A 72,089-nucleotide genomic window follows, 5' to 3' on the forward strand; every position below is an offset into this window, starting at 1 on the left:
CGTGCAGGTTCTGGAACTGAAGGTAAACATTACAGGCACAACGAGTACTGACAGCATAGAAGTAATGGAGCAAACTGCTGGATATATTGAAGTAGAGTACATGCAGACAGCAATGGACGACTGGAGTTTGTGGCCTCCCAGTCGGACACACGAAACACACTTGAAGGCGCATATGTAGACAAAGCTTGCGAAGGTAATCAGTAACCGTAGGCCTCTGGCTGCTACCTCATGCCCCAGCGAGCTAACAAGAACTGATGTAGTGATACAAGTGACAGATTGCATCCCATGGAACAAGCAGAAGGGCGCACACCTTCCACAAACAAAGCAGATGATAATAAACAGACCTAACATGGCAAAGCAGTTTCCCCCTGAAAGGGAATTAGGCTTACACCTAGTTCCTAAATAATTTTGGTGGTTGAATTGCCCAACACAAATAATTGGACTAACTAGTTTGCCCAAGTGTATAGATTATACAGGTGTAAAAGGTTCACACTCAGCCAATAAAAAGACCAAGTTTTGGATTCAATAAAGGAGCAAAGGGGCAACCGAGGTCACCCCTGGTCTGGCGCACCGGACTGTCCGGTGTGCCACCGGACAGTGAACAGTACCTGTCCGGTGCACCAGGGGACTCAGACTCAAACTCTTCGCCTTCGGGAATTCTCGGAAGCCGGCGCGCTATAATTCACCGGACTGTCCGGTGTGCACCGGACATGTCCGGTGCTCCAAGGAAGCTCGGCCTCCTGAACTCGCCAGCCTCGGGTTCGCGCGGCAGCCGCTCCGCTAAAATTCACCGGACTGTCCGGTGTGCACCGGACTGTCCGGTGTGCCAGCGGAGCAACGGCTCCCTGCGGCGCCAACGGCTCCCTGCGGTGCATTTAATGCGCGCGCAGCGCGCGCAGACGGCAGGCACGCCCATACCGGTGCACCGGACATCAAACAGTACATGTCCGGTGTGCACCGGACACCCAGGCGGGCCCACAAGTCAGAAGCTCCAACGGTCAGAATCCAACGGCAGTGATGACGTGGCAGGGGCACCGGACTGTCCGGTGCGCCATCGAGCAGACGCCTCCAGCCAACGGTCAAGTTTGGTGGTTGGGGCTATAAATACCCCAACCACCCCACCATTCATTGCATCCAAGTTTTCCACTTCTCAACTACTACAAGAGCTCTAGCAATCAATTCTAGACACACTAAAGAGATCAAATCCTCTCCAATTCCACACAAAGCCCTAGTGACTAGTGAGAGTGATTTGCCGTGTTCATTTGAGCTCTTGCGCTTGGATTGCTTCTTTTCTTTCTCACTTGTTCTTGAGATCACAACTCCATTGTAATCAAGGCAAGAGGCACCAATTGTGTGGTGGCCCTTGCGGGGAAGTTTTGTTCCCGGCTTTGATTAGAGAAGAAAAGCTCACTCGGTCCGAGGGACCGTTTGAGAGAGGGAAGGGTTGAAAGAGACCCGGCCTTTGTGGCCTCCTCAACGGGGAGTAGGTTTGCAAGAACCGAACCTCGGTAAAACAAATCTCCGTGTCTCACTTGCTTATTCGCTTGGGATTTGTTTTGCGCCCTCTCTCTCGGACTCGTTAATATTTCTAACGCTAACCCGGCTTGTAGTTGTGTTTATATTTGTAAATTTCAGTTTCGCCCTATTCACCCCCCCTCTAGGCGACTATCAATTGGTATCGGAGCCCGGTGCTTCATTAGAGCCTAACCGCTCGAAGTGATGTCGGGAGATCACGCCAAGAAGGAGATGGAGACCGGCGAAAAGCCCACTACAAGCTACGGGAGCACTTCATCGGAAGAGTCCCGCACCAAAAGGAGGGAGAAGAAGAAGAGCTCCTCCAACAAAGGGAAGGAGAAGAAATCTTCTTCTCACCACAAAGAGAAGAAGGAAAAATCTTCTTCCCACAAGCCGCATCGGAAAGGCGACAAGCACAAGAGGATGAGGAAGGTGGTCTACTACGAGACCGACACTTCATCAACTTCTACCTCCGACTCCGATGCGCCCTCCGTCACTTCTAAGCGCCAAGAGCGCAAGAAGTATAGTAAGATCCCCCTACGCTACCCTCGCATTTCCAAACATACACCTTTACTTTCCGTCCCATTAGGCAAACCACCAACTTTTGATGGTGAAGATTACGCTAGGTGGAGCGATTTAATGCGATTTCATCTAATCTCGCTCCACAAAAGTATATGGGATGTTGTTGAGTTTGGTGCACAGGTACCGTCGGTAGGGGATGAGAACTATGATGAGGATGAGGTGGCCCAAATCGAGCACTTCAACTCTCAAGCAACGACGATACTCCTCGCCTCTTTAAGCAAAGAAGAGTATAACAAAGTGCAAGGATTGAAGAGCGCCAAGGAGGTTTGGGATGTGCTCAAAACTGCGCACGAGGGAGATGAGCTCACCAAGATCACCAAGCGGGAAACGATCGAGGGGGAGCTCGGTCGGTTCCGGCTTCACAAAGGGGAGGAGCCACAACACATGTACAACCGGCTCAAGACTTTGGTAAACCAAGTGCGCAACCTCGGGAGCAAGAAGTGGGACGACCACGAAGTGGTAAATGTTATTTTAAGATCTCTTATTTTTCTTAATCCCACTCAAGTTCAATTGATTCGTGGCAATCCTAGATATACTAAAATGACCCCCGAGGAAGTTATCGGGCATTTTGTAAGTTTTGAGTGCATGATAGAAGGCTCGAGGAAAATCAACGAGCTTGGCGACACATCCGAAGCTCAACCCGTTGCTTTCAAGGCGACGGAAGAAAAGAAGGAGGAGTCTACACCAAGTCGACAACCAATAGACGCCTCCAAGCTTGACAATGAGGAGATGGCGCTCGTCATCAAGAGCTTCCGCCAAATCCTCAAACAAAGGAGGGGGAAAGACTACAAGTCCCGCTCCAAGAAGGTTTGCTACAAATGTGGTAAGCCCGGTCATTTTATTGCTAAATGTCCTATGTCTAGTGACAGTGACCGAGGCGACGACAAGAAGGGGAGAAGAAAGGAGAAGAAGAGGTACTACAGGAAGAAGGGCGGCGATGCCCATGTTTGTCGCGAGTGGGACTCCGATGAGAGCTCAAGCGACTCCTCCGACGACGAGGACGCCGCCAACATCGCCGTCACCAAGGGACTTCTCTTCCCCAACGTCGGCCACAAGTGCCTCATGGCAAAGGACGGCAAAAAGAAGAAGGTTAAATCCAACTCCTCCACTAAATATGAATCGTCTAGTGATGATAATGCTAGTGATGAGGAGGATAATTTGCGTATTCTCTTTGCCAATCTTAACATGGAGCAAAAAGAAAAACTAAATGAATTGATTAGTGCTATTCATGAAAAGGATGACCTTTTGGACTCCCAAGAGGATTGTCTAATTAAAGAAAACAAGAAACATGTTAAGGTTAAAAAGGCTTATGCTCTAGAAGTAGAAAAATGTGAAAAATTGTCTAGTGAGCTAAGCACATGCCGTGAGATGATTGACAACCTTAGAAATGAAAATGCTATTCTAAATGCTAAGGTTGATTCACATGTTTGTAATGTTTCAATTCCCAATCTTAGAGATGATAATGTTGACTTGCTTGCTAAGATTGATGAATTAAATGCATCTCTTGCTAGCCTTAGATTAGAGAATGAAGATTTAATTGCTAAGGCTAAGGATTTTGATGTTTGCAAAGTTACAATTTCCAATCTTAAAGATAAAAATGATATTCTTCATGCTAAGATTGTGGAACTTGATTCTTGCAAACCCTCTACATCTACCATTGAGCATGTCACTATTTGTGCTAGATGTAGAGATATTGATGTTAATGCTATTCATGATCACATGATCTTAATTAAGCAACAAAATGATCATATAGCTAAACTTGATGCTAAAATTGCCGAGCACAACTTAGAAAATGAGAAATTTAAATTTGCTCGTAGCATGCTTTATAATGGGAGACGCCCTGGCATTAAGGATGGCATTGGCTTCCAAAGGGGAGACAATGTCAAACTTAATGCCCCTCCTAAAAATTTGTCTAACTTTGTTAAGGGCAAGGCTCCCATGCCTCAGGATAACGAGGGTTACATTTTGTACCCTGCCGGTTATCCCGAGAGCAAAATTAGGAGAATTCACTCTAGGAAGTCTCACTCTGGCCCTAACCATGCTTTTATGTATAGGGGTGAGACATCTAGCTCTAGGCAACCAACCCGTGCCAAGTTGCCTAGAAAGAAAACTCCTAATGCATCAAATGATCATGCCATTTCATTTAAAACTTTTGATGCATCTTATGTGCTTACTAGCAAATCCGGCAAGGTAGTTGCCAAATTTGTTGGGGGCAAACACAAGGGCTCCAAGACTTGTGTTTGGGTACCCAAAGTTCTTGTGTCTAATGCCAAAGGACCCAAAACCATTTGGGTACCTAAAGTCAAGAACTAAAATTGTTTTGTAGGTTTATGCATCCGGGGGCTCAAGTTGGATACTCGACAGCGGGTGCACAAACCACATGACCGGGGAGAAAAGGATGTTCTCCTCATATGAGAAAAACCAAGATCCCCAACAAGCTATCACATTCGGGGATGGAAATCAAGGTTTGGTCAAAGGATTGGGTAAAATTGCTATATCTCCTGACCATTCCATTTCTAATGTTTTTCTTGTTGATTCATTAGATTACAACTTGCTTTCTGTTTCCCAATTATGTCAAATGGGCTACAACTGTCTATTCACTGATGTAGGTGTCACTGTCTTTAGAAGAAGTGATGATTCAATAGCATTTAAGGGAGTGTTAGAGGGTCAGCTATACTTGGTAGATTTTGATAGAGCTGAACTCGACACTTGCTTAATTGCTAAGACTAACATGGGTTGGCTCTGGCATCGCCGACTAGCCCATGTTGGGATGAAGAATCTTCACAAGCTTCTAAAGGGAGAGCACATTTTAGGATTAACAAATGTTCATTTTGAGAAAGACAGGATTTGTAGCGCATGCCAGGCAGGGAAGCAAGTTGGAGTCCATCATCCACACAAGAACATCATGACGACCGACAGGCCGCTTGAGCTACTCCACATGGATCTATTCGGCCCGATTGCTTACATAAGCATCGGCGGGAGTAAGTATTGTCTTGTAATAGTGGATGATTATTCTCGCTTCACTTGGGTATTCTTTTTACAGGAAAAATCTCAAACCCAAGAAACCTTAAAGGGATTCTTGAGACGGGCTCAAAATGAGTTCGCCTTAAGGATCAAGAAAATAAGAAGCGACAACGGAACGGAGTTCAAGAACTCTCAAATTGAAAGCTTCCTTGAGAAGGAGGGCATCAAGCATGAGTTCTCTTCTCCATACACACCTCAACAAAATGGTGTAGTGGAGAGGAAGAATCGAACTCTATTGGACATGGCAAGAACCATGCTTGATGAGTACAAGACACCGGACCGGTTTTGGGCCGAAGCGGTAAACACCGCCTGCTACGCCATCAACCGGTTATATCTTCACCGAATCCTCAAGAAGACATCATATGAACTCCTAACCGGTAAAAAGCCCAACATTTCATACTTTAGAGTTTTTGGTAGCAAATGCTTTATTCTTGTTAAAAGAGGTAGAAAATCTAAATTTGCTCCTAAAACTGTAGAAGGCTTTTTACTTGGTTATGACTCAAACACAAGGGCATATAGGGTCTTTAACAAGTCCACTGGACTAGTTGAAGTCTCATGTGACGTTGTGTTTGATGAAACTAACGGCTCTCAAGTAGAGCATGTTGATCTTGATGAGATAGGTGAAGAACAGGCTCCATGCATAGCGCTAAGGAACATGTCCATTGGGGATGTGTGTCCTAGGGAATCCGAAGAGCCTCCAAATGCACAAGATCAACCGTCCTCCTCCATGCAAGCATCTCCACCAACTCAAAATGAGGATGAGGCTCAAGTTGATGAAGGGCAAAATCAAGAAGATGAGCCGCCTCAAGATAATGGCAATGATCAAGGGGGAGATGCAAATGATCAAGAGAAGGAGGATGAGGAAGAACCAAGACCGCCACACCCAAGAGTCCACCAAGCAATCCAACGAGATCACCCCGTCGACACCATCCTTGGCGATATTCATAAGGGGGTAACCACTAGATCTCGTGTTGCTCATTTTTGTGAACATTACTCTTTTGTTTCCTCTATTGAGCCACACAGGGTAGAGCAAGCACTTCAAGATTCGGATTGGGTGGTGGCGATGCAAGAGGAGCTCAACAACTTCACTAGGAATGAGGTATGGCATTTAGTTCCACGTCCTAACCAAAATGTTGTAGGAACCAAATGGGTCTTCCGCAACAAGCAAGATGAGCATGGTGTGGTGACAAGGAACAAAGCTCGACTCGTGGCCAAAGGGTATTCACAAGTCGAAGGTTTGGATTTCGGTGAAACCTATGCACCCGTAGCTAGGCTTGAGTCAATTCGCATATTATTAGCCTATGCTACTTACCATGGCTTTAAGCTTTATCAAATGGACGTGAAAAGTGCCTTCCTCAATGGACCAATCAAGGAAGAGGTCTATGTTGAGCAACCTCCCGGCTTTGAAGACAGTGAGTATCCTAACCATGTTTATAGGCTCTCTAAGGCGCTTTATGGGCTCAAGCAAGCCCCAAGAGCATGGTATGAATGCCTAAGAGATTTCCTTATTTCTAATGGCTTCAAAGTTGGCAAGGCCGATCCTACACTCTTTACTAAAACTCTTGAAAATGACTTGTTTGTATGCCAAATTTATGTTGATGATATTATATTTGGGTCTACTAACGAGTCTACATGTGAAGAGTTTAGTAGGATCATGACACAGAAATTCGAGATGTCGATGATGGGGGAGTTGAAGTATTTTCTAGGATTCCAAGTCAAGCAACTCCAAGAGGGCACCTTCATTTGCCAAACGAAGTACACTCAAGACATTCTAACCAAGTTTGGAATGAAGGATGCCAAGCCCATCAAGACTCCCATGGGAACCAATGGGCATCTCGACCTCGACACGGGAGGTAAGTCCGTGGATCAAAAGGTATACCGGTCGATGATTGGGTCACTGCTTTATTTATGTGCATCTCGACCGGATATTATGCTTTCCGTTTGTATGTGTGCAAGATTCCAATCCGACCCTAAGGAATCCCACCTTACGGCCGTAAAGCGAATCTTGAGATATTTGGCTTACACACCTAAGTTTGGGCTTTGGTACCCTCGGGGATCCACATTTGATTTGATTGGTTATTCGGATGCCGATTGGGCAGGGTGCAAAATTAATAGGAAGAGCACATCGGGGACTTGCCAGTTCTTGGGAAGATCCTTGGTGTCTTGGGCTTCAAAGAAGCAAAATTCGGTCGCTCTTTCCACCGCCGAAGCCGAGTACATTGCCGCAGGTCATTGTTGCGCGCAATTGCTTTGGATGAGGCAAACCCTGCGGGACTACGGTTACAAATTAACCAAAGTCCCTTTGCTATGTGATAATGAGAGTGCAATCAAAATGGCCGACAATCCCGTCGAGCATAGCCGCACTAAGCACATAGCCATTCGGTATCATTTTCTTAGGGATCACCAACAAAAGGGGGATATCGAGATTTCTTACATTAACACTAAAGATCAATTAGCCGATATCTTTACCAAGCCTCTTGATGAACAAACTTTTACCAAACTTAGGCATGAGCTCAATATTCTTGATTCTAGAAATTTCTTTTGCTAGCTTGCACACATAGCTCTTTTGAATACCTTTGATTATATCTCTTTTATGTACTATGACTAATGTGTTTTCAAGTCTATTTCAAACCAAGTCATAGGCATATTAAAAGGGAATTAGAGTCTTCGGCGAAGACAAAGGCTTCCACTCCGTAACTCATACTTCGCCATCACTCCGAGCAACTCTCTATTCTTTGGGGGAGAAATGAGCATCAAAGAAAAGAACTTCATCCCTGGGGGAGAGAGTAAAAGCTCAAAAGCTAAAGGACCGGACTTCGCTTTTGGTATAATCTTAACTCATTTATTTTATGACCAAAGGGGAAGATAGCACTTCGAGGGCTCTAATGATTCCGTTTTTGGCGATTCATGCCAAAAAGGGGGAGAAATGAGCCCAAAGCAAAAGGACCGCACCACCACCACCAAATTCAAAAAAACTTAGTGCTTTCCAAAAGTATTTATCATTTGGTATCCTATTGTGTTCAAAAGGGGGAGAAAGTAGTATTTCAAAAATGGTATATCAAAACCCTCTTGAACACTAAGAGGTGGATCTCTTTTAGGGGGAGTTTTGTTTAGTCAAAGGAAAAGCATTTGAAACAGGGGGAGAAAATTTCAAATCTTGAAAATGCTTTACAAACTCTTATTCATTTACCTTTGATTATTTGCAAAAGAACTTTGAAAAGGATTTACAAAAGAATTTGCAAAAACAAAACTCGTGGTGCAAACGTGGTCCAAAATGCTAAATAAAGAAAGAAACATTCCATGCATATCTTGTAAAGTAGTTATATTGGCTCAATTCCAAGCAACCTTTACACTTACATTATGCAAACTAGTTCAATTATGCACTTCTCTATTTGCTTTGGTTTGTGTTGGCATCAATCACCAAAAAGGGGGAGATTGAAAGGGAATTAGGCTTACACCTAGTTCCTAAATAATTTTGGTGGTTGAATTGCCCAACACAAATAATTGGACTAACTAGTTTGCCCAAGTGTATAGATTATACAGGTGTAAAAGGTTCACACTCAGCCAATAAAAAGACCAAGTTTTGGATTCAATAAAGGAGCAAAGGGGCAACCGAGGTCACCCCTGGTCTGGCGCACCGGACTGTCCGGTGTGCCACCGGACAGTGAACAGTACCTGTCCGGTGCACCAGGGGACTCAGACTCAAACTCTTCGCCTTCGGGAATTCTCGGAAGCCGGCGCGCTATAATTCACCGGACTGTCCGGTGTGCACCGGACATGTCCGGTGCTCCAAGGAAGCTCGGCCTCCTGAACTCGCCAGCCTCGGGTTCGCGCGGCAGCCGCTCCGCTAAAATTCACCGGACTGTCCGGTGTGCACCGGACTGTCCGGTGTGCCAGCGGAGCAACGGCTCCCTGCGGCGCCAACGGCTCCCTGCGGTGCATTTAATGCGCGCGCAGCGCGCGCAGACGGCAGGCACGCCCATACCGGTGCACCGGACATCAAACAGTACATGTCCGGTGTGCACCGGACACCCAGGCGGGCCCACAAGTCAGAAGCTCCAACGGTCAGAATCCAACGGCAGTGATGACGTGGCAGGGGCACCGGACTGTCCGGTGTGCACCGGACTGTCCGGTGCGCCATCGAGCAGACGCCTCCAGCCAACGGTCAAGTTTGGTGGTTGGGGCTATAAATACCCCAACCACCCCACCATTCATTGCATCCAAGTTTTCCACTTCTCAACTACTACAAGAGCTCTAGCAATCAATTCTAGACACACTAAAGAGATCAAATCCTCTCCAATTCCACACAAAGCCCTAGTGACTAGTGAGAGTGATTTGCCGTGTTCATTTGAGCTCTTGCGCTTGGATTGCTTCTTTTCTTTCTCACTTGTTCTTGAGATCACAACTCCATTGTAATCAAGGCAAGAGGCACCAATTGTGTGGTGGCCCTTGCGGGGAAGTTTTGTTCCCGACTTTGATTAGAGAAGAAAAGCTCACTCGGTCCGAGGGACCGTTTGAGAGAGGGAAGGGTTGAAAGAGACCCGGCCTTTGTGGCCTCCTCAACGGGGAGTAGGTTTGCAAGAACCGAACCTCGGTAAAACAAATCTCCGTGTCTCACTTGCTTATTCGCTTGGGATTTGTTTTGCGCCCTCTCTCTCGGACTCGTTAATATTTCTAACGCTAACCCGGCTTGTAGTTGTGTTTATATTTGTAAATTTCAGTTTCGCCCTATTCACCCCCCCTCTAGGCGACTATCACCCCCGACATCATACCACATCTCAAGATGACTGCAGGCCAGCCTCGTTAGGGTCTTCCAATTCACATAGAGCTACCAAAGCCTTGGTGGCTAGGTGGCTCAACGGACCATTGAATATGTTGAAGTAGCACTTGAGATCCACATCAGTCGCCCCGATTATGCATCTGATCAGAGTCCGACTTTGGTAGAATTCCAAGTCGCTCCATGAGCACTTGGCGCGTGTGGCTCTAAATGTCTCCACGCGGCCAAGCGATGGCCGCTAGCCTCGCGCTCCTGCGTGTAGAAGTTCCTACTCGTACCTTGAAACTTCTTTGTGCCTTCTTGGGGAGCTCATACCGTTGATCGTGCGAATGCAATAAAGGTTGGGCGACAGGAGTAGAGATGCTGTCAATGAAGGACGTCACCGCATGTAGCTCCCAACGCGGCGTCGATCTGCTGCATGTGTGGTAGACGCATCTGGGGCGAAAGCGACGCACGAGTGTGGTCAACCTCGCCGACATGGTGGCGCCAATCGCTGGTGGGCTTGGGAAGGTGGGTGCGTGCTGTCGAGGTCGTCGCGGCGGGCGTCCGAGGTACAACGTGAACCCCCCAGCAATACATTACAGTGTAAACTCGAAGCTACTCTTTCCACAAGTCGACTTGAAATGCTTGTGAACTAAAATGTTTGTGTGAACTGAACTGAAATGGTTGTACACCAGTTGTGGGTATCGTAATTAGGGGGTACCAGGATTACACCCCTAAACACGTTCAACCCTTAAGCTACCGTGAGATACATTCCCTGAGGTCAAGAAGGTATGAGCCACGATTTGCCCGAGACCCAACTCAGCGGTCGCTCAAAACTCTGCCTCGCCCGAGCCTGCCCTCGGACGAGGGCAGCACTCAGGGAAATCCTCGTCTCGCCTGAGGTCCTCTCTTCACGAAACAGTTGTTTCCGCCATGCCCAAGCTCGTCTCGAGCAAGGAGGACAACCCCGAACCCAACCTCATCCAAAGGTCATGGGAACCATGGGGACATGAGCATTCGATGCGCATACCTACCCCACGTGACACCGCAGTCAAGCAGGAGCTATAGGACTAGTCCTGTCCACTTTCACCGACTATGATGATGCATGCCCGGTAATAACTGCTACTAAGGCGAGAGGGACAATCCTTCATGCTTACACCTAACCCAGCTGAGCGCCTGAGCCATCACCTTAGGCCCTCCCCTAAACCAGGGAGTCCCTGATCATCCCACTCAAGGGTGATAAGGGTTACAACCCTTCATCATACCCATTTTGAAAAACATTTTCTTTTGAAAACTCACACCTTTTCTCAAATCATTTGTAACAAAATGTCAAGGAGTATAAAGATTGATTGCGGCAAAGTTCTAAGGCCGGGTGGCCATAATAATTTGTCTCTTAGCAGCAAAATCATATCATGCATAAAATAACAGGCTGAGGGTTGTGGTTGAAAAAGCATAGGTAATTTATGCATCAAAGGGATCCAGTGCGCTTGTCGTGCTTAAACCAGCGAAAGGATGAGAGCTCGCGGAACTAGCTTCTAGCTCCACCGTCTGGCGTAGATTTGCAGAACTGGCCTTCACGAGACGGCACGAACGCTCCGATAACTATGCAACATGAACAAGAAAACATACAAACCAGCAAATATATCAACATATATTTAGTATAGTGGTCATAATGGCGATATATGGATGGGTAGAGTCTTGAGCAGAATCTGTGTCATGTGGTGTTGTGATATTACTGGTGGTGGAGTGGAGGTGCTTACCATGAGGGTGGATAACCAGGAGGGTGGATTGGAGGCGAAGCGACACTATGCGTGTAGCTGGTAAAAAGGGGTAACTTAGTGGGTGGGGGTTTGCCTTGGCTGAGGGTGTTGAGTGTGTGGAGAGGGAGAGGGTAGCTGAGTGTATTTATAGCTGAGTGTATGTGGTTTAGTATACTAGAGTTCACTGTTGGTGAGAATAGTGACGAATGAATCGTCTGACTTAATTTGAATAGAGAAATTATAGACAGAATATGGGACAAGAGTATTTTGGGAGTTCTCTAGAATATGAACCATGCTTAAGGGATGACATGGTTGGATAGGGAATAATTTGATAAGAATTTAGAAACAATAATGATTGGAATCTGAGTTTGGAAGCCTGGTTCGAAAGAATTCCAAAGTTAAGTGTGCTCAACTTGGAGAAATCTAGGATGTGTGACCAGATAGAAAGTTCTTACTGGAAGGAAAATCACAGTCACCGGAGTTCGTATGACTGGAATATTGGTTTGGCAGGTCTTATGTGAGCTAGACAGTATGATGAATGAGCAGTTGAATATTTGGGTGATCGAATGATCGATAAATAATAGCGATAAATGAATAATAACGATGATGAATAGTAACAACGATGAATAGTAACGATGGTGAATAGAAACGATGGATAGTAACGATGAATAGTGATGGTGAACGATGAATAGGGACTATGAACAAATGATGAACGATGAATAGTCGTATGAACGAACGATGAACGATGAATAGAGACTATGAACGAACGATGAACGATGAATAGGGACTATGAACGAACGATGAACGATGAATAGGGACTATGAACGATGAATAGGGACTATGAACGAACGATGAACGGTGAATAGAGACTATGAACGATGAATAGGGACTATGAACGAACGATGAACGATGAATAGTGACTATGAATGATGAATAGAGACTAGGGATGAAAACGGTCGGAAACGGTATTTATTCGGTAATCAGCTTTTTGGTCGTTTTTCTTTGATTGCGAATAAATAGGATATATAATGCACTATACAAATTTATATTCTTGTTTATAACATTGAGCTTGTAAAGATTCATGAAAGTTAATCCTCAAATTCATCATATATTTTCTCAAATGATTGATATAAAATTTGGTATGGATTCGAAAACAAATTCGGTATTTTTTCAACTTTTTTTTGCTGTAAGGAGCAAATAATACATAAAACAATTTATGAAATATTTTATTCTTATTTGTAATAATATGCTTGAGAACATAACACAAGCTCACCATCAAATTTTATACATATCTATTTTAAAATATTAAATTTGTCCTAACAGCTCAGATTACCACTTTCATCCCTAATAGGGACTATGAACGAACGATGAATAGGGACTATGAACGAACGGATGAACGATCGAATGATCAGACGAACGAACGATCGGAATTTCGGCAACATAACGGCTGAACAAAGATTATTTGGACGAACGAACGGACGAACAAACTAAGAACAGGTGAACGAACGATCGAATGATCCTTGTGCTTGTGTTGTGCTTGTGTGGGAGTGGGAGTGGGGGGAAGTGAGTTGCCATGAAATGGCTTGGGGTGGCTTGAGGGGTGGCCCTTGCTCCTCTATTTATAGGCTAGGTGGGGGGATTAGGGGGAGGAGGCGAGGATTAGTGGGAGGATGCGAGGATTAGTGGGAGATAAGCATGTATTAGTCTTGTATAAGCAAAATTAGTTTGTAGAGCTCACTGTATTACACCGGAGGCGTACGTATACATATGAGCATGAGGAAAATTATGGAGAAAATATTTTAGGGACTTTAAAAATGATTCTGGAGGTATTTCTCAGGAGGAAAATATTTGGAGAATTATCGGTGGAATATTTGGGCATTATTTCTGGAAAGAATTTGAGGGGGTCACTGGGGAAATATTTGTAGGATATTTTGAGGAGGATATAGACCACTATATTTTATTTGTTGAGATCAACTCGCAAATAATCATTTTGAAACAAAATTTAAAATTTATTTTGAATTTAGAGCGAGTTTGAGAAAAATTCAAGATTTGAATTTTCGGGGTGCTGCACACGGGTGATACTAGATTGTCGAGGGGGGGGCATCGACTCATCCTCCCTCCCACCCTATCTCGGATGCGAGCAAGGAGCACGAGCACGAGCCTAGCCATACGACCTCGGTAGGACAACTCATAACATCGCATATAGGAACTCCAGGTTAGTGCTTCTGTAGTTCATCATTCATTGAGTTATATACCTTCTCTTTGCATTATTGTAACATAGGGATGGAATATTACATGCCCAACTAGAAGAAGAGAGGGAACAGAGGGAGATGGAGGTTTGGATGAGGGCGGAGCGGGCGGTTCGCTTGGCGGATTAGCAGAGGTTGGTGGATGGAGATGTTTCAGTACATGCAAAGCCTTAGCGTCACAGAGTGTTTTGCTCCACCACCTCCTTTGTTCCCTCTAGCTGACCCTATCCAGTTCCATACTCATGCGAGTATCAAAATTCTAGTCCTGCATGATATATATTCATTTGGTCTCACAAATCTAATCTCTTCTCTATACAGGGACAATCTGTCAATCTGCAACATCAAATAAACCTCATGGACCGTCCAGCCCATCGCCGAACCAATCCAGCCGCCCACCTCGCTGGTGTTCTTCTAAACATAGTTGTGAGACATGTTTATGACATATATTGGATGTTTGTGGACTCATTTATGTGAGTACTTATTAGTGTTGTGAACTATTTTGTGATACTTGTGTCTTTGTGATCTTTGTGAGCTGTGTCTTGTGCTTGATGTATTTGATGATTCTGTGAACTCTGTGATGTATATGTGATATATGTTTTGTTTGTTTGGATGGAATAGCAAAAACAAAAAAATAGGTATTCTGGTCACTTTGTCGAGTGTTACACTCGACATGGAGGTACTTTGTCGAGTGCCATGACCATAACACTCAGCAAAGAAGGCACACCTGGGAACTGGTAAAACTTCTTTGCCGAGTGATGTGGCCGAGACACTCGGGAAACAAGCAACCTTTGCCGAGTGCGTCCTAATGCACTCGACAAAGGAACTGTCAAGGGGGCCCACTAGTGCTCCCTTTGTCGAGAGCTAGTCCAGCTGGCACTGGACAAAGAGGGAGCATTTGTCGAGTGTCACGAAGGACACTCGACAAAGGCTCCATCACCGTCACTTGATGTCCTGACGACTTTTCTTTGTCGAGTACCAGGTGGTACTCGGCAAAGAAGCCGTTGCTGATGTTGAAAGTGCATTCATCCCTTTTGTGAGTTTTGGTGATTTGGATAACAACACATTTATAGGTCTAACAAGTTTGCTAAGTGTTGAACAGGAAATTCAGTATTATGAACATACTTGAATAGTGTATAATGATCAGTGAACAAGGTTCAACACAAGGTCAAATAACCAGTGAGACAATACAAATGGATATAATATGGTCTCTATTGGTTTGAATATATGGACAAGTCCTGAGAAATCACTATGCATAAATATGATCATAATAGAGGTTGAAGTGATTAAGAGGATTGGTCAAGCCAAAGTGAATAAGATATGAGGAATCGTGAATTGGCTTGACCATATTACTATTAGTCCATATATGAATATATGAGAATCAAACTAGAGCTTGATTGATCTTAGCAGTTATATCTAAATGACATTCAAGCAAGGTTCACAATATTGAAGAAATGATTCTCTCAATGGATGCTCAATAGGATGTGACTCAAGAATGGCTTGATAGGGTGAAGATAGCAAGCAAAGGGCTTCGAGGAACTAAGCGAAGGTGAAGGCCAAGCGATGGCTTGTAGACCGAGGTACCATGGCTAAGGTGAAGAAGAGAGTACTTGCACTAAGTCGATGAACTAATCAGCTATGAAGAGTTACAACATGTTGATGCATCAGTAAGGTGACTTGAAGCCATGATTTGAGCTCATATATGGTGAAATGGCACAAGTCACATGGTTTGATTTATGTTTGCTTCAAAAGGTGACACAAAGATGTTTGTGATCCTTATGAAGCAACGCCATGGAGAAATCACACATGAGACACCAATGACTCAAGGAGTTTACTTAATTATATTTTATTTAACTTGAGTATAGGAATCATCGTACTATAAAGAGGGATCCAAAAAGAAGGTAGGTGTTTGCCAAAGCTTAAGCCTCTATATTCAAAAGCTAATTTTTGAAAACGAAAAATCTCTTTAAAATTATATGGTTGACCGTGGTTAGGTTTGAGAAACCTAGAGTGTTCTTGTTGAAAAACAGCTGAACTTCTTAAACTGCAGTTGAGCTTTTCAGCTGAGCTGAACTTCAGCTGAGCTGAACTTCAGCTGAGCTGAGCTTCTTCAGCTGCAGCTGAGCTTTTCAGCTGAGCTGAACTTCAGCTAAGTTGAGCTTTCTCAACTCCAGCTAAACTTCAACTTCAACCGGGGTCCAGGGCAAGTTCAACCGGGGTCCAGAGAGGTTCAACCGGTGTCCAGGGAAAGTTCAGCCGAGGTATTTTCCCCGGACCTCACTGGTCAAAACCGGTTGAACCGGTCCTAGGGGAGGTTCAACCGGTGTCAGGGTCACCTGACCGGTCTGACCTCCTGACTGGCAGACTGACTGCTAGTGTGACCCTCCAGGCGGTTGAACCGGCCCTAGGGGCGGTTCAACCGGTGTCAGTATCGGTTTTTTGCAGTCTGACCTGCAGTCTGCTAGACTAACTGGCACACTGTCTGTCAGCCTGCCCCTGGCGGTTGAATCGGTCTTAGGGGCGGTTCAACCGGTCTTGGTCAACTTGACCAGTCTGCAGGTCAGTCTGCCAGTCAGACTGGCAGACAGTCTGCCTGATCTGTCAGGGGCGGTTCAACCGCCCTAGGGGGCAGTTCAACCGGCCTCAGACAGAAAAATCTGCCCAACGGCTAGTTTTGAGCTCCACCTATATATACTCACTCCTACCTCTCTCCCCACACACAAGAGCACGACCCAAACTCCATTTCTAACTTGAAGAACACCTCCCACTCTCTCTCACACATCTCTTGCCTCTCCCATTTCAAATCTTTGGAGAGAAATCTTTGAGTGAGTTTGAGAGCTGCGGTTTTTGTGCTTCATCTCCATATCTCTCTTGCTTTTCTTCATTCGAGCTTTGGTACTACATCGAGTTCTTTGTGGATTCATTACTCTTGGAGCTTCTAGCTCCTAGACGACTAGGTGTCTCTTGTGAGTCTCCAAATCTCGTGGAAGACCACAAGAAAGTTTGTATTACCCGCTCGTTTGAGCAAAGCTTAGTGTGTGAGCTTGACCTTTGTGGTCGGCAAAGGGAGGATTAGGGTTGAAAGAGACCCGACTCTTTGTGGGCGCCTCAACGAGGAAGTAGGGCACCTTGGTGGTGTGACCGAACCTCGGGATAAATCTTGTGTCTCTTGTGTTCTTGTTCATTATGCTTATTCGTGTTCTTCGTTCTCTCACCCTTCCGTGAACGATTTGTTCATATCTTTTTGGTGTGTGGATTTTGAGAAGTGCCCTTCTCAGATCTACTACTTTGAACCCTGTGGATCATTTAGAACATCTCATTTCCAAAGTTACCAGGTGAAATTTGAGATCAATTCAGTTTTACCCAGTTTGCTTCTAGTTTTTGTTGAAAAAGTTTTAACTTGCCTATTCACCCCCCCTCTAGGCAACTTTCAATTGGTATCGGAGCCTAATCCTCGTTCTAACGCTTAACCACGTGAGGAAAAGATCATGTCGGGGGGACTTAGAAATGAAAGTGCTTCTAAGCTTGAAAAAGTTGAGACTGTCTCGACTTCATCTTTTGGTGCAGATGTTGATCCTAGGGCAATAGATCTTGCCATGAGAATCGCCGAAAGGATGTTCCTCAAAATGAAGGACGATGAGGCGAAGAACAAAATTGAAGAAGAAAATGATCGATGGAGACCAAACGACGAGTCCACCTCTTCACAAGGTTCGTCTTTCAAATCCAGTTCTCATATGTACTTTATTGCTAATGGGAGTGACAGTGAAAGCGAAAGTGAGGATGAGGAGGAGCAAGAAAGTGATAGTGAAGATGAGGATGATCTTCAACAATTCTTTGCTCAGCTAAGCAAGAAACATCGGATGAGCTTGCTCAAACTCATGAAAAGAGCGGAAGAACAAAAAGAAATGCTTCATAAGCAAGAAGACTTCCTCATCAGAAAAATCGAAGACTTAGAGAAGTTGACCAAAGAGCATGAGAAGCTAAAGTGCTCTCATGATGATTTGGTCCAAAGGTATGAAGACATTTCAATTGAGCAAATTAAAGTTGTTAATCATTCATCATATATTGCTCAATTAGAAAATTAAAATGTTATGTTCAAGAACACGATAGAAAGGCTAAATATTGAAAATCTAGCTTTGCAAGAAAAACATGATATGCTTGTGTGCTCTCACAATAAATTTATGGATTCACATATCATGTTAGAAATGGCTCATGAGGTTGTGTTAACTAATTTGAAATCATACCAACCTCACTTATGCACATGTACTCAAACAGAAACTATATTATCATGTGCTAACAAATGTTGCTCTCAAGAAAGCCAATCTTCCATTGAGCTAAAACTTTCAGGAACAAGTAATGTTTCCTATGCAAAAGAAAACAATGAGCTCAAGGAAGAAAATGAGAGGCTAAAAAGGAGCTTGATTCAATTGAAGGGAAAGTGTCATGCTCAACCTTCTCAAGATAACCGTGATAGTATGGTGAAAAAGCTTGAGAAGGGGACAATAGTAGCATGCACAAAACCCCTTCAAAAGAATATCAAGCTTTCCAAGAAGGACATGAGCAAACATCAAGAGAATAAAGCCAAAGCTCATGACAAGTTCCTCAACCACGCCTCCACATGCTCCACACAAGGTAACAAACCAGTCACTCTTCCAAATAAGAGAAGATGCGCTAGAAAGTGTTATCAATGTCATGTGAAGGGACATGAGATTAAGTCATGTCCCTACACAAAGGATAGTGGCTTAACTTTAGAAAGAAAGAGGCCCACTAACCATGTAGCAAAAAAGAAGCAAGGCAAGAAGGAGTATTGAAAAATTAAAAATCAGATTTGCTACACTTGCCGAAGAAAGGGACACCTATGCAAGGATTGTCCCATGAGTGAGTATCCTAAGCCTACCATGTCAATTCATTCATATTCACTTAGGAGACCCAAAAATGACACTTGTGCTAGAAAGGTAAGTAGTTCACCTAAAACTAGCACAAAGGCCATTTGGGTGCCTAAGTATTTATTAGCTAACCTTAGTGGACCCATCCAAAAATGGGTACCAAAATGTACTTAATAAGTTTTGCAGGTACCCAGAGATGATATGAAGCTTTGGGGTGCTTGAGCGGTTTAACTCAATTCTTATCTCAAGCTATCAATCTTACATTGTCGATCCTTTAAGATTGACCCAAAGATGAATTGAGTTGTTATATCACTAACTTCATATTCATCTCTAGCAACAACTTGTGTTGTAGGGAATAAGGATTAACCTTTGTGGGAATCAAGCAAAAGGCCTACAACCAAGTGATATCCAAAGGATGGTAACAATTAATTCTTAAGTGCACATTGCTTTTAATTGGTATATTCCTTTGTGTCTTTTGTAGCCACATAAGAAAAATGAAGCACTTGAGAATGAACTTAAAAGATTTTACCTTGCTTTGGAAATGATCTAATTATATGGTAGATTGCAAGTTCATATTTTTATATTGTGACAATCTACATGCTTTAAATTGATTGTATGTATCTTGTGGCATATTTCAAGTTAATCATCATATTATTGCCATGACCTAGATATAAAGAGTATTATCCCATGTTCTTAAATGAATAGAGTGCTGAGTAAGAAATTCAAATTCTTAAAGCACTTACCAAAAGGGAATTCTCTATATGACTAGAGTTGAGACTAATGTTTCTATCCAAGTGTTTATGTAGTCTCACAACATGAGAATGTGTTTCCCAAATGGAGTGTGTCATTTAACATTCAAAGAAGATCGAACCAATACTATGTGAAGTATTCATTCTTGTTTAAATTGGTTTTGAGTCTTCTACATTAATCTCTCACCATGCTATGAATTAAACTTGCCATGTAAACTTAATTAAATAATCATGCTACTTTCATCTTTTTTACAATTGATGTTATGCATGATGCTTGTAAGGGTAATTTAGTTCATATCATGAGGTTTCCTTGTTTTAGTAACCTTCTTGTCATTCATATACTAGAGGTTGCTAAATAGGAAACTATTGCTTGTGTTACTAATACAATCTCTTTTAAGATATTTCATGGAAATTCATAAGTAGAGATTGTGCTCTTTTAATTGGTAAAATCACAAGCTTTAAAGGTTAATCTTCACCTAAAAGAAAGATTAGGAATGCTCAAGGCAAAGGTATAGAACAAATTGCTTCAATTGGTAGTTGATCAATACTAGTTCCTTCCAAGTGGCATTCTTTCAATTGGTAATAATATATTCTATGGAAAGGAATGTCAATATGAAGGTTAAATTCCTTTTGGCTTAAATTTGTAAATTAGTGCATATTGTGAATTCACTGCTCCATGTGCATTAACTTAAAAGGAATTTAATTTATGCCTTTATGCCTCATAAATGATGATTTGTTTGCCATTCATATATAGATATCATCATTCATTAAATACTTCCTTGTACTACTAATAACTCTTTTCAAAGTGTTTTATCGGCTAGTTTTAAAAGGAAAAGAGATAACAAAGAAGGAAGTCTCCACAAATGATGAAAAGAAGAATACTAAGGTGACCCCACCACAGATAGTAAGATCTGTCAAATTGGTATAACAAATGGTACATTCTATATGGTGGTAAGTATTCTTAGGTATAAGTTAATTCATTGCAAATTTGTCATGCCTTGACCATGATATGTAATATACTCCTCATGAGACTCTTAACTGAATTAAAAGTGCATGTGGCAAGTCATTCAAATACTTGATGCACATATCTAGTGGGAGAACATTATATATCTTGTGTCATAGAGAATAAGTTTCACTTGAGTAAGCTATACTAAGACAATCCAAAATGATAAATTTGTATCCCATTCATATGGATTGTGATCTTTGTTTTCTAAATAGCTACTCTTGATGAAGTTTAAAATTCCCTTATCGTTAATTCTAAAAGTGCATAAGAATCCTTTTTGTTGATATTCATCACATACATATGCACTAACATGGATATGATTTTAAACTGTAAAAGGTACAATTAATGATCCATACTAACTAAATTTTGGAAACCTACAAATTGATATCTTAGGAATCTACTTCAATCGGTATCCATATGCTTCACACTAGGATTGGATCACTAAGTTGTAAATTCCATGTATAACTTGTCTTTATGATATGAATGCTTGTGCGACTAACCTTGATAAGCTAGGTGCACCCAAGGTCAAGCTAGGTTCATCATCAAGAAGGCAACACAATGATGTATCAAGAAAAGGAGAAAAGGCTCCTATTCTTAACTCTAACTCTTATCTATGAGTTTACATATTAACTTGGAACCATAGTAAGATGGTTGTCAAGTATATGTGGATGCCTACACAAAGAGAAAGGCCACAATAAGGAATGTGTGGGTACCCAAGGCTCTTACTACTAATCTTAAAGGACCCAATTCAAATTGGGTACCAAAATACGAAGCTTAAACTTGTTTTGTAGGATCACTCCTTAAATGAATCAAGTTGGGTGCTCGATAATGGATGTATAAATCATATTTGGAGATAGTAGCAAGGGTGCTAACAATTGAATCTCAAGTGCATATTATTTTCAATTCTTACCTCCTTTATGACTTGTGTAGCCACTAAGGAAGAGGGAGCACTTGAGGGTATACATCAATTGTTGATTATGAAGTAAAAGTCCAATTGGAAGAAAAATGAATCTTATCATATGGTCAACAATCCAAAATTATGTGACATATTCTCTATCTAGTTAATTTGGATTTGATTCTTCTATATTAGACACTCACCATAATATGTATTAAGTCAGCCCTTTAAACTTCATTGAAAAACCATGCATATTATCCATGTCATTCAAAATATATTGTGCATGAGGGATCAAGGGAAATTTAGTCCATATTATGAGGTTTCTCTATTTTAGCAACTCGTTTGCCTTTCACATATAAAGGGTTGCTAAATAAGAAACTAGTGCTTGTGCTACTAATGCCATCTCTTGTGTTGAGTTTATCCATAGAAAATCTATGTTAAGAGATGGTGCTTGTTTTAAATTGGATAAATCACAAGCTTAAAGGATATTATTCAATTAAAGTAAGATGAAGTTGATAAGAGGCCAAGGTATGAAAACTTCCTCCCCTTCAGTTGTTTTTAGTATTCTATCCTTAGTGGGATGTACCATAGTATAGGTTAAATTCCTTGCAATATAAAATGTTCAATAATGCATATAACTTTGACATCATCTATATGTGTGCACTAATTTAAAGGAATTTAGTCTATCCTTTTGGGTCTCAATAATGATGATTCATTTGCCATCCACATATAAGGATCATCATTTGTGAAACCCGCTATTGTGTTTTTAATGCTCTCTTTTCTAAGTGTTTTAACAAGGTCCTTCCAAGTGCTTTCAAGATGGATTCAAAATCTACAAAAAATGAATGAAGTTCAAGATCACTTGGTTGGATGAAATCATAAAGAAAAAAGAGATCACAGTGAATCAAGAAGGAAGTTGAACTATCTTGTAAACCAAATAATGAAGAAGTAGTGACATAATCATATAATATCCTTCATTATGAGGTTTGAGGTTCATATTAGCATGCTTTACCCTTCAAGATTTCAATTGATATACTTTTAGTTCTTAAACTTTTAATTGGTATAATTTTCATCATCTATGTAAAGCATGTTATGTTAAACCAAGATATAGTGCAAACATCTCCTTTAACCTCGTATTGTTGATGCGCATAAGTGTACTTTGTGTACTCTTGCATGCACAAATTGAGGGAGAGTTTAGCCTATATCTTGTGAGACTAATGAATTCTTTCAAGTTCATGTTGTGTAGTCTCACACCTTGGAGAACATCAAATGAGGATGAATGGTTCCATAGAAATGAAGAATTTCTCTTGATCGTGTGAAGAGGATAAGTTTCTCTTTGAAATGTCAAGCCTATCAAAAGCTAAGATGAAAATTCTTGATTATAATGGACACCATGTGGCGTAGAACAAAGGTGTGTCACTCCATGAACTATTGTATAACATTTGTGCATCTAGGCTCTTAAATGCTAGTGTGTGCATGTATATGCAATATCTTAAGTCACACCATGAGGTTGTACTTGTGGTGACGATTAAATCTTGGCTTAAAATATTGCATATCATGTCTATTAGTATACCTTTTGATTATGAGTAATTCCTTCAATTGGTACAATTTCACATTTTTACACTTTATTTGTACCAAAGTTCAAATTGTAGAACTTAATCCCCAGGCCTCACAAGTCCAAGTGCATAAGCTAAACAAGTATTCATCACTTGTATGCATACATTTAGGGGGAGAATGGTCTATAATTTGAATCTTTGAGACTAACTTCATTTTCAAGTCTACTATATGTGTAGTCTCAAATTAGAAAGGAATCTTCAAGCAAAGACAATCGCTTCCACTGCAAAATTTGATGGGTATCAAAGATTCTTTGCTCCAATAAATGTATCTTCTATACATTTCATAAGAGAATGAGTTTCTCTTGTATATGCTACTCCAACGTTATCTAAAATTGGTAAATATGTATCACATCCTTTTGGATTGCAAATGTCTGAAGTAGCATAGCTTATAAATTCTCTTGTCTAGAACTTAATTGATTAAATAGTGCACATGTTCCTTATGTTGCATGATTATGTTCAATTGATACTCCTTGTATGTCAATGGTACTTTAAGTTGCAAATAAGTACTCTCAACAGGTATCAATTGAATTCATATATATGTGTGCACTAAAACTTGAGGAGAACTTAGTGTAATATGCAATTAGTGATCTGATTATCTATCAAATTGTATCAACTGGTGGTTTTCAATTGATATTTTTCAACATGATCACTAGTTGTATAATCCATACATGTGCAATTTTCATGCTGCCTCTTGTTATGATAAGAAAATGCTAGGTGACATCTAGACTCCAGGTATCAAGATTTATCTTTCAATTAGTATGACAATATCCAGTTGATATCTTGGACCTATGTCACAATTATGCCAACAAGAGATTGCAAAATGAACTCTAAATACAACACAAGTGTGGAACACCCCTTTGAAAAGGTAAAACGCAAAGGTACATCACCTATGACACTTCTCCATTACCTTTGTGCCATCTAAGGATCATCTTCATGATAGTGTGTTCACATCTTGCTTAATCATAATTTCTGCCCTTTATATTCTTCGTATCCTTTTTGGAGATTTATGACAAAGGGAGAGAAATTTTGCATTAAAGCTTACCTTTTGTCTTATGTAACTAAGTATTAGAAGACTTTAAAAAGGTGAGAAATAATTAACAAAAGGGGAAGTCATAAGAAAAACATAAGATGTAGAAAATTGATGAGTGCATACTATGTCATGAGCATCACGTTTATTTTATGACACACTGCACCCCATGAATAGTATGATATAAGTTGTCCATACTTTGACCCAAATATGTGCTTTTGGCATTTGAGTACAAAATTGGTATTTTCTCAAATGCACATATTTAGGGGGAGGAAACTATATCATAGGATTCAAAATCTTATTTATCAAATCTTATGTAAGCTTTAAATGTGTTGTCATCAATCACCAAAAAGGGGGAGATTGAAAGTGCATTCATCCCTTTTGTGAGTTTTGGTGATTTGGATAACAACACATTTAAAGGTCTAACAAGTTTGCTAAGTGTTGAACAGGAAATTCAGTATGATGAACATACTTGAATAGTGTATAATGATCAGTGAACAAGGTTCAACACAAGGTCAAATAACCAGTGAGACAATACAAATGGATATAATATGGTCTCTATATTGGTTTGAATATATGGACAAGTCCTGAGAAATCACTATGCATAAATATGATCATAATAGAGGTTGAAGTGATTAAGAGGATTGGTCAAGCCAAAGTGAATAAGATATGAGGAATCGTGAATTGGCTTGACCATATTACTATTAGTCCATATATGAATATATGAGAATCAAACTAGAGCTTGATTGATCTTAGCAGTTATATCTAAATGACATTCAAGCAAGGTTCACAATATTGAAGAAATGATTCTCTCAATGGATGCTCAATAGGATGTGACTCAAGAATGGCTTGATAGGGTGAAGATAGCAAGCAAAGGGCTTCGAGGAACTAAGCGAAGGTGAAGGCCAAGCGATGGCTTGTAGACCGAGGTACCATGGCTAAGGTGAAGAAGAGAGTACTTGCACTAAGTCGATGAACTAATCAGCTATGAAGAGTTACAACATGTTGATGCATCAGTAAGGTGACTTGAAGCCATGATTTGAGCTCATATATGGTGAAATGGCACAAGTCACATGATTTGATTTATGTTTGCTTCAAAAGGTGACACAAAGATGTTTGTGATCCTTATGAAGCAACGCCATGGAGAAATCACACATGAGACACCAATGACTCAAGGAGTTTACTTAATTATATTTTATTTAACTTGAGTATAGGAATCGTCGTACTATAAAGAGGGATCCAAAAAGAAGGTAGGTGTTTGCCAAAGCTCAAGCCTCTATATTCAAAAGCTAATTTTTGAAAACAAAAAATCTCTTTAAAATTATATGGTTGACCGTGGTTAGGTTTGAGAAACCTAGAGTGTTCTTGTTGAAAAACAGCTGGACTTCTTAAACTGCAGCTGAGCTTTTCAGCTGAGCTGAACTTCAGCTTAGTTGAGCTTTCTCAACTCCAGCTGAACTTCAACTTCAACCGGGGTCCAGGGCAAGTTCAACCGGGGTCCAGAGAGGTTCAACCGGTGTCCAGGGAAAGTTCAGCCGAGGTATTTTCCTCGGACCTCACTGGTCAAAACCGGTTGAACCGGTCCTAGGGGAGGTTCAACCGGTGTCAGGGTCACCTGACCGGTCTGACCTCCTGACTGGCAGACTGACTGCCAGTGTGACCCCCAGGCGGTTGAACCAGCCCTAGGGGCGGTTCAACCGGTGTCAGTACCGGTTTTTTGCAGCCTGACCTGCAGTCTGCCAGTCTAACTGGCACACTGTCTGTCAGCCTGCCCCTGGCGGTTGAACCGGTCTTAGGGGCGGTTCAACCGGTCTTGGTCAACTTGACCAGTCTGCAGGTCAGTCTGCCAGTCAGTCTGACAGTCAGACTGGCAGACAGTCTGCCTGATCTGCCAGGGGCGGTTCAACCGCCCTAGGGGGCAGTTCAACCGGTCTCAGACAGAAAAATCTGCCCAACAGCTAGTTTTGAGCTCCACCTATATATACTCACTCCTACCTCTCTCCCCACACACAAGAGCACGACCCAAACTCCATTTCTAACTTGAAGAACACCTCCCACTCTCTCTCACACATCTCTTGCCTCTCCCATTTCAAACCTTTGGAGAGAAATCTTTGAGTGAGTTTGATAGCTGCGGTTTTTGTGCTTCATCTCCACATCTCTCTTGCTTTTCTTCATTCGAGCTTTGGTACTACATCGAGTTCTTTGTGGATTCATTACTCTTGGAGCTTCTAGCTCCTAGACGACTAGGTGTCTCTTGTGAGTCTCCAAATCTCGTGGAAGACCACAAGAAAGTTTGTATTACCCGCTCGTTTGAGCAAAGCTTAGTGTGTGAGCTTGACCTTTGTGGTCGGCAAAGGGAGGATTAGGGTTGAAAGAGACCCGGCTCTTTGTGGGCGCCTCAACGAGGAAGTAGGGTACCTTGGTGGTGTGACCGAACCTCGGGATAAATCTTGTGTCTCTTGTGTTCTTATTCATTATGCTTATTTGTGTTCTTCGTTCTCTCACCCTTCCGTGAAAGATTTGTTCATATCTTTTTGGTGTGTGGATTTTGAGAAGTGCCCTTCTCAGATCTACTACTTTGAACCCTGTGGATCATTTAGAACATCTCATTTCCAAAGTTACCAGGTGAAATTTGAGATCAATTCAGTTTTACCCAGTTTGCTTCTAGTTTTTGTTGAAAAAGTTTTAACTTGCCTATTCACCCCCCCCCCCCTCTAGGCAACTTTCAGATGTACAGTTCGCTGAGACTTCTTTGTCGAGAGTCACACTCAGCAAAGACTTCGCCAAGTGTTTTCCAGGCTTTGTCGAGTGCCAGAAGCACTCGACAAATTAACTATGTCCGGTAGTGCAAGTGTGTAAACCCTTGGTTTCATAACTAAGAGCAACTCCAAGAATATAGAGTCTCTTAGATGTGCGTGGGTTTACAAAATATAGTTTTTTTTAAAAATTACTCTCGAACATCTTATTTAAATGGCTATTTAAATATATCCATCTTCTATTTCGTCTTGCTAGCCAAATATAGAAAACGTGAATGGTTCTCTAAAGTGCAAACAACATATAGAAATGCTGATGGAGATTGAAAAGATATGGAAGCAAATGGCTCTCCAAATAATAATTTAGAGAGTAAAATTTAGATAAACTCTAGGAGATGCTCTAACACAATACTAGGTAATCGACTGCTTATTTTTATTCTTCCTCTGGTATGTTGCATAAGAGCAACTCTAAGAGATTAGCTAAAAAATTATAAAGGTAGATATAGTTATTATTAAAAGAAAAACGTCTCCAGTAGACCCTGTAAATAACTCCAAATTTATTAGCTCTTCATCCCTACATGTTAGCTCTTTATTTTTGGATAGCCTGTTTCACTAGTCATACATAATTTTGAATTTAGAGTCTGTTGGACTAATCTACTCTTTTTTGAAATATATTTTAGAGAGTAGCTAAATTGGTAAATTTGGCTAATCTTTTTGGCTAATCTCTTAGAGTTTGTTTGGAAGCTAAGTAGAATATAGAGGATTGGAGATGCTAAAATTCTCTTAATATTCAAAATTAAATAGAAAAAAAGATTTTGACCCACCAATCCCCTCCATTCCACTCCATTTCCCTTGCTCCCAAACCTGCCCATAAAGTTCTCTAAACCGTCAAATGGTATCTTCACTGCAGCAAACGCACCTGATGATGGGCTGAAATTATATCTTCTTTTTAGCTCAGTTTTTTTCAAAGTTTCTTGAATGGGCTGAAAGGAACGGAGCCGATGCCGCAGCAGCAGTGAGGCCCATACGTCATTCGCGAATCTCTCTCGGCCCATTGTTAACTCAGAGGCTGGCTCCCGCGACCGCGCCGCGAGCTAGGCGCCTAGGCGTAGCGTAGCTCTCTCCAAGTCTCCATTTCCCTTCCCGAACCCTCGCGCCGCCGCCTACTCCAGCCTCCAGCGTGATCTGAGTCCTGACCAAGCCCTAAACGCCACCGCCCTCGCAAATCTCCTTTCCCTTCGATCCATGGCCGCCGCCGTCGCCGCCCCCGCGCCATCCCGCAAGACGGAGACCTACACCGACACCAAGCGCCGCGACGACGTGCGCGGCGCCAACATCGCCGCTGCGCGCGCCGTCGCCGACGCCGTGCGCACCTCGCTGGGCCCCCGTGGCATGGATAAGATGATCGCTTCGGGCGACCAGGCTCAGGAGGTCATCATCACCAACGACGGTGCCACCATCCTTTCCCGCATGGCGCTCCTCCAGCCCGCCGCGCGCATGCTCGCCGAGCTATCCCGCTCCCAGGACGCCGCCGCTGGGGACGGCACCACTACCGTCGTCGTCCTCGCTGGATCCCTCCTCCGCCGCGCCCAGTCGCTCCTCTCCGCCGGGGCTCACCCCACCGCCGCTGCCGACGCCCTCCACCGTCTCGCCACGCGCGCTGTTGAGATCCTCCACGCCATGGCCATCCCCATCGAGCTATCCGACCGGGAATCCCTCGTCAAGTCTGCGTCCACGGCTCTCAACTCCAAGGTCGTCTCCCAGTACTCCACCCTTCTCTCGCCCCTCGCCGTCGACGCCGCCCTCTCTGTGGTGGACCCCGCTCACCCTGACCTTCTCGACCTCCGGGACATCCGCATCGTGAAGAAGCTTGGTGGCACCGTGGACGATACTGAGCTCATCCCTGGCCTCATCTTTGACAAGAAGGCTAGCCATGCTGCTGGGGGCCCAACTCGGATGGAGAATGCTAAGATCGCTGTCATACAGTTCCAAATCTCACCACCCAAGACTGACATTGAGCAGAGTGTCATTGTATCCGACTACGCACAGATGGACCGCATCCTACGTGAGGAGCGCAATTATATCCTTGGGATGGTAAAAAAGATCAAGGCGGCTGGATGCAATGTATTGCTCATTCAGAAGAGCATCTTGCGTGATGCAGTCACTGACTTGTCTCTGCACTATCTTGCTAAGGCAAAGATTCTGGTGGTGAAGGACGTGGAGAGGGATGAGATGGAGTTCATCACCAAGACCCTAAACTGCCTTCCCATTGCCAACATTGAGCACTTCCGCACGGATAAGTTTGGGTATGCAGATGTTGTTGAGGAAGTCTCTGTTGGAGAGGGCAAGGTTGTGAAGATCACTGGAATCAAGGACATGGGTAGGACCGCAACTGTACTTGTCAGGGGATCTAACCAATTGGTTATTGATGAAGCTGAACGCAGTCTCCATGATGCACTCTGTGTCATAAGGTACAATTTATCATATATTGATTGAGATAATAAGCCAATGCTATACTCACAATTGCTTCTGAGTTCTAGTCTGTCTTATGTTCTTGTTGTTGATTGTTGGGCAAAACCTTACTGTTTATGCTTTTGCTCACCAATTTCTTTGCATGCCTTTGGTTAATGGGGCTATATTTGAATTTGAAAATGTATTCAAAGTTCAACAGATGATGTCTTCTTTGTTCAAGTTCCGTTAAGAATGTTTTCTAAACATTCTACTGGGTTTGATTTCATAGCATTGAATCTTTTCATATTATATTCTTATGGCATTGGAGTACAAAAAACTCTTATGGTTACTTGATTTGGTGGATTATATTGGTGATACATAGGTGACAGCTGTTTAGGATTTTTTGTGCATTAGTGAAGTTGCAAGAAGACTTATATATTGTTTTAATTTGGTTCTTGAATTTTTACGATTTATCGACATTAATGTAATATATAATAAAACAGGAACATGCAATATGTCTTGAATATAATACACTGATTGCCAAAATTGGTGTTTTGTTATCCTGGGACTAAGGGGGTGTTTGAATGTACTAGAACTAAAAGTTAGTTGGCTAAAAATTATTAGTAGAATTAGCTAGCTAACAAATAACTACCCAACTATTAACTAATTTACCAAAAATAGCTAATAGCTGAACTATTAGCTAGGGTGTTTGGATGTCTCAACTAATTTTAGCCACTAACTATTATCTCTAGTGCATTCAAACACCCCCTAAGGAACGTTACATAAGCAAGACTAAGGACAATGGATTTACTTACAAACCAAATGATATTTTCTTCTTAACAGTTAGGTATCGAAGTTTGGTTTCCAATTGCATGTCCATGTAGGTTATGGCAAAAACTGGTATATTCTAAGTTGAAGCAAAAAATGGTTTTAGGACAAACAGATTAATGTGCACACAATAAGGTAGATCATAGACGTGTGGAAAAAACAGACCTGACGTGCGGAGGGATTGGGGTGGACGCCTGGCAGTCTGCTTGACGATTTGAAGGCCTGTTTGAGGTGGTTCATTGGCATTGGTGAAGCCGCAACCAAAATGGCAGGGATGCTGTCCTTGGCGTTGATGTTGCGTCGTGCGAGACCTTATGTGATGCTAGTCTGAAGTACTGGCTGGATGAAACCCATGGAACAAACGCCAGGTGTACCTTCCAATTGCAGGGGAGGGGGTTGGGAGTAGTAGGAAGGGATTGATTACATTTTTTGTGTTGTCCTTTTGTGTAGACCCGGTATGGCCAAGTATGGCAGCTGTCATACCTAAACTTTTGATAGTCTTATATCTTCTACTGTTAGAATAAAACCATGTCTATTGCAGTGGTTGTACTTTGGTGTTTCAATTAGCACGTCTTGGGTACGATTCCTATAATGTGCGCCATTTTCCCCTATTTTTCTACCAGCTACTACAATGTTCGAATCCTGCATGCACCATTTCCTCAATTTTGTTCCCTTTTTTTCTACTAGCTACTAGTTATATTGCCATACCTTATTTTATTTTGTCCTCCGCCACTGCTTTTATGCTACCAAACAATTTATGGACCTCCTTTACCTAGTTCATGGTAAAGTAGGCTTGGAAGTGTGTGATAATGGTGCACTGTCGGTTCTGGAGTCTGTACAGTGTTTTGTTGTTTACTTAGTTCATTTTTTTTGTGTTTTTGTGTTTGAAGATGCTGAAGCTAGGGAAATCGTTATGATCATTGGTGGCATGCCTTCCTCATTTAGGGCCCGTTTGGTTACCTCTCAATCCATATGGAATGGAGGGGATTGAGTGGGTTTAAATCCATATCAAGTTAAAATCCTTCATAATTTTTTCCAATCCCTTACAATCCATGAGGTATAGGAATAACTGAACAAAGCCTTAGTAAAGCTATTTTCATGGTATGGTGGCTACAATGCTACTTATAAATTTCATAACAACTTACCTGGGCGTAAGTACACATTATATTCCTTTTAAAATGCACCGCCTCCCCTAATTGACTTAAACATTTGCATTAGTGATGCTGTCTATATTTCCTTAAACCAAATGAAATGGAGTTTTATGTTATACTTGTTTTGATGCTTCAGGTGCTTGGTCAGCAAGAGATTTTTGATTGCTGGTGGTGGTGCTCCAGAAATAGAGATGTCAATGCAGCTGGCTGCTTGGGCAAAGGAGCTTCGAGGGATGGAGAGTTACTGCATCAAGGAGTTTGCTGAGGCGCTTGAGGTCATCCCTTACACATTGGCTGAGAATGCTGGGCTCAACCCAATCTCCATTGTCACCGAACTCAGGAATCGCCATGCCAGAGGTGAGAAGAACACTGGCATCAATGTGAGGAAAGGGCAGATCACAAACATCCTGGAGGAGAATGTCGTGCAGCCGTTGCTGGTGAGCACAAGTGCCATTACGTTAGCCTGCGAGTGTGTCAGAATGATCTTGAAGATTGATGACATTGTCACTGTTAGGTAAGAGCGTGAAGTTGGGGTCATGTCAGCCTGCTCTGTTCTGTCTGGATTGATTATTAGTTAGGTTACTGCTTAATGTAAAACTTGGTTCATGGGCGTGTTTCTACACTTGGTTTTGATGTTAGTACTATCCTTGACATGAAACTACTACCAGGGTTGCATCTGCGATCTCTATTTTCTTTACATTGGCCGTGTATGCCTTCGTTTCGGTCGGCCGCTTACGCCCATGGGATTTTTTTGAGCCGGTTGTGTTGTAATCTGTTCTTGGCTTTATCAGCTATTCAGCTTATATATTTTCTTTTTGAGAAATGGGAAGGGTTTCATTCATTATAAGCAAACTACAACGATTGAGTAAAAAATCTCCAAATTGAAGTTCTGCAAGGCCCAGTGTCCAGAATTCAGAAGCAATTGTGAATAGACTATGCTGCATGTCGATATTGTGCTGCCTAAGATGCTTCCCCCCTTATGTACATAGTTGCCGTAATTCTCATTCCAAGAGTGGGATTCCACCAGATTCTGTGACCCCATGGAATCTGATTCTAAGGCTCTCTAGCAACTCATCCATCACTATACTTATATCCATATTTAAACTTTACTTTGCGAACAGTGTAGTCTACAGTATTACTTTGCGAACAGTGTAGTCTACAGTATAAAACATTCATATAGGTGAACTGTTGGGTACGATCGGTGAACTGTCGGGTATGATCTAAGGTCCTATTTTTCAGGGCTCCTCGGAGGTGGCTTATGTTCTGACTTAGCTATTTTTTTTATAAAGATGTATTGTTTTTTAAAATGGCTTTGCCTCAAATACACTTTAAATATTTTTATTAGAATAGTCAAGCCAGCTTCTCGGAGGTGGCTTCTGTTCTGACTTAGCTATTTTTTATAAAGTTGTACTGTTTTTAAATAGCTTTGCCTTAAATGCACTTCACATATTTTTATTAGAATAGTGAAGCCAAAAATACCAGCTCGGCCATCTTTAGACTAGCTTCAACAAGGAGCTCTAAAGGGTCCTGTACCCTAAATTTAGAGGACGAGGACGTCCTCTATTTCCTCCAGCAACGTCCTCTAAACGGTCCTCTAAATTTAGAGAACGCTGCTGGATCCTCTATATATAGAGTTTCTCTAAACGGTTTAATAAAACTAAAATATGTATAATACATTTGAGAGTATGACAAATACGTATGTACAAAAATTTAAAAATTAAAAATGTCTTTAATATAGGTATTTACATATAGAGGACGTGATTTAGAGGATGTTGTTGGAGAGAAAGTAAATATAGGAGATGGAATCTTTTAGAGAAGACTGTAAAGGACGGATATAGAGGATGTATATAGAGAACGTTGCTGAAGAGAGTCTTAGCTTCCTTTGCAAAGAGCACCTCCCCTCTCCACTGTTTGTGTTCACCACGTCTTCCTAAGCAGATCAGTCGTTGCTTCATACCCCCCCACCCCCAAAAGGGCCAACGTGGCAGCACCATTCCACCCCGCGACGTCGCAAGCCCTCACATCAGCGCTCTTCATATCGCTGCAGGTCCTCTCCATCGAAGCTGCTGGGGAGGACCATATTGCCGACCTCCCTAGGAGCTCCTCGCCCTCCTTGTCACACCCGTTTTTACAAGACAAACCAAATGTGAACCATGTACGTGCCAGAATTAGCAATTTACGTACACAACAATTACATAACCGGACATCATTACATAATGCTCGAACCAAAACCCACAAAAGGGCTAGATGCACTTACAACGTGTCCTCCCTGCAAGCAGACGTCGAGGGCGCCTCCTCCCTAGGATTCGACAGCCACGACGCCTCCTCCCTGCGTGGCTAGGCGACGACGACGACTCTCTACATGGCCTCACCAAATCCCTACGTGGCCTAGACGCCAGAGATGGCAACGGGTACATATCCGTCGGGTAGTACCATTCCATAGTCGTACCCATAAAAAATTCTACCCATCGGGTTACCCATATATGCTCGCGGGTATAAAATCTTACCCATACCCGGACCCGCGTGGGTAATTTTACCCGTCGGGTAATCCATACCCGCTAGAAAAGTTTTAAATTACATTATACTAATCACTCAAAATATTAAATAAACATACAAAAACAAGTTTAACTTCACATATAACAAATCATATGATTACATAACTTGGTAGCTAGACAAAAGATAGCTAAAGAAGTGTTTTTAGCTAAGATGGGCTCTATTAGATGATTATAGTGGTATTGATGCGGGTATATTTTACCCATGGGTAGACGGGTATGGGTAGTACCAACCCGTACCCGTCTACCCAACGGGTAGAGGTTCTTGCCCATTAACGTACCCATGGGTAGAGAAATCATTTCGTACCCGCCTTCATATCGGGTAAAACCCATCAGGTATACGGGTTTTGGGTACCCATTGCCATCTCTAGGCGCCGATGGTTCCTCCCTGCGTGGCCTAGGCGTCGACGGTTCCTCTCTGCAACCCGTCTCAGCCATCCTTGGGTAAATTTACTTCACAAATTTTCTATAGTTAACAACACATACATATTGTCACCATTTTCTTCTGTGTTGTAGGAGTGTTAACAATAAGCTGAAACTTGTTATCACAATGGATTCATATTTTGCCATGCCGGATGGTGAGCCAAAGAGATACTGCCCACATAGAACACTAATTTTTTGTGCTAATGTATGACGTTAGTGCTACCATGTTGCTGAATTTTTAGTGATGAAATGTTATGGAAATGTTGATGAAAGGTTACTCACATGTTGCTGAAAAAACACTACTAAAAATAGCCCTTATCCCATGTGGCGTTGCTTGCTCACCCAACTCGCGTGTAGAGGACAAGGGAAGCAAGAAGCACACCATATACAAGGAGGAGCTACTGCCATTTTGGTTAAAAAAATTTGTTGAATTTCAATTTGCAAATTTCAAATTACAACTAACAACTTTTAAATAATGTCGATTTACAGTTCGAACTGCACATATATCACTAACAATATTTAACTTAAAAGCATGGGCATATGTGCAAGGGTTGATTCGTCTTCTTCGTTAAAAGTTAACACCATTAGGGGGTGTTAACGGAATAGGGGTAGGCGTCAGCTTTATTTAAAAAATACGGGCACTCGCACAAACTTGAACAAGAGGGGGTAAATCTATAGTTAATTCACAAAGTAGAGGCACAAATACAATTGTCCCTTTTTATAATGACTTTGGCTCCTCCAGAAAACTGCTTTGACGGAGAAGGCAAATTCGAAGCCCTACTAAACGAGAAGTTTGAGAACTTCATTTTCCCTCATATTTGTTTGCATGGATGGAGATGGAACAGTATGGCGCGTTGACGATACGACCTTACGACCGGGGTCCATGCATTTTCCCTAGGTTCACCGCGTACGCAACGATGTACAAGTACGTGCGTGCAGTCGCCACTCGCCACTAAGGTGTGCTCTAACGGATCACTCCATCCTTCACCCACTGAATACCCGGTGTACGTTGGCTCCCTGAATTAATCAAATGGTTCCCTCTCTCCCTCTCCCTCTCCCTCTAGGGCTTGTTCGTTTAGCCCATTCCCTACCGGGGTCATGGGCGGATCCACGTGGAACAACCTTGTTTGGATTTAATCCTAGCCTGGAACAAAAGTTGTGTACGGTTAGCCCACGCAGGGTTTTGAGCCCGATCCATCCCGACAAAAACCTATCGCCCCGACCCAGGAAATGAACCCGGCCCCGATGGCGTGGGAGATCTCCCCACGAACGCACGTCCGTCAGCCACCGTCGCCCTGTTCTCACTAGTAGTCGATGTTGTTCTCACCAATATTCTTCTTCAATCCCTTCTGCTTATGTTGTATCTAGGGCGTTTAGGGTTCTTGGTTTTGTTCTTGCTTCTCTTTTTGGATCCAGAGTATCTAGAGCGGCAGCCGATGGTCTGGCCACACAAAGCCATTGCCAGTGCCAGCCCCATGTCTCACGTCCCTGTCGCGCCCAGGACACACCGACACAATGGCAAGAAAGGACGGCAGTAGCAGCGAAAGGCTGTCGTTGTCGGAAAAGCCGGTGGCCTCGTCAGCCCGACTGGCTCGTCCCGCTACTTGCTGAGCGGCTGCTTCGCCGCCACCGAGGAGATCCAGGAGGTGGAGTCTGCCCCGGCCGTCGACGTCAAGCCCAAGCGGGAGGAAGCAAGTGAAGCTGCTGATGCGAAGAGCGCGCAGGCGCAAGAGCAAGCGCAAGAGCAGGTGAAGTTACTGAATACTCACTAGTACGAGTTATGACTAGCGTGCAGTACTTGTGTGATTCCTTTTATTATTGTCATTTTTAACTTTTGGCCCTACTCTTCTTGATTAGAAAATGATAAGAGAAATCAAAAGTGAGATGATGTGATCAGTGACAACAATCATATCAGCATGGGGGCTTTGACATTATGTGATAGAAAAATCGTAGCTTTATGGCTTACAGGATCGTTATCAGAACTTGATAAGCATAGCGCCTCTAATTTTTTTAAACAATAACATGTAAACAAAGGCGCATCTTAGGTTTCAAGCCTGCAAATTCGTCTCGTTTAGTTCAGTAGTACCTGTGAAGCAAACATATGGCTCCTGCTAGATTCGCCTAAGAAAAGCATGCATTGGCATCTTAGCAGGTGGTTGTGCTCAAGGTATCCCTGCACTGCAAAGCATGCGCCGGAAAAGTGAAGAAGCACCTCTCCAAGATGGAAGGTGAGCCTAGCAGCTACTACTGTATTTCTTCAGGATCTGAAACTTCTGTTCGGAGTTCATAGATCACCACTAACCATTGGCCTGTGGATGCAAGCAGGCGTAACGTCGTTCAACATCGACTTCTGTTTAAGGGAGGATGATAATTTTATAATTACTGCAAGTTTCCAAAACTACACTCATTTTTGTAGTCGATTACTTGTTCAGATCCCTTTGTTGAGAACTACGTTACCACGGATCACCAGATCTGCTCCCTTCCCTCCCGTCAGCAGTAGAGGCGCAAGAAGATGTAGAGAACTCGTCCCCCTTCCCATAAGCACGACAGAAAAAACACGCGAGACATTGGATATAGGGTTGGGCCTCTGGCCTCTTTCTGATCTTTGTATTATGAGGGGGTGTACATGTTTCTTATATAGAGATGTGAGACCCCTCAGGGGCAAAGTAGGTATTTGCCCACATAACTCTAACTAGGGTTACTTAACACTCCCCCTTGGGCGAATACTGCGATCAACACATGCCTCGTTAGAACTCCAAAAAAACCCAGTGGAAAAAATGTGGAGAAAGAGTGCATGGTGATACAAATTTCATTTGCAATTTGTTGCCTCGTTAAAAACCTCATGTGAGAAACTTCAAGAAAACTCACCAAGGGAAAAAGAGTACAACAACTGTCATCGGGACAGATTTTGATCCTCTAGGATCTAGATTCTATCGAATCTTCTACAAGGGCTAACTTTAGAAATGTGCTCCCCTGATCCTTGCAAAACCGTATCAATAAAGCAAAACATCTTCTTCTGGAAGTATATGCACATAAAGATTTAGCAAACATATTGCATATCTTTGCAAGGACTATTTCAGGAACTTTACCTCTACTCACTTATAGGATATACGAGGTAAGTGCACGTATCAATATAAATAAGCCACTTTGACTGATGGTGTTCGATCGACTAGATCTATATATTTCATAGAAAGTTCCATAAAGGTTCACATATTGATCATCAAGCTCACGCCTTCAGGGCATAGAATATGACATTTATTGTCTCACGATTGTGATCAATATAAGCATTCGCTCCCCCTGACGATGACATCTGTCAAAGTCGTTATCCCTCATAACTCAAGCATATTCTTCAAGATATGTCTCGTTGTTCATCAGAAATAACGAGGATGGATGAGGTTGGGGTGCTATCATTTTCTATCTTACACCACAATTTTATACATAGTTGTGCAAAGCAAATAATATGTCCTTCAATAGGACTTAGGGGATAATATAGTTGCAATAGTACATATTCTAAATATGACACATCGCTCTAGGTGTTCATCCTTTGCAACATCTATGATGGTGTAACAAAAGTCCATCAAAGATCGTAATCCATCAGGGATTTTTCATCGATCAGATATATCGTTATAGTCTGTCATTCTGGCACAATGGGGATATTTTTGCCAATAACACCTAAACCTTATAGGTTTCTGCCATCGTGGCTTTAGAGGATACCGTAATTCCACATCTAGTGAAAATTACCATGAGTAAAACTCATGGAATGCACATGTGCTTATTCGGTGAACTTCAAGTCCTTTGGTACCTCACCTTATTCCTTTTCGGGTCTATATGGGTCTTTATACCTTTATAGGGATTATCAAACTTTGGTGTTTAACACAGACTTTATTTCTTCTAGAAAAGTTCCATCAAGGAACTATAATCTCATCTAGGAGATATTCTCTCTACATAGGAGAGTGTTCATTCGTCAGGAATGTATTATTCGGTACGAGATTTATATGTTGCATATTTATAATTCAAAGATATGGGTCCTCCTAGGATCTCATGACGGATCTTTAGAATCCTATTAACTGCATAATTTAATTCATGCCATTTGCCAGATATATTACATAGCGGAATAGTGTTTATTCAACACATATGTGGGATGCGTCTCTCACAAGACCACTTGAACCATCGCATTCACCACACATTATTTCAATAGTGCCCATAAATGTCCGAACTCTAAGCTCGCGACTTTCATTTTGCGATTCTTGGTTCAGCCTCGATTGCATTTATCAATGACCCGATAAGAGAGCTTAAAGCACTCATGCCTAGGACTTTGTTTTGGATCCATTTTGCAATCTAGAGAGGCAATATAGGTGTCGACATATTTGTCTCCCACATTTAATAATGATCTCCGTTATTTCCCAAAACAAAAGATTCATTGTTCCATATTCCCAGCACAATGATATTGCGCGTTTTGCTAGGAATTTCATCATCAAGATGAACCTCTTCGTGAGGCAAATCACCATCAGGGTGAATTAATCGGAGGAGAGTTATCACAGACTATGTGAATCTACAATCAGAACATATGCTTTGACTAAGGCTGATGGATCATATTCGTAGGCGTCCCCGAGAATAGATCAAATACCAATAAGTCAAATGTGGATATGATATTAATCTCGGGTATATCCACATCTACATCAGGTAGAAGCATTCAGACCAATATGGTTACTCCTCAACGATTTCTGGCAAACTCCATATACACAGGAGTACACACGGAATGACAGGTTCAATTTGACTTTTGTGCGTTTAATAGAATATTGAGGCATTACATTATATGGGCATTCCTCCCCCTAATGCTGAGATGTTCTAAAAGCATACAGATAAAATCCCCAACCACAATCATCTAGTCGTGGCCAATGTATGCTATTGTGGTGATTTATTTGGGAAATCTTACGCACATTACAGATAGGGGTTTTATGCAGTGAGCTTTGGACTTAGATTAATGCAGTGGCATGAATACTACATATTTGTCCTTCATCGTGAAGGATTAGTCTCAACTTCCAGCAAGACACGCAACAACAAGTTGCTTCAGGGTTACAATTCTGCAAACTTATTGTTTTTATTACCAAATGCACAGTCAATCATTAAGATTTAGGCTGATATACGCAACACTATTTTATCCATAAGGGTCCTTCAGGGGCTCATGCATACCATTCGTCGTTTGGAGCTAGTAGTTGACTTTAGATCAACAAGTAAAATGACCATCACGGTCTAGCGCTCACAAGGACATTCACTGGTTGCATTGTGCTTTTAAGCACATAGGAAAATGTGTGCAGATAATGGTAGTAAAGTGCACAACATCATGCCAATGATGCCAAGCAAATATTTTTGGTATGCAGAGATGTATAGTCCAACTCGTTTTACCATTGCCCATGGTTTACCCAATTACTCATACTAATCTGAAATTGGGTTTCAAGTTATGCAACCTTTTTTAGGTATTATAATTTTGAGAGAGAACTATTAACAACAGTCAATTATTTGTGATGTAAGTTGCCAACGGGACAAACTTTTCTCCTCATATTATATACCATCTTGTTCTATAAAGCGTAATGTCGATCTCTTAATTGTTTAGCAAATAGAGAAGCTTTGGAATAGAACATACAACGCCAAGAATTTATTTTATCTGGGAAAAATCATCTGATTCCTAAGCTTTCGACAAAGCAAATGGAGATAACTGCTTGACAAGAGCGAAAGAAATACCAATATCCGCCTGGGACTAGTCTTCAACAACAGATAATACTGCTCTCATACGAAGGAGTCATCATGACTAGGGAGAATGCAATAGGCCTCCATAAGATCTTTATATTTTTATCACAAATTATCACCACTTACAATCTCGTGGTCAATACTTATGGCTCTTCTAGTGCCAAGGACCAAGGATATATTAATGCCCAATTTAGCTTCAAGCTCCGTGGGATTTCATAGCTATTTTCTACTCTTCTTACTTCTAGTAGATAAGAGATAGATTACAGTAAGCATGTCAAATGGTGGAATCCAATGTAGTTCTACTACAAAACACCAGTTATATGTCCATTCAGGACTGACCGTTACCATTTGACTTATAATGTATACCATACTCGTCAAGGGACTATCTCGAGTCAATTCAACGACTATGAGTATTCATAATTCTGAGAGATGTATGCAACACAAGCATAAAGGTCCTAGACAAGACAGTCAAAGTGGTTCGACGGGAACACACAATGGTTTTCACACCAACATAGTGAAAATTTTCTCACAATAACCTCTCGGTATACTCGCAACTTCGTGTTGCTAGAGACTACATGTCCTTTTATCTCATAGTTTGCTTCATGTCATTCAACAATAAAGAGAGCAATGTGCTAACATCTGGTTGAGCAATGTATGACTGAGATTTCTGGTCATAAATTATTTGGTAAGGTCTTTTTGCTTACTAATAGAATCCCAATATGTGATGTCTTCTATGCCAAAAAGGCTTTCATACATTATATTATATATCTTCGGGTTACTTCAGGTAAAACTTTATGCATGATAGGAGCAGAGAATTAACTTATCTGTGTTTCATTGTATTTCAATTTAATTTCCCACATTTCCAAGCACTATAGAGCTTGATATAGTTGTTATGGCCACTTGGCGATATATATAAATATATGATGCCACACAAAACAATCAAATAAAATATAGAGTTAAACAACATTGTTTACGAAGGTTGCTCTATGCTGTGACTTCAGGGGCTCGAATAATCCACCACATTCCACGCGAGTACAAGCTCCAGCGTATCTGGCGTCAACGTGTGTGTGGCCATCAAGGCTATGACAACGAATAAGCCTTCGTAACTGTCGGGGACCATAATTAGGGGTACCCTCAAGGCTCCTAATTCTCAGCTGGTAACCCCCATCAGCATAAAGCTGCAAAGGCCTGATGGGTGTGATTAAGTCAGGGATCAGTCCATTCGAGGGACTCGATCACGCCTCGCCCGAGCCTAGCCTCGGACAAGGGCAGCCGACCCCGAAGGACCTCCGTCTCGCCCGAGGCCCCCCTCCAGCGGCGAACATATTTCCGGCTCGCCCGAGGCCCTGCCTTCGCCAAGAAGCAACCCTGACCAAATCGCCACACCGACCGACCAAATCGCAGGAGCATTTAATGCAAAGGTGGCCTGACACCTTTATCCTGACGCGCGCCCCTCAGCCGACAGAGCCAAAGTGACCGCCGTCACTTCGCCGCTCCGCTGACCGGTCTGACAGAAAGACAGCGCCGCCTGCGCCGCTCCGACTGCGGTGCCACTTGACAGAGTGAGGCTGACAGGCAGTCAGGCCCGGCCGCAGGCACCATAGGAAGCTCCGCTCCGCCCGACCCAGGGCTCGGACTCGGGCTAAGCCCCGGAAGACGGCGAACTCCGCTCCGCCCGACCCAGGGCTCGGACTTGGGCTCAGCCCCGGAAGACGGCGAACTCCGCTCCGCCCGACCCAGGGCTCGGACTTGGGCTCAGCCCCAGAAGACGACGAACTCCGCTCCGCCCAACCCAGGGCTCGGACTTGGGCTCAGCCCCGGAAGACGGTGAACTCCGCTCCGCCCGATATAGGGCTCGGACTTGGGCTCAGCCCCAGAAGACGACGAACTCCGCTCCGCCCGACCCCCGGGGCTCGGACTCCGCCCTGGCCTCAGCCGTCGGTCTCCGCCTCGCCCGATCCAGGGGCTCGGACTCGACCTCAGCCACAGAAGACAGACTCGACCTCAGCCTCGGAGGAGCTTACACATCACCCAACCTAGGGCGCAGACCAACCACGTCAACAGGAGGCGCCATCATCACCCTACCCTGAGCTGACTCGGGCCACGGGAACAAGACCGGCGTCCCATCTGGCTCGCTCTGCCAGATAGGCAATGATGGCGCACGGCATACTCTGTGACGACGGCGGCTCTCAGCCCCCTTACGGAAGCAAGAGGATGTCAGCAAGGACCCGACAGCTCCGACAGCTGTCCCTCCACCAGGCTCCGGCGCTCCTCCGACGGCCACGACATCACACCAGCTGGGTGCCAAAATCTCTCCGGCTGCCACAACGGCATGTACTTAGGGCGCTAGTTCTCCTCCGCTAGACACGTAGCACTCTGCTACACCCCCCATTGTACACCTGGATCCTCTCCTTACGCCTATAAAAGGAAGGACCAGGGCCCTCTTAGAGAAGGTTGGCCGCGCGGGGACGAGGACGAGATAGGCGCTCGCTTGAAGCCGCTCGCTCCCTCTCCCGCGTGGACGCTTGTAACCCCCTACTGCAAGCGCACCCGACCTTGGCGCGGGACGAACACGAAGGCCGCGGGATTCCCACCTCTCTCACGCCGGTCTCCGGCCACCTCACTTCCCCCCTTCGCGCTCGGCCTCGCGTCGACCCATTTGGGCTGGGGCACGCGGCGACATTCACTCGTCGGCTTAGGGACCCCCCGGTCTCGAAACGCCGACAGTTGGCGCGCCAGGTAGGGGCCTGCTGCGTGTTGACGAACAGCTTCCCGTCAAGCTCCAGATGGGCAGTCTCCAGCAACCTCTCCAACCCGGGATGGTGCTCCGTTTCGGGAGTCTCGAGTTCGTGTCCCTCGACGGCAGCTACGACATGATACTCATTCCACCGCCGGGCGACAACGACAATGGCGACCGACAGCCCGCCCGCCGGCGGCAGAATCGACGGCGTCTTCCCCGCGTGGTGGAAGAACAACCTTCGAGCTCACCCCGCTCTCTCCCCCGCCGACGGAGGAGGAGGCGGGGCAACCAAGGCCAAGCAGGAGGCAGCGCCTCTTCGGCTGTCGAGCGAGTCGATAGCACCAGCACCCCAATGGGGGGCGCACCGGGCATTGATCTCGCGCTTGAGACGAAGACGAGCGCCGTCTCCCCGCAACACGCCAATCCCGAGCAAACGGACGACGCCAGCGCGCTCGCGAAGGGCTTGCTGGACGTCACCCTTGTACCTGAGACGACGGTGCAGCCAGTCCCCGACGTGACTTCATCACCGCCCGTCGACCAAGAGGTACCGACCGATTCCCATCCCACGTCTTTCGGATTCCGTCTCGACCCGCCTAGCGGCTTTGCTTTGGCGAGAGCTCTCGTAGAGGCGAGTCCAAACCCTCTGGGGTTTCGTATGCGGTCACCTTGGGACCGACTGACGAACGTCTCGACCTACGGGCCCTCTGGGTCCGAGGAAGACGACGAGCCCAGCTTCTGTTGGGATTTCTCTGGACTTGGCAACCCCAGTGCCATGCGGGACTTCATGACCGCATGTGACTACTGCCTTTCCGACTGTTCCGATGGTAGCCGTAGCCTCGGTGACGAGGACTGCGGCCCAAGCCGCGAATGTTTCCACGTCGATCTAGGGGGGCCCTCCGAAGGCAACCATCTCGGCATGCCGGAGGACGGTGATCTCCCTAGGCCGGTGCCTCGCGTTGATATCCCACGGGAGCTAGCTGTGGTCCCCATTCAGGCGGGGGGCCATGACCCACAGCTCGAGCAAATCCGCGGGGTGCAGGCCAGGCTCGACGAGGGAGCAGGAGCGCTTGAGCCAATCCGCCGGGACGTCGGGCAGGCATGGGCGGGCCAACCTCCGGCCGGAGAAATACGTCATCTACCCCAGGGCTTCTAGCACCGCATCGCCGACGATGTCAGGGTCAGGCCGCCACCCGCATCTAGTGGGGTCGGCCAGAACCTAGCTGCAGCATCAATGCTCCTCCGCGCGATGCCGGAGCCATCAACCACCGAGGGGCGGCGAATCCAGGGAGAGCTCAAGAATCTCCTGGAAGGCACCGCGGTCCGACGGGCCGAGAGCTCTGCCTCCCGAAGGCAGGGGTACCCCTCGGAGCATCATGCCGCGACTTCCCGATTCGTACGGGAAGCCTCGGTCTACACCGGGCGCACGCGCAACACCGCGCCTGCGGCCCCGGGTCGCCTCTGCAACGAGCACCATCACCGCGACCGCCGAGCCCACCTCGACGAGAGGGTGCGCCGAGGCTACCACCCCAGGCGTGGGGGACGCTACGACAGCGGGGAGGATCGGAGTCCCTCGCCCGAACCACCCGGTCCGCAGGCCTTCAGCCGGGCCATACGACGGGCGCTGTTCCCGACCCGGTTCCGACCCCCGACTACTATCACGAAGTACTCGGGGGAGACGAGACCGGAACTGTGGCTCGCGGACTACCGCCTGGCCTGCCAACTGGGTGGAACGGACGATGACAACCTCATCATCCGCAACCTCCCCCTGTTCCTCTCCGACACCGCTCACGCCTGGTTGGAGCACCTGCCTCCGGGGCAGATCTCCAACTGGGATGACCTGGTCCAAGCTTTTGCCGGGAATTTCCAGGGCACGTACGTGCGCCCTGGGAATTCCTGGGACCTTCGAAGCTGCCGACAGCAGCCGGGAGAGTCTCTCCGAGACTACATCCGGCGATTCTCGAAGCAGCGCACCGAGCTGCCCAACATCACCGACTCGGATGTCATCGGCGCATTCCTCGCCGGCACCACTTGTCGCGACCTGGTAAGCAAGCTGGGTCGCAAGACCCCCACCAGGGCGAGCGAGCTGATGGACATCGCCACCAAGTTCGTCTCCGGCCAGGAGGCGGTAGAGGCTATCTTCCGGAAGGACAAGCAGCCCCAGGGCCGCCCTACGGAAGATGCCCCCGAGGCGTCAACTCAGCGCGGCGCCAAGAAGAAGGGCAAGAAGAAGTCGCAAGCGAAACACGACGCCACCAACGCAGACCTTGTCGCCGCCGCTGAGTACAAGAACCCTCGGAGACCCCCCGGAGGTGCCAACCTCTTCGACAAGATGCTCAAGGAGTCGTGCCCCTACCACTAGGGGCCCGTCAAGCACACCCTTGAGGAGTGCGTCATGCTTCGGCGCCACTTCCACAGGGCCGGGCCACCCGAGGAGGGTGGCAGGGCCCACGACGACGACAAGAAGGAAGATCACCAGGCAGGAGAGTTCCCCGAGGTCCGCGACTGCTTCATGATCTACGGTGGGCAAGCGGGGAATGCCTCGGCTCGGCACCGCAAGCAAGAGCGTCGGGAGGTCTGTTCGGTGAAGGTGGCGGCACCAGTCTACCTAGACTGGTCCGACAAGCCCATCACCTTCGACCAAGCCGACCACCCCGACCATGTGCCGAGCCCGGGGAAATACCCGCTCGTCGTCGACCCCGTCATCGGCGACGTCAGGCTCACCAAGGTCCTCATGGACGGAGGCAGTAGCCTCAACATCATCTACGCCGAGACCCTCGGGCTCCTGCGTGTCGATCTGTCCTCCGTCCGGGCAGGCGCTGCGCCCTTCCATGGGATCATTCCCGGGAAGCGCGTCCAGCCCCTCAGACAGCTCGACCTTCCCGTCTGCTTCGGAACACCCTCCAACTTCCGAAGGGAGACCCTGACGTTTGAGGTGGTCGGGTTCCGAGGAACCTACCACGCGGTACTGGGAAGACCATGCTACGCGAAGTTCATGGCCGTCCCCAACTACACCTACCTGAAGCTCAAGATGTCGGGCCCCAACGGGGTCATCACCGTCGGCCCCACGTACAAACACGCGTTTGAATGCGACGTGGAATGCGTGGAGTACGCCGAGGCCCTCGCCAAGTCCGAGGCCCTCATCGCCGACCTGGAGAGCCTCTCTAAGGAGGTGCCAGACGTGAAGCGTCATGCCGACAACTTTGAGCCAGCGGAGACGGTTAAGGCCATGCCCCTCGACCCCAGCAGTGACGCCTCCAAGCAAGTCCGAATCAGCTCCGAGCTCGATCCCAAATAGGAAGCAGTGCTCGTTGACTTTCTCCGCGCGAATGCCGACGTCTTCGCGTGGAGTCCCTCGGACATGCCCGGCATACCGAGGGATGTCGCCGAGCACTCGCTGGACATCCGAGCCAGAGCCCGACCCGTCAAGCAGCCTCTGCGCCGATTCGACGAGGAGAAGCGCAGAGCCGTAGGCGAGGAGATCCACAAGCTAATGGCGGCAGGGTTCATCAAGGAGGTATTCCATCCCGAATGGCTTGCCAACCCTGTGCTTGTGAGAAAGAAAGGGGGGAAATGGCGGATGTGTGTAGACTACACTGGTCTCAACAAAGCATGTCCGAAGGTTCCCTACCCTCTGTCTCGCATCGATCAAATCGTGGATTCCACTGCTGGGTGCGAAACCCTGTCTTTCCTCGATGCCTACTCAGGGTATCACCAAATCAGGATGAAAGAGTCCGACCAGCTCGCGACTTCTTTCATCACACCCTTCGACATGTACTGCTATGTCACCATGCCGTTCGGCTTGAGGAACGCGGGCGCGACGTACCAGCGGTGCATGAACCATGTGTTCGGCGAACACATTGGCCGCACGGTCGAGGCCTACGTCGATGACATCGTAGTCAAGACAAGGAAAGCCTCCGACCTCCTTTCCGACCTTGAAGTGACATTCCGATGTCTCAAGGCGAAAGGTGTCAAGCTCAATCCCGAGAAGTGTGTCTTCGGGGTGCCCCGAGGCATGCTCTTGGGGTTCATCGTCTCCGAGCGGGGCATCGAAGCCAACCCGGAGAAGATCGCAACCATCACCAGCATGGGGCCCATCAAGGACTTAAAAGGCGTACAGAGGGTCATGGGATGCCTCGCTGCTCTAAGCCGCTTCATCTCACGCCTCGGCGAAAGAGGTCTACCTCTGTACCGCCTCTTAAGGAAGGCCGAGTGCTTCGCTTGGACCCCTGACGCTGAGGAGGCCCTCGGGAACCTGAAGGCGCTCCTCACGAAGGCGCCTATCTTGGTACCCCCAGCTGCCGGAGAAGCCCTCTTGGTCTACGTCGCCGCGACCACTCAGGTGGTTAGCGCCGCGATTGTGGTCGAGAGGCAAGAAGAGGGGCATGCATTGCCCATTCAGAGGCCTGTCTACTTCGTTAGCGAGGTACTGTCCGAAACCAAGATCCACTACCCACAAGTTCAGAAGCTGCTGTACGTGGTGATCCTGACACGGCGAAAGTTGCGACACTACTTCGAGTCTCATCCGGTAACTGTGGTGTCATCCTTCCCCCTGGGGGAGATCATCCAGTGCCGGGAGGCCTCGGGTAGGATTGCAAAGTGGGCGGTGGAAATCATGGGCGAAACAATCTCGTTCGGCCCTCGGAAAGCCATCAAGTCCCAGGTCCTGGCGGACTTCGTGGCCGAATGGGTCGACACCCAGCTCCCAACAGCTCCGATCCAACCGGAGCTCTGGACCATGTTCTTCGACGGGTCGCTGATGAAGACAGGAGTCGGAGCAGGCCTACTCTTCGTCTCGCCCCTCGGGAAGCACCTACGCTACGTGCTACGTCTCCATTTCCCGGCATCCAACAATGTGGCTGAGTACGAGGCTCTGGTCAACGGATTGCGGATCGCCATCGAGCTAGGGGTCCGACGCCTCGACGCTCGCGGTGACTCGCAGCTCGTCATCGACCAAGTCATGAAGAACTCCCACTGTCGCGACCCGAAGATGGAGGCCTACTGCGATGAGGTTCGGCGCCTGGAAGACAAGTTCTACGGGCTCGAGCTCAACCACATCGCTCGGCGCTACAACGAGACTGCGGACGAGCTAGCTAAAATAGCCTCGGGGCGAACAACGGTTCCCCCGGACGTCTTCTCCCGAGATCTGCATCAGCCCTCCGTCAAGATCGACGGCACGCTCGAGCCTGAGGCACCCTCGGCCCAGCCCGAGGTACCCTCGGCACAGTCCGAGGCGCCCTCGGCTCGGCCCGAGGCACCCTCGTCTCGGCTCGAGGCACCCTCGGTTCGGCCCGAGGTACCCTCGGCCCCCGAGGGCAAGACGCTGCACGTCGGGGGGGCGAAGTGGGGTCACGCCTGATCAAAACTGGCAAACCCCGTACCTGCAATATCTCCACCGAGGAGAGCTACCCTCCGACCGAGCCGAAGCTCGGCGGGTGGCACGGCACGCCAAGTCGTTCGTCTTGCTGGGAGATGAGAAGGAGCTCTACCACCGCAGCCCCTCAGGCATCCTCCAGCGATGCATCTCCATCGCCGAAGGTCAGGAACTCCTGCGAGAGATACACTCGGGGGCTTGCGGCCATCACGCAGCGCCTCGAGCCCTTGTCGGGAATGCTTTCCGACAAGGTTTCTACTGGCCGACGCCACTAGAACTGTTCGCACCTGCGAAGGGTGTCAGTTCTACGCAAGGCAGACCCACCTGCCCGCTCAGGCTCTGCAGACGATACCCATCACCTGGCCTTTTGCTGTGTGGGGTCTGGACCTCATCGGCCCCTTGCAGAAGGCACCCGGGGGCTACACGCACCTGTTGGTCGCCATCGACAAATTCTCCAAATGGATCGAGGTCCGACCCCTAAACAACATCAGGTCCGAGCAGGCGGTGGCGTTCTTCACCAACATCATCCATCGCTTCGGGGTCCCGAACTCCAACATCACCAACAACGGCACCCAGTTCACCGACAGGAAGTTCCTGGACTTCTGCGAGGATCACCACATCCGAGTGGACTGGGCCGCCGTGGCTCACCCCATGTCAAATGGGCAAGTAGAGCGTGCCAACAGCATGATTCTGCAAGGACTCAAGCCTCGGATCTACAACAACCTCAACAAGTTCAGCAAGCGATGGATGAAGGAACTCCCCTCGGTGGCCTGGAGCCTGAGGACAACGCCGAGCCGAGCCACGGGCTTCACGCCGTTCTTTCTGGTCTATGGGGCCGAGGCCATCTTGCCCACAGACTTAGAATACGGTTCCCCGAGGACGAAGGCCTACACCGACCAAAGCAACCAAGCTAGTCGAGAGGACTCGTTGGACCAACTGGAGGAGGCTCGGGACAAAGCCTTACTACACTCGGTGCGGTACCAGCAGTCCCTGCGATGCTACCACGCCCGAGGGATCCGGTCCCGAGACCTCCAGGTGGGCGACCTGGTGCTTCGGCTGTGACAAGACGCCCGAGGGCGGCACAAGCTCACGCCCCCTGGGAGGGGCCGTTCGTCATCGCCAAAGTTCTGAAGCCCGGAACGTACAAGCTGGCCAACAGTCAAGGCGAGGTCTACAGCAACGCTTGGAACATCCAACAGCTACGTCACTTCTACCCTTAAGATGTTTTCAAGTTGTTCATATACCTCGCTCCCACACAAAGTTTAGTCATCAAGGAAGGGTCGACCTCGCCTCGGCAAAGCCCGACCCTCCCTCGGGGGCTAAAAGGGGGGAACCTGTCGGTGTTTTGGGTCCGACCGCACACCCGGGGTTGCCCCTCAAGGTGTTTTTAGGAGTAGGACGGTGTCAACGACTGTAGCAAAATGGTTCGTGCCGATCGCACGTGGGACAATGGACAAGATTTACAGGTTCGGGCCGCTTAGAAGTGCGTAACACCCTACGTCCTGGTGAGTATATGAGCGTGGTTACAAGAGGACTCTCTAGATTGAGGGCGCAGAGAGTTTACGTGGGTGGCTAAGTAAAAATAGGGTCGATCGTTCTGAAGGGGTGCCCCCTAGGCCTTATATACTCGACCGTGGGGCAGTACACGTGGATATGATAGCTACAAGTAGCTGAAAGATAGTAAACCTCTTGAGTTTATCCCTACGTAACCCTTGCCGACTTATCCTCGCATGGCTCTGTTGCATGGGGGCTTCAGCGCGGGAAAGTCGGGTCTCTGTTGCGATTTACTCGTTCGACGTTGTGGGCCGTCCGGGTTTGCTCCAATCCAGTCTTACGTCTTCTCCGCTTCGTTGATTGTCTTTCCCCAGGCCCACGAAAGAACGACCTTACGATTTATTGGGCCTTTGGGCCTGTCGTGAGGTCTTTTATCTCTTTAGTGGACCCAGGGGATATCTATCCCCCACAAGCCCCCGATCTTTGGGTTGATTTAGAGGTAATCAACTCAAAGATCCAAGGTCCGAAAAATGACTTCCTGCTGTCTTCTCTTGCTCCGATCACTCGTTCGACCAAAGTTTAGTTCTGTGCTTGTGCCTTAGAGGTCGGCATTGTAGGATTCTGGACTTCATTGGGTGCACCGGAGGTGCACCCAATGGGTGTAGCCCCCGACCTTTGAGTAGATTTTAGAAGATAATCTACTCGAAGGTCTTCCCCAAAGATTATCTCCATTCGCGCTCCTGCATCTCGGTTGAGAATTGGTCTTTTCAATCTTGTCCCACGCCTTAGAAGTCGGCGCTATATCGGTTTAGAATGATAATCCGTGGGGTGCACCGGAGGTGCACCCAATGGGTGTAGCCCCCGACCTTCAAATGGATTTTTTAAGGATAATCCATTCGAAGGTCTTCCTTTCGTGCCTCTTTGCTGAAAATCATCCCTTTCGTTTGTAGAAATTGGCATGAAGTTATTTGCATTATGCTTTGAAGGTCAGCATTATGTCATCAATATTTTGCTGCAGAGGTCAGCATATATTTTGTCTTTAGCAGCCGAGTTTGCAATCCATCCATATCTTGCTAGGCAGTGCAATTTATTTGCTTTTGCGACTGATTGGACGTTTGATGGACGTTCTCTGTCTAGTCCTCACATCGCTTCTGTCGGTCATATCTTGTACTTTGCTAGCTATATTTGGCTTTCCTCTGATCCTTACTGATGTCTCATTTTTGTCTTGAGGTATTTACTGCGTGCCCTGCACGGATGTGACCGTTTTGAAAAATATACTGATAATTCCTAGGCGTCCCCCCCCAATGGGTGTGGGCAAGGGACGGCTTGGTACGCTAAGTGTTTTAGCCGGCTGCTTCTGAGTAGTAATGTGATGGGACGGCTAGTGTAATCGTATCCTTTGCGCTGTTGACTGGAGTCCCAATGGGTGTAGTGCTGCATGAAACGGCGTCTGCCGTCTGACGTGTCTTCGAATGGGTGGGAGTGCTTATTGAATGCTTTGCGACTGTTCAGTGACCGCGGTTGGAAGTGAGCGGTTGCCTTTCCTTTCTATAAATAACGCCCTTGCTCCTCTGGTTTTTTCACATCTCTTCGCTGTTCTTTACCGCGTCCTTCTTCTCCCCTCTGTCTGCTTCCACCATGGGCAAGGGTACCAAGCGCAAGCGTGAGCCCACTCCTCCGTCGGATGATTTCGGTGACTCGGAATACTCGGAGGAGGAGTTCTCCTCCGAGTCCGAGGGATCTCCGGCTCCCGTCTCTCCCCCGGCGTCGTCTGATGATTCAGACGACTCCCAGGGGATTGCCGCGGAGGTCTGGACGTACATCCGGGCCGTCGAGCGCTCTGGGCTCGAGGGCTCGGATGAGTCGGAGTTCTCCTCGGAAGAGGAGGACTCGGACGGCGACGAGGGGGAGGATGACGACGACGACGACGACGGCGATGGCGACGGCAGTGGCGAGGTGAGCAAGGGCGGCACCAAGGACGGCAGCAGCGTGGGCAGCACCGGAGGCGGCGACAGCAAAGGCGGCACCAGGGGCGGCGGCGGTGGTAGCAACAGCAAGGCCAGTGGCTAAACGCCACTGGTCTTTAGATATTAATATAGTGTAGTTAGAATAAAGTAGCAGTAATGTAGAGTAGTATAGTGTAGTTTAGTAGTAGTAGTAATGTAGAGTAGAAGTAGGGAAGCACCAACTCGCGAAGAGTTGGTTTGTAATTTCATTAACTTCCCCTTAATGAAGAACTGTCGTTGACCCCCCTTTTCGATGACTCGGTGTTGCTTTTTCTGAATGTTGAACTGTTTCTTTTGATATAGTAGAAACAACGCCGAGCGATGTGAAGGTTGACATCAGCGTTTTTAGAAGTAACACCAAACAATCGAACACAAGACCTGCGTTTTAGAGGCAACGCCGAATGATAGAAGGTCGGCGTCGGCATTTTAGAAGTAATGCCGAGCGACAGAATACGAGTTTGGCGTTTTAGAGGCAACGCCGAGTGTTTAAAGGTCGACATCGGCATTTTAGAAGTAACGCCGAGCGATTGAACATGTGGTCGGTGTGTTAGAGGCCACGCCGAGTTATTGAAGGTTGACGCCGGCATTTTAGAAGTAATGCCGAGCGATTGAACACGAGGTCAGCGTTTTAGAGGCAACGCCGAGTGATAGCCAGCCTCACGAGTTATTTTGAGGATAATAACCGAGTGATGAAGTGGCACGTCGGCTTTCTTGGAAATAACTGTCGGATGTCCACGTGGCATGCTGGGATTTCGGAAATAACCGCCGGGTGATGACTGGGCACTTTTTGAATGGGTATCTGGCTCAAGAATATCCCATAAGAGTTGCGCTTTTAGCCGCCTTTGCTTTCCGTGCCCTAGTTCTTGCATTCCCGCATCTGAATCTCCTCTGCCACTCGCCTCCTACTCTGTCCGCCAGTGAGAAGCAAGATGGCGCCCAAGAGAAAAACTACGAACTCGTCTGCTGCGGTGATCCCCGCAATCGACCCCAACAGTCAGTTACCTTTCGCAGGTAACCACATGTCCGTTATTTCCGAAACTGAGCTTCTCCGTCTTGTCTCCATCGGGGTTCTTCCTCCGCGGGAACTCTGTTCTTGGCGGATCTGCCACGGGACTACTGTCCCAACCGAAGATACCCACGAGTCAGTAGTTTATGCTCCTTTTCTTCTCCGCGGCCTCGGCCTTCCAATCTCTCCTTTTTTCCGTGGCCTTCTTGACTTTTATCATATCAACTTGACCCACTTGAACCCTAATTCCATTCTCCAAATCTCCATTTTCGTTCACCTATGCGAAGCCTACCTCGGTGTGCTGCCGCATTTTGGTTTATGGAAGTATCTGTATCATTGTCGCCCTGGAATGGCTGGGGGGCAACATCAGCTGGTCGGAGGTGCTAGTTTGGAGATGCGCCGTGGGCGGAAGACCGAGTATCTTGAGATTCCCCTCAAAGATAGCATTAAAGGGTGGCGTCTGGAGTGGTTTATAGTTGACAATTATGGAAATTCTCTCCCCTCCCGGTCGGGAAGACAGCCAGACGTTCGCACTCCGAGTTGGACTGAGTCTCCCACAGATCAGGAAGTTGCCGAGGCAGGCGTGTTGCTTACTGAAGTCAGATTACTGAAAGAGAGAGGTTTGACTGCCGAAGCTGTGGTCACTGATTTTGTTTTCAAGAACATTCAGCCACTGAAAGACAGGGCCTATCCAGCATATCTGTATCAAGGGCTGACCGACTCAACTCGGGTTACCAATAAGAGAATTCCTTCTGTTGACTTGGTAAGCCGACTTGAAACGATCCTCAGGGGTAAAGTTTCGAATGTTGGTGCTCCAGTGGCATACTCGGCTTGGAACCTACCTCCTCCCAAAGCTTTCACCCTTTTTGTGTCAAATCCGCCTGTGACCGACAGCAATTTGGGCCTTAGAGTGCGACCCTCTGCTGAGGAAGTCAGTACTTTGGTTGCTTCGCTCGGGGCAATTCCTGATGATGAACGGCAGGTTTATTTTGAAGTGCATCTGAACCCCAGTGATGCTGACATAAATGACATGCTTGATCTATTAGCTGAGGATTCGTCCGATGCTGCTCCTGATGGTACCTTGGCAGTGGTGCCCCTTCCAGAGATTGATACAACTTTGGATGTCCCGAAACCTGTCAGCACTCGTCCAAGGCGCCCTAGCCGAACCAGTCAGCCCAAGCCTTCTGCTGATGAGCAAAAGAAGAAGAGAAGACGCCTCCGGCGAGTATCCAGCTTTGATGAAGACGCTGGTACCTTAGCTCCTGCTGCTGAAGAAGTGACTGCAACTGGCCTTACTGACACTGAACCCAATGGGTGTGCCCAAACTGCTACTGATCCCAATGGGGGTGCTGCTTGCGTTGTCACTATGGAGGATGAGGAGGAAGAGGATGAAGTTCCTTTGACTCGGAAAAACAGTCAGCAGCTCATCGCCGGCGGTGAGAGTAGTGGAGTTCCTTCTCCTGCATTGTCTGCCCTTATTGGTCTGCAAGAACTGTCCCTGGCCAACTTTGATCAAACTCTAGAGGATATGGTCCCAGAGGACTTGTTGTCATAGCCTGTGGATGATGATGCGTAGGGGTGTAATCGGATCGAATACGGACGGATATCAATGAAATCATATTTGTTTTCATATTTTTAGTCGGATTCGAATTCGAATACGGATAGCTTCGAATACGAATACAAATACGAATGTTCTCGAATACAAAAACAAATAGTCGTGGATCGAATACGGAGCTAATCGGACACGGATAGCGTCGGTAACGAATATTTTTGTCGGATATCGTGTAAGACACCATTCCACACATATCATAGTTGTAATCATTTATACCCTCCTTTAGTCCAAACATTTTTTGAGAATTATATGTGCACATATGCTACACCTCCATAAAAATCCATAAATTTCTAAGGCTATTTTGAGTATTATTAATTTCTTTATGTAGAAAATCATTAAAATGCAATTAAATTCATAAAATATTGATAACTATGATATGTGGTTTCACGTGTTATTATGATATGTGGTTTCACTTATTATTATGGTGGTTTCACATATAATCATTACGATTTCACAAATAAGTGGAAATAAAATGAAATAATTGATGTCATCTTGTGGTTTTTATGGTTCAAACATTTTTGAGGATGCTATATGGACATATGTTACTCATACGCCAAATTTCGTGAATTTCTGAGACTATTTGTATATTATTAATTTCTTTTTGCAGAAAATCATCAAAATGCATTTAAATCCATAAAATATTATAGTATCGACCAAAAAATGCAAATAAGTTATCAAGACTAATAAACATTTCATAAGAAGATAACCTCAAGTCCCTACATGAAAATGAGAAAGTGAAGTAAATGTTATGTTGAAACTTGGATATTTAAGCTGATTTCACGTGTAACTCACACAACAAGTGTAAGAAAATGAAAAGAATCACTGACATCTTATGGACTTTATGGCCCAAACATTTTTTAGAATTTTATGTAGACAAATGTTAACCCTCCGTCAAAATTTATGAATTTCTAAGGCTATTTGTGTATTATTAATTTCTTTCTACAAAAAATCATCAAAATGTAATTAAAATCATAAAATAATCTAGTGTCTACCAAAAATTGCAAATAAGTTACCAGGACCAATAAACATTCTATTAAAGATAATATGAAGTCCCTATGTGAAAATGATAAAGTGAAGTATTGATTATGTTAAAATTTGGATAGTTAAGGTGATATCACATGTAACTCACGTAACAAGTGAAAGTGAATTGAAAGAAATGTTGGCAATCTTTAGATTTTAAGGCCCAAACATTTTTGAGGATGCTATATGGGCATATATTGCTCCTCCGTCAAATTTCATGATTTTTTGAGACTATTTGTGTATTATTATATTTTTTTCTACAGAAAATTATCAAAATGCATTTAAATTCATAAAATATTCCACTATCGACCGAAAATTGCAAATATGTTACCAGGAACAATAAACATTATATAAGAACATAACCCCAAATCCCCATATGAAAATGATAAAGTGAAGTATTGATTATGTTGAAACTTGGATATTTAGGGCGATTCCACATGTAACTATCCGAATATATGAAATCTGAAATCTGGTAAGATATCTGGTTAGATGTCCGGATATCCGAAATATGAAATCCGGACAGTTATCCGAGAAGATATCCGGATATCCGAAATCCGACGGATATCAGTCATATCATATCCGTATCCGATATCCGAACTGTACTATCCGAATTCGAATCCGAAATCCGAAAATTCTGCGGATATCCGAAAAAACTATCCAATCGAATAATTAGCCTCTTCGGACGGTCGGATGGTCGGATAATATCCGTATCGTTTACACCCCTAATGATGCGACAGGGGCTTGTGCTGCCGTGCCTGATGCTGGGTTGAGGTCATCCCGTGCCTCGTCGACCTTAGAGCGCGATCTCGAGGGTCGGGAGACTGATTTGGATCGTCCTGGTCCCATGGAAGTAGTCGAAGGCCCATCAACCTTAGAAGTGGTTACTGCAGAGAGCCTGGACCCCAAGAATAGTGCCGACGCATGCTCAGCCCCCGAGGATGTCGCCGGGGATGACTTAGCTCGGATGAAGAGTATAAGCCACTGCCCAGCCCCCGAGGGTACTGCCGGGGATGATCCGGCTCAAGTGGGCAGCGCCAACTATGACCCAGCCCCCGAGGGTGCCCGAGCAGGGTCTCCTTCCTGTACTTCCATGGACGTTCACGCAGGATCTCCTCCACATTCTGGCTGCATGGTGGTAGCCCAAACTTTGGATCAGGGGGTCGCTTTAGAGGGCAGCATCCCCACTGGTCTGGCATTAGGCTCTGTTGAATGTACTGAGCTCGTTCCTGCTGGTCTGCTGCAAGCTGCTTCGGGTGGTGGTCTGGCACCTGGTTATCAGCTGATTTCTCCTGAATTGGGAATCCCTTCGCTCTTTTCCAACCTCCAGGTGCTGTGATGTGCTTTAGTTTGATCTTTATGTTGCATGAATTGTTGTCATTATGTTCATCCGCTCTTCTTATCAGGCTTTGGTGGATGGAATGGTCAGCCAGCTGAAGTCACATGGTGCTTCTATCCCAGAAGTGGCTTCATCTCTTGAGCGTTGGAATCCGGTGTTGCTTCATCGTCGTGTGTCCGAGTTGGAGGCAACTAATGCTGGTTAGCGCCCTTTCTTCTTCTTCCTTGCCTTTGTTCGTGGAATGTTTTACCTTCTAACCTCATTTCGTTTGATTACCTCTTGATAGGAATGACTCGGCAGATTGCAGCTCTTGAGGAAAAACATTCCCGAGATCAAGCTGAGATGGCTCGACGGTGCGCTGACTTCGAGGAGAAGTACTTTCTGAGCCAAACTGAGTTGAATCAGGTCTCTGCTGCCTTGGATGACGCCAATGCTCTGAGTTCTTCTCTCCATGCTCGGCTCGACTCTGAAAAGGTGACTTACAAAACTGTGCCTTGCCTTGCTGTGCTCTTATCACTTGTTTAGTTTCTGAAGGGGTTGATTTTTGTTTGCAGGAAGAAAAACGTATCCTCGCTGCTTCTCGCGATAATCTGGATAGATTGTACCGAGATTCTAGCAATTCGCTGACCATCTTGGAGAGGAGCCACCGTTTTACAATGGAAGAACTGGACAATCAGCGTTGCAAGCTGCAGGAATCTTCGGGCGAAGTGACCCGCCTTACGCAGTTGCTATCAGCAAAGGATGCCACCATCAAGGAACTCCGAGCTTCTAAGAAATCCATTGCTCAGGAGTTAGAAGCTGCTCAGCTGGCTACTAGGGTTGCCGAAGAAACTGCTGTCACTTTCAAAGCTCAGCGTGATAAAGCCCTGGACAAGGCTATTCGGGCGGGACGAATCTTGATGAGAAGACCCGGCGTGGTTGTTCCTGAGGACATAAGGGCGGACGCGATCGCTGCCCCTGATTCCTCGAGTCGCCCTTCTTCGTCGGTCGCTCCTGAGAAAGACATTGCCAAATAGAAAACATTTTGCGTGCTTTGAGCGCGTATTAGTATGGTCGAGTTAGAGGACCTCAGTTTAGTATTCAGATGATATAACTGCCCTTTTATTGTATCAGAATTCATTAGTTCGTAATTTTGTAGTAATGAAACGACGCACGATGATTATGAAGTTTGTTTGTGGGATATGGAAGTCATCCCCTGAATTGCATGAGCGCGAGTATGCTGTACCGACTTAAGCCATCAATGACTTTAGCCGATCACTCCGTTTGTAGGGCATAGTGGTCACCCCGAGTTAAGTAAGCGTGAGCATGTTGCACCGCCTTAAGTCGTCGCCGACTTAAGTCGATTGCTCCGTTAGCAGGGCATAGTGGTCACCCCGAGTTAAGTAAGCGTGAGCATGTTGCACCGCCTTAAGTCGTCGTCGACTTAAGCCGATTGCTCCGTTAGCGGGGCATAGTGGTCACCCCGAGTTAAGTAAGCGTGAGCATGTTGCACCGCCTTAAGTCGTCGTCGACTTAAGCCGATTGCTCCGTTAGCGGGGCATAGTGGTCACCCCGAGTTAAGTAAGCGTGAGCATGTTGCACCGCCTTAAGTCGTCGCCGACTTAAGTCGATTGCTCCGTTAGCAGGGCATAGTGGTCACCCCGAGTCAAGTAAGAATGCAAGTCAATCGTAGATGAACTGAGTATCTTTGAAAACCTCTTTTTTATTGATGACATATTTCCACTTTACAGATTACATCGTTGCCCCAGCAGTTTTGAGATACAGCTAGGGATAAAACTTTCTGAGGTGTTCTATATTCCAGGAGTTCCCGACTTCTGTGCCATCCATCTGAGTGAGACGATACGATCCGGGCCGAGTGACCTCTGATACTATGAAAGGCCCTTCCCATAAGGGTGATAACTTGTGCCGTCCCTCCCCCGTTAGAATTCGGCGGAGGACGAGGTCCCCTATCGAAAAGGAACGTTGCCACACAGCCTTGTCGTGATAGCGCCTCAGAGTCTGCTGGTACCGTGCTGATTGGATCACTGCATTCAGTCGTTCTTCCTCAAGTACGTCAATGTCCTCCAGCCTAGTGGCCTCGGCTTCTGCTATGCTTTCGAAGATCAATCTTGGCGCCCCGAATTTGAGATCAGCAGGCAGCACTGCCTCTGACCCATAGACCATGAAGAAAGGAGTGTTTCCATGCAGGGCTCGGCTAGGTTGGGTTCTCAGGCTCCAAACAACATAAGGCAGCTCTCTTATCCACTTTCCTGCGAATTTTTCATTCTTATCGAAGACTTTTTTCCTGAGTGCTTCCAATATCATTCCGTTGGCTCGCTCAACCTGCCCGTTGGCTCTTGGATGTGCTACAGATGCATACTTGATCTGAATGCTCTTTTGTTCGCAGAAGTCGAAGAATTCTGAACTGGTGAAGTTGGATCCTAAGTCAGTGATGATGCTGTTTGGTATCCCGAATCTGAATATTATGTCTTGTATGAATTCTACCACTTTAGCAGAGGTTAAAGAAGCAATGGGCTTGAACTCTACCCATTTAGTGAATTTGTCAATCGCCACCAATACATGAGTATATCCCCCTTGAGCTTTCTTGAAAGGTCCAATCATATCTAGTCCCCAGCATGCGAAAGGCCAGGTTACTGGTATGGTCTGTAGTTGTTGTGCGGGCATGTGCTGTTGCTTTGACAAGTATTGGCAAGCTTCACACATCTGAACTAACTCGGCTGCATCGTTCTTTGCTGTTGGCCAATAGAATCCTGACCTGAAGACCTTCCCGACTAGTGTCCTGGAGGCTGCATGTATTCCACATTGCCCAGCATGGACCTCCTCCAGAAGTTGCTTCCCAGTGGACGGGAGAATGCACTTCATGAGAACACCTGACGCACCCCTTCTGTATAATATCTCCCCAATGAGTGTGTAGTGAGCCGACTGTCTAGCAATGCGCTCTGCCGAGTCCTTGTCATCTGGTTCTTCTTCATTTTTTATATATTTAATAATCGGCTGTCTCCAGTCATCAGAGTTTGACTCGGGTTGGTCTATGACGTTGCACTCTTCTGTTTGTTCTATTGAGATACTCGGCTGCAGGATTTCTTGTACGAAGACTCTGGGTGGGACCTGAGTTCGACCGGATCCGACCTTAGACAGTACATCGGCTGCCGTGTTCCGATCTCTTTCTACATGATGAAATTCCAGACCTTCGAATTTATCTTCCAGCTTTCGGATGGCAGCGCAGTATTTTCCCATTGAATCACTTGAACAATCCCATTCTTTGTTTATCTGGCTGATGACTACCAGAGAATCTCCATATACCATCAATCTTTTGACGCCCAGTGATATGGCGATGTTTAATCCGTGTATCAAGGCTTCATACTCGGCTGCATTGTTAGAGGCCGGGAATAGCAACTGGAGAGCGTACTTGAGGTGCTCGCCTCCAGGCGCGGTGAAGAGAATCCCTGCTCCTGCTCCCTGCAGCCTCAGCGAGCCATCAAAATACATTCGCCATACTTCTGCAGTCTCTGGATTATCCGGTACTTGCTGTTCGGTCCATTCTGATACAAAATCAACCAGTGCTTGGGTTTTGATGGCGGTGCGAGGTCGGAACTCGATGTCGTGGGATCCCAACTCGCAAGCCCACTTGGCTATTCGGCCAATGGCTTCCTTGTTGTGAAGAATATCCCCTATTGGAAAACCAGTGACTACTATGACTTTGTGGTCGTCAAAGTAGTGGCGCAGCTTGCGGGCAGTTAGAAGTACTACGTATAATAGCTTCTGAACTTGAGGATACTTTTTCTTTGAGGGGCCTAGAACTTCACTGATGAAGTAAACAGGATGTTGTACCGGGTAGGCATGTCCTTCTTCCACTCGCTCGACTATCAACGCAGTGCTTACCACGTGAGTCGTGCAAGAGATATACAGCAGCAAATCTTCAACCGGTTGAGTCGGCGTAGCTCGCCGGGGCGGTTTCAATACTGGTGGTGTCGTCAAGAATTTTTTCAATGCATCTAGAGCTTCTTGTGCTTCTGAGGTCCACTGAAATTTGTCCACCTTCTTGAGTAGCTTGTAAAATGGCAAACCTTTCTCTCCCAGTCTGGATATAAATCTGCTCAGAGCTGCCATACATCCAGTGAGTCGCTGAACCTTCTTTTGTGACCGAGGAGCTTCCATCTTCATGATAGCTTCAATCTTATCTGGATTAGCCTCAATTCCCCGGTGGCTGACAATAAATCCGAGCAACTTTCCCGCTGGTACCCCGAAAACGCATTTTTCAGGATTGAGCTTCCATCTATATCTTCTCAGGCTATTGAAAACCAGCTGTAAATCTTCGATGAAGTTTTCCGAATTCTCAGTTTTGATCACCACGTCATCAACGTAAGCCTCCACGCGCTTGCCCCAGTGATCGGCTAGGCATGTTTGAATGGCTCTCTGATAAGTCGCTCCAGCGTTTTTGAGGCCGAACGGCATGGAGGTATAACAGAAAGCACCAAACGGAGTGATGAACGCCGTTTTTTCCTCGTCTTCTTTTGCCAAACTAATCTGATGATACCCGGAATAGCAATCTAAGAAAGACAGCACAGAACATCCAGCGGTGGAATCCACCACCTGATCTATCCTCGGGAGCCCGAAGGGGTCCTTCGGACAGTGTTTGTTGAGATCAGTATAGTCGACGCACATGCGCCAATCCACTTTATTCTTTTTGAGTACAAGAACAGGGTTGGCTAACCACTCGGGGTGTAATACTTCTCTAATAAATCCAGCCGCGACCAAGCGGGCTAACTCGGCACGAATGGCCTCTCTCTTGTCGGGCGTGAAACGACGTAGCTTTTGCCGGATCGGCCTCGCCTGAGGATATACCTTCAATTTGTGCTCGGCCAGTTCTCTTGGGACTCCCAGCATATCCGCAGGTTGCCACGCGAATACGTCCCGGTTATCTTGCAGGAACTGAACGAGCGCGCTTTCCTATTTGTCATTCAAACTGGAGCTGATGATGGCCGTCTTGCGCTCATCAGCGAACCCCAGGTTGATCCGCTTGGTTTCTTCAACCGGCCTCATAGAGGTTGCGGCCTGAGCTTCGTTTGCCGGTACGGCGAGGTCTTCCTCAGGCTTAGAGTTCGCCGGCGTAGAAGGAACCGTTGACGGCTTGGTGGTGAGGGCTCCTTGGATGGCCACTCGGAAACATTCTGCGGCGCCTTGGAAGTCGGCACGCACAGTTATGATTCCTTGCGGTCCTGGCATCTTCAGTATCATGTATGTATAGTGCGGAATGGCCATGAATTTGGCCAGTCCCGGCCTCCCGATGATGGCGTTGTACCCGCAGTCGAAGTTCGCCACCTCGAACCTCAGGAACTCGGTTCTGTAGTTCTCCGGAGTTCCGAAGGTGACCGGCATGTAGATGTGGCCCAGCGGGTATTCCCCTTCCGTCGGCACGATGCCGAAGAAAGGGGTGTCCGACTCGTGGAGCTCTTTGAGGTGAACTCCCAAGCCTTGGAGCATACGGGGGAAGGTGACGTTGATGCTGCTCCCCCCGTCCACTAGCACCTTCTTTACCCGGCTCTCTCGGATCACCGGATCGACGAGGAGCGGGTATTTGCCTGGATGGTCGAAGTTGAGCCATTGATCCTCCTGAGTGAAAGTGATCGGGTGCTCCGACCACCGGTATGGGGCGGGAGGACCGGTGGTTGCCACCAGTATCTGGCGATCGTTGAGCTTTTGTTGTCTTTTGTTCTCCTGCGAACCATGTCCGCCGAAGATGACGTTGACCTCCCTGTCAACGCGTGGGAAAGCTCCTCCTCCCCCCTCCTCCTGCCGATGGGGCTGTCGTGGTTCATCTGGTCCTCCCCTCGGCGGAGGAGGCGGTAGAGGTTGGAAGGGTCGACCGTGCCCGACGGAGTGCTTGAAGTCCCGGCAGTTTCGAAGAGTGTGGCGCATGTCCTTGTGGTACGGGCACTGGGCATCGAGGATGTCGTCCAGCGTGCGCTCGCCTCCACGAGGTCCTCCTCGGGCGCGAGAGGCGGGTGGTCCAGCGGCGTGTACTTCTTCTCGAGGCCTCTTCTCCCAGCGTTTGTCGGATGGCTGGTTCGCGTCACGTCGTGGTGCTGCCGGTGTAGGCTTTGCTCCTCCGATGAGATCCTGGGCCCGCTCGTCGGCGGTGATGTAGAGGTCGGCTTCCCGGAACAGCTCCTCGGAGGTAGTCGGCGCCTTTTGTAGTATGGCTCGGACGAAAGCCGAGTCATTGGATCCTCTGTAGAAGTCCTCGATCACGGTCGCCTCCATGACCTCGGGGATGCGGTTTCTCATGGTCTGGAACCTTTTGAGGTATGACCGGAGAGTCTCATCCCCTCGGCGCTTGATGGATTTGAGGTCCCATGGTTGCGCTGGCTTGTCGGAGAGAGACTGGAAGTTGGCGGTGAAACGTCGACTGAAGTCTCCCCAGTCGTCGATGCAGTGTCGGGGTAGATGTCATAGCCACTGCAGCGCGTCTTGCCCAAGGACGATGGGCAGATACGCGGTCATGACGTCTTCGGATGCTCCGGCAGCCCGAGCAGCGGTGGTGTAGACGGCTAACCAACCCCCTGGATCCTGCTTAGGTTCATATTTGTCGACATTGGATACCTTGAAGTTGGGAGGCCATTGGATGGCCCTAAGGCGCGGAGTAAGAGCGGATACTCCGCACGTGTCCTCCTGTCGTCGGGGATGACGTCTGTCCCGGGGAGGGGAGTGGTGGTAGTGGTTCCTCGACCGTCCCCGGGTGGTACCGCCAGTTGAAGCTGTTGCCGACTCAGTCCTGGTGGCCTGGCTTTGAGTCGGGAAGCCATGATCTCGGTCATACTCCTCCCGACGGCGAATTTCGTTCTCATGCCGCCGTTCGCGCGAAGCATTGATGGAGCTTCGCGCGTCTCGGCGACTGTTGATGGCGTGTCGCAAATCGTTCGGCGGGTGAGCGAGCGGTAGAAGATGGTTGGCCGCCTGAGTGAACAGGCGTCGGTATCCCTCGGCGTCGGGAGTCCGAGGAAGTCCGTCAGCTATCCGAGCTAGAACGCCTCCGACCTCGCTCGGCGTGTTCATAGCTCGGGCGAAGTCGGGGTTCAGGTTGCGCCCGAAGAGCGGATTCTCCCGGCGTTGCCTTGCATCTTGCTCGGCTTGCTCCTGAGTCCGTCGGCGATCACGTCGTCGGGAGTTCCTTCGTTCCCTGAAGACGCGTTCTTCCGGAGTTTCCCCTATCTCTGAGACCTCGTCTCGCGAGACAGGCTGCTCCGGATCCCGTTCTCCGGCCGCGTGATGTCGTCGAACGTTCCTGCGTCGGTTCCTCCGTCGGCGGGATTCTCGTTGAGGTGGTTCTTCTCCAGGCGCGGTCGGTTCGTCGTCAGAGATGGCGGGCGACTCCACTCTCCCGATGAAGAGGACGTCGGGGTAGAACGGTACTGCTGTCGTGGCGACTTTCTTTCCGTTCTCCTTTGAGGTCGGAGGAACGGGAAGAACGACTTGCCTCTCCCCGGTCTCCTCCTTTCTCGCGACCCGTGTCCACTCTTTTGTCGGGGAAGTAGACGGCGGGGTCTTCCGGGTCAGCGAGCTTCTAGCTCCAGCCTCCCCGGAGACGATCTTTTTCCGAAGAGCCGGAGGTAGCGTCTTTCCAGCATTTTCGGAGTTTGTTGGAGGAAACTTCTTTTCCGGCAGATCCGCGATGCGGTGTAGAATTCCCTCTTCATCCGCTACAGATGAGATTGTCCCGAAGCAGAATACAGATCCGGGACGCACGGTGATCTTGCTGCGGAAGGTGACGGCCATTGAGCTAGCTTGGATCGTCGACACACCCCCTACCTGGCGCGCCAGCTGTCGGTGTTTTGGGTCCGACCGCACACCCGGGGTTGCCCCTCAAGGTGTTTTTAGGAGTAGGACGGTGTCAACGACTGTAGCAAAATGGTTCGTGCCGATCGCACGTGGGACAATGGACAAGATTTACAGGTTTGGGCCGCTTAGAAGTGCGTAACACCCTACGTCCTGGTGAGTATATGAGCGTGGTTACAAGAGGACTCTCTGGATTGAGGGCGCAGAGAGTTTACGTGGGTGGCTAAGTAAAAATAGGGTCGATCGTTCTGAAGGGGTGCCCCCTAGGCCTTATATACTCGACCGTGGGGCAGTACACGTGGATATGATAGCTACAAGTAGCTGAAAGATAGTAAACCTCTTGAGTTTATCCCTACGTAACCCTTGCCGACTTATCCTCGCATGGCTCTGTTGCATGGGGGCTTCAACGCGGGAAAGTCGGGTCTCTGTTGCGATTTACTCGTTCGACGTTGTGGGCCGTCCGGGTTTGCTCCAATCCAGTCTTACGTCTTCTCCGCTTCGTTGATTGTCTTTCCCCAGGCCCACGAAAGAACGACCTTACGATTTATTGGGCCTTTGGGCCTGTCGTGAGGTCTTTTATCTCTTTAGTGGACCCAGGGGATATCTATCCCCCACAGAACCCCCTCTGCGTCGAATTTTTTCCTCGAAAAAAGATCCTTTCTGCCAGAATGTCTTTCGTGCTTTTTGACTACTTCGAAAGCGAATCCTGAAAACGACGGAGTACACGTAAGCAGCCAAGGCTGACCGAGACGAGGGACTCCTACGCCTCCGGGATACGGATACCTCACTCATCACCTTCTGCGATAAGTAACTCTCGTTCGGATAAGTGATTCCGCGGACCGAACAAGTCTTCACGTTCGGAAGCTCTTCTGCCGGAGCGATTCTTCGAGCCTTCTCAACTACGTCGGTGACAGAACCCCATGGACGGGTAAGAGTGCGCGTAAGCGGCAAGGCCGACCGAGCCGAGGGACTCGTACGCCTCCGGGATACAGATACCTCACTCATCACCTTCCGTGAGAAGCAGCTCTCGCTCGAACAAACAATTCTGTTACCGACAAAAAGTCCGGGTACTCGAAACAAGAGGAAAAGAGACGCAACTTTACAACACGGCGAGGGTGTGTTTAGGCCTCGGCGGCCGCAGAAAACACACGCTACAAGATAATCCGATCCTGCAGGCTCGGATCTTGACGGCTAAAGGGAGCAGCAGCACCCTCGGCGTCGACAACACCTTCGACGAGGTCCGACCTAGCCTTGGACGGCGACGCGGCCCAAGGGTCTCTGCTCTAAAGGACATCGTCATCACCAAGCCCGGGCCATCGCCGCCAGGGTCTTCTCCGAGAATCCGGCCCGAGCACGCAGCTCGGCCGGTCACCCCGGGGCCTCGACCAGCTGTCCTCCAAGGACATCAGCCCGACCCGAGGCTTCGGCTGGTCGATTCCGGCGTCGGTCCCGCTAACGGACGACCCGGCCAAGCTCCGGCCTACCAGGTCTTCTTTTCGAGCCAACTCCACCTCTGTTTGCGCTGACACCACTACCCCTGGCCTCGGCTCATCGAAGGGCGGCCAGGGGGTTCCTTTAACTGAGCAAGAGAAGCCTCGGGCAACAAGGCTGGCCGAGCCGAGGGACTCCTACGCCTCTGGGATACGGATACCTCACTCGTCACCTTTACACGGGGCGACTCACGCTTGGTGAAGTGGTTCAGACAACCAACAGGCGAGTCTTAGTGCTCGAGAATGAGGAAAAAACACGGCTCCGTGCCAAAATTACACACATGTTCAGGCCCCGACAGCCCCAATGAACAAAAACACTGGCATTCGAAGTGCCATCACAGACGGAACTCTGGTTCCGTCCCCGCAGGTATGAACAACCTCCGCACCGGGGAGCCTGCGGGGCGACGAGCACCGGGGGACCCGCCAGCGACCTCTGCAGCAGCAGCCATGGTCCCAGGACGGACGCGGCCGCCGGAGGGCTCTCGTTCACGTTCCCGCTCAAGGGACGCGAACCAGCTATTAAAGCCAAAGAGCGGGCCGCTCCAAAGCGCACCGGCAGGTCCTCGCTCCCGTCCTCGCCACGAAAGCGAGGAAGAGGGCAGAATGTTGCATCCTAGCTGGGCAGCAACAGTTCGCCTTCCCCGGCATGGCTGGAGGACGTCTCCTCCGCAGAGCTGGAGGATGATTGCCACCACTAGAAGCTGGAAGAAGAGGTGGCCAGCCGGCCCGCGCGGGAGGTAGAGCCCCGGCTCGCCTCGCTCCCCACCCTAGCAAGGATGACGAACGTCCTTGAGGCTGAGGGCGGGACCAACGTCACAGCCTGGCTTGCCTCTCCCCATCCAGGGGCTGGTGGTCACCGTCTTGGGTGGCCACCGGCGAGGGATGCAACCGGGCTGCATGATGAAAATCCTTGAATCCGAACGATGGCTGAAAGGTACCAACTCCCACGGAGTTGCGTTCCTCCAACGACGAGGCGGAAAGACGGCGGGTATCCCCCATCCGGGGGCTTGGAAGGTGGAAAGACACGATGCATAAGAGAGCGTGAAGGCATGATCGCCTTCCAAGGGGGTCACCCTCCTTTTAAAGGCGGCTCTCCCTACTTGCGTCCCCAGTCGTCGTGGGCTGAGTCTTCTCCAACACACCCCAAGGATCTCCCCTACGGCGCGGGGGCTGGGTCCCACACGTCATGCAAGCCAGCTCAGAGCAGAAGAAGCCAAACCGCCGTGCGCGGTGCGTACAACCGCCCAGCGGTTACAAGCGGCCCTCCACTTTTGCCCAGACCAGCAGGCGAAAGGGCGGGCAGCCATGCAGGCGGCATGCAACCGCGCCAAGTGGGCGCACTTCTCTGACTCCCAACACGCCCGGCACGGAGGCCCAGGCCCACGCGTCATGCAACCGGCGCGCCGAATGCTTCGTGCTTGCAGCTGCACCGCCACTTGCGCCACCACCGCGCCTCCTCGACTGCGGAACCAATACCGCGGCTCGAGGCGACCCAACGCACGACCCAGCAGCGCCAGTCTGGCGCGACGGTCAATACGGCCAAAAACGGGCCGGCAGTAATGGCAGTGGCAGGCGGGCAGGAGTAGCGGTCACGTCGTCAGCCAAGCCTACGTCCCATCCAGGGGAGACGAGAGAACCCTCTCTCACGGCGTGAAGACATCGCACCCGTGTTCCGTTCCTTGAACGGCTCGCGCACGCGCAACGGCCGCCCCGCGAACCACTCGCCCCGTCGCATTAACTCCGCGGCGGGACAGGCGGCGCCCCTGGCAGGAGAAGCGAGCGACGCTTCGCCTTCGCCATAATGACCGCGTCAGAAAAGGTACGTCGCGTCGTTCGATTTCGTATCCTTTTCCTTTTTTCCTCTTTCTCTCTCTTGCAACAGGGACCGGGAAAGGGGGATACCCCGAAAAGGATCCTTTCCCGTGAAGGAACCAGGCTCCGAGCCTCCCTACTAATCAGAGGTTCGAAGGCTGGCCCCTCGGGAGGGTTCAACAGCCGCCTCAGAGCGCGTGGGCTCCACACCCACTACTGGTCAGAGGTTCGAAGGTCGGCCCCTCGGAAGGGTTCAACGGCCGCCTCAGGCTGCTCGGGCTCCGCGCCCACTACTGATCAGGGGTTTGAAGGCTGGCCCCCGAAGGGTTCACAGCCGCCTCAGACACAGAGCGAGGGATGACCATGGGTACGTTCGATACATAACCAAGGCTCGGGCTGCGCTCCCGAGGTACCCAAGGACATTTCCGAGACCAGCGGGAACGATCTTGTAACGGAATCCTATCGGAGGGAGGCATCGAGCCCTCGGACCCCGTCGCCAGGGGACCGGGTCCGGCAGATCACCTGCAGGTACTTTTGGGCGTGCCTCTGGGCCTCTAGCCGACCCCTAACGAATGGGGCACGGACGTCCACTCGGATTACCCGCCTGCAGCTCACCAGAGACACCATGTTCGGCGCCCACCAAGGGCAACATGGCGCTTTCCCCCCCTCCTCCTTGCGGAAAGGCGATGCAGGGGCGTATGTAAAAAAGTCGAGTCTGTCCCTGATCGCCCTCTCGCCCTGTGCAGAGGCTCGGGGCTGCTCTCGCAAACCCGGCTCCGGCCACACCGTTGACAGCGTCAACATTCCAGCCCGAGAACTTGGGACCCGACCGTACACCCGGGCTACGGCCAGCTCGCATGAGGGAACGACCAGACCAGCCGAAGCATTACGCGGGGCATTAAGACCTCGGAGGAGTCAAACCACTCCTCCGAGGCCTCGGGGGGCTACACCCGGCGGGTGCGCTCGCGCGCACCCGCCGGAACAAAACGCAACCGAGGAAGGCTGGTCCCCTTGCAAAAAAGTGCGACGAAAGCCTCCAAGCGAGTGCTAACACTCCCTTCGAGGCTCGGGGGCTGCTGTCGGGGACCATAATTAGGGGTACCCTCAAGGCTCCTAATTCTCAGCTGGTAACCCCCATCAGCATAAAGCTGCAAAGGCCTGATGGGTGCGATTAAGTCAGGGATCAGTCCATTCGAGGGACTCGATCACGCCTCGCCCGAGCCTAGCCTCGGACAAGGGCAGCCGACCCCGAAGGACCTCCATCTCGCCCGAGGCCCCCCTCCAGCGGCGAACATATTTCCGGCTCGCCCGAGGCCCTGCCTTCGCCAAGAAGCAACCCTGACCAAATCGCCACACCGACCGACCAAATCGCAGGAGCATTTAATGCAAAGGTGGCCTGACACCTTTATCCTGACGCGCGCCCCTCAGCCGACAGAGCCGAAGTGACCGCCGTCACTTCGCCGCTCCGCTGACCGGTCTGATAGAAAGACAGCGCCGCCTGCGCCGCTCCGACTGCGGTGCCACTTGACAGAGTGAGGCTGACAGGCAGTCAGGCCCGACCGCAGGCACCATAGGAAGCTCCGCTCCGCCCGACCCAGGGCTCAGACTCGGGCTAAGCCCCGGAAGACGGCGAACTCCGCTCCGCCCGACCCAGGGCTCGGACTTGGGCTCAGCCCCAGAAGACGACGAACTCCGCTCCGCCCAACCCAGGGCTCGGACTTGGGCTCAGCCCCGGAAGACGACGAACTCCGCTCCGCCCGACCCAGGGCTCGGACTTGGGCTCAGCCCTAGAAGACGACGAACTCCGCTCCGCCCGACCCCCGGGGCTCGGACTCCGCCCTGGCCTCAGCCGTCGGTCTCCGCCTCGCCCGATCCAGGGGCTCGGACTCGACCTCGGCCATAGAAGACAGACTCGACCTCAGCCTCGGAGGAGCTTACACATCACCCAACCTAGGGCGCAGACCAGCCACGTCAACAGGAGGCGCCATCATCACCCTACCCCGAGCTGACTCGGGCCACGGGAACATGACCGACGTCCCATCTGGCTCGCTCTGCCAGATAGGCAATGATGGCGCCCCGCATACTCTGTGACGACGGCGGCTCTCAGCCCCCTTACGGAAGCAAGAGGACGTCAGCAAGGACCCGACAGCTCCGACAGCTGTCCCTCCACCAGGCTCTGGCGCTCCTCCGACGGCCACGACATCACACCAGCTGGGTGCCAAAATCTCTCCGGCTGCCACAACGGCATGTACTTAGGGCGCTAGTTCTCCTCCGCTAGACACGTAGCACTCTGCTACACCCCCATTGTACACCTGAATCCTCTCCTTACGCCTATAAAAGGAAGGACCAGGGCCCTCTTAGAGAAGGTTGGCCGCGCAGGGACGAGGACGAGACAGGCGCTCGCTTGAAGCCGCTCGCTCCCTCTCCCGCGTGGACGCTTGTAACCCCCTACTGCAAGCGCACCCGACCTGGGCGCGGGATTCCCACCTCTCTCACGCCGGTCTCCGGCCACCTCACTTCCCCCCTTCGCGCTCGGCCTCGCGTCGACCCATCTGGGCTGGGGCACGCGGCGACATTCACTCGTCGGCTTAGGGACCCCCCGGTCTCGAAACGCCGACAGTAACAAGCGCAACAGGCACAATTGTGGCTCGATAGTCGGGGTACAGGATAAGTCCATGCAACGTGCGCAACAGGCGCAATTGTGGCTCGCTGATCATGGCGGTCGAACCGTGCCTGCAGGGCATGCAAAAAATTCGCGACTCAGTGATGGCGGTCCGACTCAACGGGAGTGGTCCGACTAAGTGAGAGTACAACATAGCAATCACATAACGCAGCTAAGTTCGTACGACACAAATAACGTGTCGTGTTGCCAGGGCGCAACCAATGCTCGCCAATGCCATAACTCAACCGATTAACAACAAAGTCTGATCGACATGTTTGAGTACCCACTATATAGTTTAATCGCTCGATATGAGTCCAAAAGCTCAACATAATATAAATATTTAGAGCGATTTAAATATACACAATATAGAGTTTACATGCATTTTAATATTTTCTGCTAAATATCTACCACGATAAATAAAAGCAGAAAAATAAACACCAAAATTAATGCATGAGCATAACACATCAGGTGTAAAAGGCAACTTCCTTGTATGTAAGCATGCATTTTTTAGTAATTATTTACTACAGGAAATAATTAATTAAGATACATACTGCAGCAGAAAGCATGCCTTATTCTATTTATTATTTGCATCCATAAAATATTATAGAAAAATCACATATGTAATTATCCGCATCCGCTCATGTTGTGCGTGGGCGTCCCTAGCCGTTTCTGGTTGGTCAAATGGAAGTGGTCCCTCACCTTTTTTCACGGCAAGAAACGAGTGCTAGACGGAGCCGTCCAGTGCAATGCAACATAAAACATGCTTTATTCTATTTATTATTTGCAACATAAAATAAATAGAATAAATCATATGGAGTATGCGTATAAATTAAAATTAGACCTACTTAATTCAACGAGAATTAATAGGTAAAATGGTAATTTTTTTTCTAACCGCATGCACCCATGCGCCACTAGGTGTGGAAGGCGTGTGTGGCCACCAACTAGATCCATCTTTTTAGCAGCTCCTTTGACCGGGACTCTCTTTTTTATCGGGACTGGATCTGACCGCTTTCCACGGACGACGGACATCGGACGACACATTGCACTATCGCTCTACGGTGTTGCGGGACTGGACGGTAGCGACACTTGCCCGGGCGCAACACCACGACGGTGATGGCAGTTCCTCGCGCATGGTTCACAGCACTTGCACAACAACATAGCAAGAACAGTAAACATACCGTTCTATTGTGTAGAGGGAGAATCGAAGCATGTCACGTAGGACAGTTCGGCTAGGCCGAGGGACCTGCCGGCTTGATGGAGAGTTGATGCCGATCGGATCCGCAGCAACGTCGAGGTAGAGCGTGCTGATAACGTGTTGAGAACTACGTTACCACGGATCACCAGATCCGCTCCCTTCCCTCCCGTCAGCAGTAGAGGCACAAGAAGATGTAGAGAACCCGTCCCCCTTCCCATAAGCACGACAGAGAAAACACGCGAGACATTGGATATAGGGTTGGGCCTCTGGCCTCTTTCTGATCTCTATATTATGAGGGGGTGTACAGGTTCCTTATATAGAGATGTGAGACCCCTCAGGGGCAAATGTATGTATTTGCCCACATAACCCTAACTAGGGTTACTTAACACCCTTGTCCCTTCAACCACCTAGCGTGGCCAAGCAAGTAACCGAACCAAGGACCAGTCCAATGTATTGTTGTGCATAAGGCATGAAAAAAATCAATAAAATACAACATGTAATGTTCTCGAGTTTCTAATATGTGCTTCTGCACCCCAAAAAA

At 47.7% G+C, this 72,089-nt stretch overlaps 1 protein-coding gene and 1 pseudogene across 1 annotated transcript; both read left to right on the top strand.

Annotated features, from left to right (window-relative positions):
- Nucleotides 1–27,982: 27,982 nt before the first annotated feature.
- Nucleotides 27,983–32,018, top strand: LOC100381530 (putative TCP-1/cpn60 chaperonin family protein). The gene is made up of 2 exons (NM_001174359.1): nt 27,983–29,286; nt 31,382–32,018. The coding sequence occupies exons 1-2, from the start codon at nt 28,061–28,063 to the stop codon at nt 31,761–31,763; spliced, it is 1,608 nt and encodes a 535-aa protein (NP_001167830.1). The 5' UTR covers nt 27,983–28,060; the 3' UTR covers nt 31,764–32,018.
- A 3,447-nt stretch (nt 32,019–35,465) lies between these two features.
- Nucleotides 35,466–58,321, top strand: LOC103644385 (uncharacterized; annotated as a pseudogene).
- The last annotated feature ends 13,768 nt before the right edge of the window (nt 58,322–72,089 follow it).

This window comes from Zea mays, chromosome 1 (genome assembly GCF_902167145.1).
Source record: "Zea mays cultivar B73 chromosome 1, Zm-B73-REFERENCE-NAM-5.0, whole genome shotgun sequence".
NCBI classification, from domain to species: Eukaryota; Viridiplantae; Streptophyta; class Magnoliopsida; order Poales; family Poaceae; genus Zea; species Zea mays.

Excerpts from the sequence above, each read along its gene's own strand:
- LOC100381530 (NM_001174359.1), top strand. The coding sequence starts at position 28,061 with ATGGCCGCCGCCGTCGCCGCCCCCGCGCCATCCCGCAAGACGGAGACC. Across the intron at positions 29,287-31,381 it reads GATGCACTCTGTGTCATAAG|GTGCTTGGTCAGCAAGAGAT; the intron begins GTACAATTTATC and ends TTGATGCTTCAG.